The following is a 72,089-nucleotide window of genomic DNA, read 5'->3' on the forward strand; positions in this document are numbered from 1 at the left end:
AAAAAAAAAAATCTTATGATCCTCCTTATGTGATTTTCCATCAGGATAAGGCTGTTCTACAAACTAATAATGTTTCTTCAGACAACTTTAGCAGAAAAAATATTCCCTAATTCTAAAAATGCTTCAGAAAGATCTTTGCATAATTTGGATGTTGTTAGGGCATTGAAATATTACATTGATGCTACTAAGACTTTTAGACAAACTTCTATTTGTTCATTCACTTTTCTGGTTCCAAAAAAGACAGAAAGTTTCTGCTGTTTCTTTGACTTCTTGGTTGAAACTGTTGATTCACAAGGCTTACTTGGAGGCAGGTGAGCCTCCACTGTAACAGATTACTGCTTATTATACTAGGTCAGCTGCTACTTCATGCGTCTTTAAGAATGAGACCTCAGTTGATCAAATTTGCAAGGCAGCTACTTGGTTTTCTTTGCATACTTTTACACAATTCTACCATTTTTATATTTTTGTTTCTTATGAGGCAGCTTTTGGTAGAAAGGTGTTTCAGGCAGTTGTCTCAGATTGATTTTTTGCCTGCTTAATTTATTTCTTAAGTGCATATGATAGAAAACATATTTAATGGTTACCTGATAAATTATTTTCTTTCATGGTGGTTAGAATCACCAAGACCCCACCCTATGTTTTTCAGGATTTATTTCTTTAACATATCTTTTTTTTTTTTTTTTTTCCTGCTCCTTTTTTGTCTCTTGATCCATTTTCTTACCTCACTTTGCTTGGCTATACTTTAGACTGAGATATGTGTGTGGAGTTTTATATAGGGCTCTTGGGGTTTTGGAGTCTTTGCCTCCACTTAGTGGTAGAGAAGAGTAATTCCCAGGAGTAAGGATCATGGACTCTCATCACCCTGAAATAAATTAATTTATCAGGTAAGCATAAAATATGTTTTTTGCAAGTACGTGTATATTGCAAAAATGCTTCTAATGAAAACTGAAACTCACCCGTGTTTGTTTTTTAGGACTTAGTGAGACTAGTGATGTTCTAAATGAAGAGAGGACATGTCCTACAAGCCCACCTGAAGCAATAGAAGTTACTGCTGGATCATCCACACTTACATTACAATGGAAGGAACCTGCAGTCATTGAAGATGGAGTCACAGTAGCAGATTATGTAGTTGAATATAAACAGGATGTTGATAATGGACAACAGGGTTGGCTTGAAAAAAAAATAGGAAAGAAAGAAGAAAAATATGTTATTGAGGGACTTATACCAATGACACCTTACCTAATTCGTGTGTCAGCTGAATGTGGGAACGATGGGCTCAGCCCTCCAAGTCAGGAAATAAAGGTTTCAACACTAAAAGAGAATATTAAACATGTACTCCTTAAGGAAAGTAAGTGTTTGTCAAAAGATGGAAAACCTTCTGTATATCAGATATCAACAAATCTATGTGAATTGGGTTATCGACAATACAGCTTAGGAAAAGTAAATTATCAAGTGACAAATAAAGTGATATTATTAATAGGTGCAACAGGTACAGGAAAGACAACACTGATCAATGGAATGGCCAACTACATCCTGGGAGTAGATCGTGAAGACGACTTTAGATATAAACTTGTACATGAGGTTACAAGTCAGTCTCAAGCTCACAGCCAAACTTCAATGGTCACAGCATATCAGATGAATTATGAAGATGGATACAAAATTCCTTACACACTCACCTTGATAGACACCCCAGGTTTTGGAGACACTCGAGGTATAGAACATGACAAAAAGATCACAGAAGCCATCCATGCATTCTTTACAACTGACAGCAACATTGACCAGATTGATGCTGTGTGCTTTGTAGTTCAGGCTTCTTTGGCTCGTTTAACACACACACAAAAATATATTTTTAATTCAGTGTTTTCTATTTTTGGAAAGGATATCAAGGACAATATACTGATCCTTATAAATTTCTCAGATGGAGAGAGACCCCCAGTACTGGAGGCTATAAAAACTGCTGAAATCCCCTACTCTGAGGACAGCAATCGGGACCCTGTTCACTTCAAGTTTAATAATTCAGCTCTGTTTGCTAATAATCAGACAAGTAACGTGAGTTTTAATCAGATGTTCTGGGACATGGGAAAAGACAGTATGAAAGCATTCTTTAATTCATTAAATCAAATGACAACTAAAAGTCTTAAACTGACTAAGGAAGTCCTTAAAGAAAGGAAGCAGCTTGAGGTCACCCTACAGGCTTTACACCCACAGATCAAGTCTGGGCTTGTAAAACTGGATGAAGTCAGGAAAATAAAGGTAGCCTTACAGCAGAACAGAGATCTAATGGAAGCCAATAAGAATTTTGAGTTTGAGGTAACAGTGATTGTACCAGTACAGGAAGCCATAAGTGATCATTTTATAACTAACTGCCAGCAATGTCACTTCACCTGTCACTATCCCTGTTTTATTGCCGATGACAGCCAGAAACATGAATGTACAGCTATAACCAATGAGTATTGTACTGCATGTCCTAATAAATGTATCTGGTCTGTTCATTTTAACCAAAAGTATAAGTGGAATTATGAGGAGAAAAAGGAGACAAGAAATTATGAAGATATAAAAAAGAATTATGAAAAAGCTTCTGGAGAGGTCATGACAGCAGAAAATGTATTTTCAGAGCTACAGAATGAATATTGTGCTGTGAGACAAGTGGTGCTGGATCTGATAAATAAATCTTCACAGAGCCTGAAACGTCTCCGTGAAATTGCCTTGAGACCTGATCCAATGAAAACCACAGAATATATTGACCTGTTGATACAGTCTGAGAAGCAGGAAGCTAAACCAGGATATCAGGAAAGGATCCAGTCTCTGAGTGATGTCAGAGAGACAGCCAAGATAATAGAGAAGATTGAGAGGGGTGATCCATTACTACCAGAGGAACAGGAACATCACAATAAAAGTAAACGGCAACAACATAGCAATAATTGCATAATTGCATAGACTTGTTCAAACCTTTATTTAAATAAAATCAGATCAATGAAAGTCATTATTTCAGGAGCTACATTAATTGTGCCCCCTAGGTATAAAGAAACTGATAACCGGGGGTATAAAATGTATATAGCTTTACCGCAAGCATTTTAGTCTTTAACACAAGGTCCATTCCGCAATCAAAAAATTACGTTTGAGTGCAGGATTTTCCATAGCGCCATATTACGAGTTGTGCAGTGAGGCTAAAATGCTTGCGTTACAGCCTATACCAAAACGATCCATTCCGAAATCTGAAAGCAGTAGTTATGGATTTTGCAAAACAAAAATGTTTCACAAAACTCATAAATAAAATGTTACAAAGTACACAAACACCCATAAACTACCTATTAACCCCTAAACCACCGCCCTCCGGCATTGCAAACACTATATTAAAGTTATTAACCCCTAATCTGCTGCCCACCCACATCACAACTATTAAATAAACCTATAACCTGTAATCCGCCGGCCCTCCACATTGCCAACACTATAATAAAGTATTAACCCCTAAACCCTCAGCCCCCCACATTGTAACTAATAAATTAAACCTATTAACCCCTAAACCGCAGGCCCTCCACATCGCAAAGCACTAAATTAAATTATTAACCCCTAAACCTAACAACCCCCTAACTTTAAATGAAAATTACAATATAACTACCTTTAAATAAATAAAAAGTTACCTGTAAAATAAAAAAGTAAGATTAAACTATAAATTAATTTAACATAAGTATTCTAATAAAATAAAAAATACCAATTAAAAAACCTAAATTACATGATTAAAAAATCTAACATTACCAAAATAATTATAAACCTAAATTCCAAATTTAAAAAAAACTAATACTACGAAACATTAAAAAAATCTAAGATTACAAAAAATAATAAACACTAAAATCACGAAAAATAAAAACAATTACACCTAATCCAATAATAAAAAAGAACAAAATAAAAACACCCCCTAACCTATAATAAACTACCAATATCCCTTAAAAGGGCCTTTTGTAGGGCATTGCCCTAAGTTAAACAGCTCTTTTACCTAAAAAAAAAAAAATACAAAGTCTCCCCAACAGTAAAATCCACCACCCAACCAACCTCCTAAAATAAAAAATCTCAGTCTTAAAAAAATCCTAAAATACCCATTGCCCTTAAAGGGGCATTTGTATGGGCATTCAGCTATTTTACGGTGCCCATCCCTAATCTAAAAAAAAAGCCCACTCAAAAAAATTAAAAAACTAACACTAACTCCATAAAATAAACTCACGGTTCCTGAAGCCGGACATCCATCTCCATCCAGGTGTCGAGAAGTCTTCATCCAGGCAGCGACGCCTTCATCCATCTCGGGGACGTCTTCTATCTTCATCCCGACACCGGTGGTGTGGAGCGGAGCAATCCTGGATGGCGATGACATCCTACGCGGAGTGTCCTCTTCATATGATCACCGTTGTACACTGAAGTTGAATGCAAGGTACCCATTTCAAAATGGCGTACCTTGAATTCCTATTTGCTGATTTAATTCTTCAAATTCAAATCAGCCATTAGGATGAGAGCTTCTGAAATCCTATTTGTTGTTCAAATCAGCCAATAGGAATTTAGTAGCTTTCATCCTATTGGCTGTTTTGAACAGCCAATAGGATTTCAGAAGCTCTCATCCTATTGGCTGATTTGAATTTGAAGAATTAAATCAGCCAATAGGAATGCAAGGTACGCTATATTGAAACAGGTACCTTACATTCAACTTCAGTGTACGGCGGTGATCGTATAAAGAGGACACTCCGCACATGATGTCATCCTGTCCAGGATAGCTCCGATCCGCACCCCTGGGATGAAGATAGAAGACATACCTGAGATAGATAAAGGTGTCGCCACGTGGATGAAGATTTCTCGCCCCCTGGATGGAGATGGATGTCCGGACTTCAGGAACAGTGAGTAGATTTTATGGGGTTAGTGTTTAGTTTTTGTTTTTTTTTAAATTTGGGTGGGCTTTTTTTTTAGATTAGGGATGGGCAATGTAAAAGAGCTGATTGCCCATTTAAGGGCAGTAAAATAGCTGAATGCCCAAACAAATGCCCCTTTAGGGGCATTGGGTAGCTTAGTTTTTTTTTAGACTTAGGTTTTTTTATTTTGGTGGGTTGGTTGGGGGGTGGGTTTTACTGTTGGGGGCACTATATTTTTTTCTAGGTAAAAGAGCTGTTCAACTTAGGGCAATGGCCTACAAAAGGCCCTTTTAATGGCTATTAGTAGTTTATTGTAGGCTAGGGGGTGTTTTTATTTTTGGGGGTCTTTTTTATTTTTATAGGGATATTTGATTAGGTGTAATTATTTTTATTTTTTATAATTTCATTTATTGTTTTTTGTAATCTTAGAATTTTTTATTTTTCGTAATTTAGTGTTTATTTTTTTCGTAGCGTTAGTTTTTTTAAACTTTTTAATTTAGGTTTTTAATTTGTAGTTTATTTTATGAGAATAGTTATATTAGGTTACTTTATAGTTTAATCTTAATTTTTTTAATTTATTTCACAGGTAAGTTTTTATTTATTTTAAGATAGTTATATTGTAAGTTTAATTTAAAGTTAGGGGTGTTAGATTTAGGGGTTAATAGTTTAATTTAGCATTTTGCGATGTCGGGGGATGGAGGTTTAGGAGTTAATAGGTTTATTAGTTGCGATGTAGGGGTCGGCGGCTTAGGGGTTACTAGCTTTATTTAGTGTTGGCGATGTTGGGGGGCGGATTAGTGGTTAATAACTTTTATTAGTGTCAGTGTTGTCGGGGAGCGGCGGATTATGGGTAAATAACTTTTATTAGTGTTAGCGATATCGGGGAGAGGCGGATTAGGGGTAATAACTTTTATTAGTGTCGAGGAGTGGCAGATTAGGGGTGTTTAGACTAGGGGTTTATGTTAGGGTGTTAGGTTTAAACCTTTTAAAACTTTTTTCCAGCCCATAGACATCAATGGGGATTGAGTTATGGCGATCTCCATTCCGTGATCGCAGGTGTTAGTTTTTTTCTAACACTTTCTCCCCATTGATGTCTATGGGGGAAAGCATGCACAAGCACGTAAACACAGCCATTGGCTTTTGTGCGGTATGGAGCTTAGGAGACCATACCACACAGCACAATGAGGCTTTTCAGTAACTCATAATGGCAGCGCTATGGAGAGTACAATAATGCAAATTTTTTCGCATTATTTTTGCACCCTATTTAGCGCAAAACTCGTAATCTAGGTGAGTATTTGCTAATAATTATCTATTAAGTCATCAGGAAAGTATCATGAAAATGTAATTTTGACTTGACTGTCCCTTTAAGTAAAACTAAAGAATACATTTATTGTGAGTGTATAATATATTCTATAGTTTACTCTCCCCCTGTAATGATCACTAATGTAGCTGTTTAATATGTATTTCATATTGACACCAACTCCCCAGGGATGAGTTTAGGAGCTGATTATGTAACGCTCTTGCTAATGTGCGTATACTGCTAGGGAGGAGATGAATACATTACTAAAGTCGTAATTTAAAAAGCATAGAAAACGAATAATTGAACCATTTACGCAAAAATACCAAGGACATTTTTTAATTATTAAAGGGACAGTCTACACCATAATTTTTTATTGTTTTAAAATAAAGATAGAAGATAATCCCTTTATTACCCATTCCCCAGTTTTGCATTACCAACACAGTTATATTAATATACTTTTTACCTCTGATTACCCTGTATCTAAGCCTCTGCAGACTGCCCCTTATATCAGTTATATTAATACACTTTTTACCTCTGATTACCCTGTATCTAAGCCTCTTCTGACCGCCCCTTATCTCAGTTATATTAATATATTTTTTACCTCTGATTACCCTGTATCTAAGCCTCTTCTGACCACCCCTTATCTCAGTTTTATTAATATACTTTTTACCTCTGATTACCCTGTATCTAAGCCTCTGCAGACTGCTCCTTATTTCAGTTATATTAATATACTTTTTACCCCTGTGATTACCTTGTATCTAACCCTCTGCAGACTGCTCCTTATCTCAGTTATATTAATATACTTTTTACCTCTGTCATTACCTTGTATCTAACCCTCTGCAGACTGCTCCTTATCTCAGTTATATTAATATACTTTTTACCTCTGTCATTACCTTGTATCTAAGCCTCTGCAGACTGCCCCTTATCTCAGTTATATTAATATACTTTTTACCTCTGATTACCCTGTATCTAAGCCTCTTCTGACCGCCCCCTGATCACATGACTATTTATTATCTATTGACTTGCATTTTAGCCAATTAGTGCTGTGTTGTGCTGACTGTTAAATAACTCATCGGGCGTGAGCACAATGTTATCTATATGGCTCACATGAACTAGCACTCACCTGTTGTGAAAAGCAAATAAAAAAGCATTCAGATAAGAGGGAGCCTTCAAGGGTTTAGCAATTAGCATATTAGCCTACCTAGGTTTAGCTTTCAACTAAGAATAGTGAGAGAACCAAGAACATTTGATGATAAAAGTCAATTGGAAAGTTGTTTCAAATTACATGCCTTATCTATAATGAAAATTTTATTTTGACAAGCCTGTCCCTTTAAAGAGCATCAAAACTAGTAACAAAATTAACAAAAAAAATCATATTTTATGAAAAACATAAATTACACAAGAATAAATCATTAAATATGCACAGCGAAAATTGTAATTTAAGTACTGGATGTGCAAAAAACACAGAAATGTCTACTAAGTACAAAATACGAAGTGTAGTTGTTGTTATTCATAAAATGGGCTGAATATGGATGTTCCATGGGCGTATATAGAAATGTTTCTCAAATCCCAGCGTAATTCTGTAAAGCTTTTGCACTAGAGTTGCAGTCTAGCCTGCAACATGTTTTAGAATTGTTCCCTAAGTCTCTGATGCTAAACAAATACCCAGTGCCACCCTACAGTAATGTTGCTGTAAATCCCTGAACCTGACTGATTTTCTAGCACAAGAGGCGGCGGCTGCCTGACCAAGAAATAGCAACCCTGGGGTGGAGACCCGATGCTGTAATCTATTAATATATATATACATATAGATATATCTGCTGAAGATTGTGTTACATTGTATCTGTGAAGTGTTTGCTGATTATTTCTATTCATTTTCTGACGTTGTTAAATAAAATATAATCATTCAAATAAGCAAAGTGTCCTGTTTATTAAAAATCATCCTAATTTTATCCAAAGCAGATTTAATGCTGATTGTATTTCTCTGTTATTGACTTTCACTGTACCCCTGATCTGTGTTCAGCAGAATCCAGGGCCGGCTCAACCATGGGACTAACTGGGTCCAACAAACCCAGGCAGCACTTTACAAGGGGCAGCGCTCCTGTCCTCTGTCTATGTGGGGGGATGTCTCTGGCACCCAGCAGCACAACCTCATCATGCACAAAGACACAGGACCAGTCAGGGGTGACATTCAAGGTGGGACAAGTGCATCTCTTCCCACTTATTGTGCATAAGCATTGGTTGCATGCAGGTAGGCAGGCTTTGTAAGGTCAGAGGCCAGGCTAGTACTGTAGTTGATTTGCTAATCAGTAATGTTGCTACTGGGGGGGGGGTCATTTCATTCTCGGACCCTGGCAGTACACTATCTGGAGCCGGCCCTGGCAGAATGATGTTAGTGCCAGATGTTCTGCTCTCACTTATATTTACCTTGGTCTTTGTTACCTAAATGTCTGATGCACCAGATAATAATTAATAATCAGTTTAAATTCATACACAAAATCTACACATGGCCTCACAGGAGGAATGGGATCCAATCAGCAAGAAGAACCATGAACTAAATTAGAACATAATGTAACAGGAGATCTAGTTAAACACACAAAAATAAAACCTATAACAAGCGGGCGTGTAGCTGAGTTATTGGGTTATTATGAGAATTTTTACAGACCCTCATGTAAGCAAAAGATGAGCAGCCAACGCAACAGTAAAACACGGAAGATCATTTATTACTGATGATCACTTAACAATTCATTTTAAACTTAGCGCTGTAGAATCTGTTTGCGCTTTACAAATAACCGATAATAATAATAACTTTATAATTACGTTTTTATTGAACAAAAAGGTCCGGTTGATTAACAAGTAAAGTGAGTGTGTGCATTAAAGGGACACTCAAGTCCAAATAAACGTTTATGATTCAGACAGAGCAGATGTTTTAAGACACTTTCCAATTTACTTCCATAATCAAATTTTGCACAGTCTTTTTATATGCACACTTTCTTGGTAACAAGATCCTACTGAGCATGTGCACAAGCTCACAGGGTATGTGTATACTGGTCTCTGATTGGTTGATGTCTGTCACATGGTACAGGGGGCTGGAAAATGGAAGAAAAAATAAATTTGTCAAAAAACAATACACTATTTATTTGAAATTCAGAGTAGGTGTTAAATCGTTGTCTTTTTATTATGCACTTGATAATCATACAATTCTACTGAGCATGTGCGAGTAAAATCATTGTGGTGTTAAATCATTGTCTTTTTATTATGCACTTGATAATCACGCAATTCTACTGCATTGAGTGGTCCTTTAAATAAATCTCACGGTGACCACTTGCTTCTCAGTTTAGACAATAATGAGTTTTCCACAGACCCAAGGTACTGAATTTGAAAAGCTTAAAACTCCTGTGAAAGGCTGAAGAAAATGTGTTTTTCTTTTACAAAGATATGACGAGTCCCCGGATTTCATCCTTACTTGTGGGATTTATCCTCCTGCTGACAGGAAGTGGCAAAGAGCACCACAGCAGAGCTGTATATAAAGCTCCTCCCTTCCCTCCCAATCCAGTCATTCTCTTTGCCTTGTTAGTACTAGGAAGAGGTAAAGTGAGGTGTTAGTTTTATTTTCTTCAATCATGATTTTTTTTATTTTAAAATGGTGCCAGAGAGTACTATTTTTCTCAGGGAGAAATCAAGACATATTATTTTCTGCCCTGATGTCAATGATCTTAGAATGCAGTATCTAAGCTCCATTTAGTTCCCACAGCACAGCTGGAGATAATGTAAGAAAATCTTCAGTGTGGAGAACGGTGTATTGCTTCTAGCAATATTGAGGTATGTTCAGACTTTTGTTTTCTGGGGAGACTTGTTATATCAGAACAGGATGACATTTGCTCCTATATGGGTAAGCAGAATGCACTATGTATAATGGATGTGTAGCTGTAATACCTTTATTGTTTTAATTGGGCCAAAAGTAAAGAGTACTTGGTGGCTGATATGGACGCTGGGAGACTTAATGCGGTTCACAGTAGGCATGGATGCAGGACTTATATATATGTTTGGCCTGCATTTTACACTTAGCATAGAATTGTCGTATCAGACATGTTTATTTTTGCACAGGCATCCCATGCGGGCCTTAGTCAAATTCAGTACGCCCACGATGGGCGGGCCTATTTTTGCATGCTTTGCCGTGCTGTTTACATAGAATATCCGACAACACATTGCAGGAGCTAGCAGAGGCTGGGGCTTGAGTTGTCTGTAATCAATAGTTTTCCTCATTATATCCTGCAACAGGTTCACTCCGGAGGCAGGTAGGCGCCACAGCAGAGCTGTGGCGTGGTGCAGGTGCCTATAAATGTAGTTCCAAATAAAGTTAGTTTTTTTGTCTATCGTTATTGAATTTGGGCATTTCTGCAAGTGGATGCAGTATTTAGGAACGTTTTAGGCATATTTGAATTGTGTTTTTCTGCTTATAAAGCGTTTTTGCAGTTTCAGTAGAAAAGTTATGCTTTTTAAAGATTTAAAGGCGCAGTACAGTTTTCCAAATGTAATCCTTTTTTCATATTATCAGCACATGTCAGATAGTGAGGAGGAAACTCCTTGCTCTATGTGTTTAAATGCCACTGTGGAACCCCCTTTGACTTTTTGCCCCTCATGTACTGAGAGGGCCTTACAATGCAAAGCAGAGATTTTATGTAAAGAAGATATGTGTAAAGATGGTTCTCAAGCTGAAGGGAATTAGGGTGTACCACCAGTTTCTCCCCAAGCGTCACAACCTTTAACGCTCACCCAAGCAACACCTGGTTCTTCAACCGCATCTAATTCATTTACTCTAAAGGATATGGCTACAGTTATGTCAAATACCCTTACAGAGGTTTTGTCTAAGCTGCCAACGTTACAGGGCAAACGTAGCAGGACAGAGGTCCATGAGAATGCTACAACCTCTGATGCTTTAGTAGCTATTTCTGATGTACCCTCACAGGGATCTGATTTGGGGGTCAGGGAACTTCTGTCTGAGGGGGAACATTCTGATTCAGGAAGTATGTTACCTCAGAAAGATGTGGACAATGTGTCCTTTAGATTTAAGCTTGAACACCTCCGTCTATTACTTCGGGAGGTTTTAGCGACTCTGGATGACTGTGACTCTATTGTGGTTCCACCAGAGAAATTATGTAAGATGGACAAGTACCTAGAGGTTCCTACTTACTCTGATGTTTTTCCAGTTCCTTAAAGAATTTCGGAAATTATTACTCGGGAATGGGAAAGGCCGGGTATTCCGTTCTCTCCTTCCCCTAATTTTAAGAAAATGTATCCCATACCTGACACTGTACGGGACTCTTGGCAAACGGTCCCTAAGGTGGAGGGAGCTATATCTACCCTGGCTAAGCGTACAACTATTCCAATTGAGGACAGTTGTGCTTTCAAAGACCCTATGGATAAGAAATTGGAGGGTCTTCTAAAGAAAATGTTTATTCAACAGGGTTTCCTTCTACAACCTACAGCCTGCATTGTTCCAGTTACTACTGTGGCGGCCTTCTGGTTTGATGCATTAGAGGAGTCTCTTAAGACTGAGACTCCCTTAGAGGAGATCTTAGATAGAATTAAAGCCCTTAGGTTGGCTAATTCTTTTATTACAGATACCGCCTTTCAGATTGCCAAATTGGCGGCTAAAAATGCTGGATTTGCCATTTTAGCGCACAGAGCGTTATAGCTAAAATCTTGGTCTGCTGATGTTTCATCTAAGTCAAAGCTTTTGACTATTCCTTTTAAGGGCAAAACCCTATTCGGGCCTGACTTAAAGGAAATCATTTCTGACATTACTGGAGGTAAGGGTCATCTCCTACCTCAGGATAAGACTTCTAAAATGAGGGTGTTACAAACTGCTATTTGTAACTGGCCCTTTAAATGAAAAATTGCCCTGCTTCCATGGATCGTGGAGAAGCCTATTTGCCAGCCTCCTTCCTCATGACTATGGCCCCTGGAAGATTGTGCCCCTGAGAACATATTAACTTTTATTGGGTGTGTATGGCCCTTTAAGAACCGTCTGGGGACATATTGTGACTTTGGTGAACAATGCCCCTTTAAGACTATGTCCCCAGACCTGTAAAATAGCTTGTCCCTGGATTTCTCCCACTTGGTTCAGTGAATGGGACTTGCTGAGCCAGGTGCCACACAGGCAGAGTGTTCCACAGAGGGGGAGCACTGTTACAGAGGCATTGGTTTTCATTGTGTGCCATTAAGAGTTAATTTTGTTGAGCTTCAAGAAGCTTTCTAAATGCAAGTTTGCTGGGATCAGCTCTAATTAGGTTTAGTGATAAACCTTACCATTGTCTAATCAGACTGCTAGTGATAAGGTGGACTGCATTGTTTTATTGTGTGTAACTTGTTATCTGCTGAAGTAATGTTGTGGCCTGTCAAAGGGAGTGTCTCTCTATCTAATATCAAATGTGTGATGGGGGATTTTATGCCTCCCCCTGAGAGTGTCCTGTTTGCATGTAACCTCAATAAAAACCAGGCTGTGTGTTCCAGCACATCAGACCTATTTTGACCCTCTAACTTGCAGCTTTGACTCATGTTTGTAGGGGACAGCTATATAACTACAGGGATTGCTATGCTCTTCATACTCCCTTAGCTACAGGGATTGCTACAGAAGGAAGAGGTTCACCTACTGGAGCCTGGTCGTAGGTCCAAGGCGCAGAGCAGACGGCGAGATACCAGCCCAGCAGCGGTGGTTCATAGAGTCTGCATTACTGATGGTGGCTACGCAGTAGTTATAGTGTCTACGGTGCTGCTGCTCCTTTGGGGAGCGCTAGGAGCATCCTTTTCTACGGTCCAACTTCCAGCCAGCCTGGAGGCAACTGTAACAGAGGGGTAAACCGAATAATTTTCATTCCTTTCGGAACTTTAGAGGAGTCCCCTCTTCTTCCCCTTCTTCCACCAAGCAGGAAGGGAATTTTGCTCAGGCCAAGTCCGTCTGGAGACCTAACCAGGCTTGGGATAAGGGTAAGCAACCCAAGAAGCCCGCTGCTGCTACCAAAACAGCATGAAGGGGCGGCCCCCGATCCGGGACCGGATCTAGTAGGGGGCAGACTTTCTCTCTTTGTCCAGGCTTGGGTAAGAGATGTTCAGGATCCTTGGACACTGGAAATCGTGTCCCAAGGGTATCAGCTAGAATTCAAGGGTTCTCCTCCAAGGGGGAGGTTTCTTCTTTCACGATTGTCTGCAGACCAGACAAAAAGAGAGGCGTTCTTACGTTGTGTAAAAGACCTCTCTACTATGGTAGTAATTCATCCCGTTCCAATGCTGGAACGGGAACAGGGGTTTTACTCAAATCTTTTCGTGGTCCCCAAAAAGGAGGGCACGTTCCGACCCATTTTAGATCTAAAAAGTCTAAACTTGTTTCTCAGAGTCCCATCTTTCAAAATGGAGACTTTTTGAACAATATATGACTACCGTGGACTTGAAGGATGCATACCTTCATATTCCAATCCATAAGGATCATCATCAGTTTCTAAGGTTTGCCTTCCTAGACAAACACTTCCAGTTTGTGGATCTTCCCTTCGGGTTGGCCACAGCACCCAGGATCTTCACGAAGGTCCTAGGGTCCCTTCTGGCAGTTCTCAGGCCATGGGGTATTGCAGTGGTGCCTTATCTGGACAATATTCTGATTCAGGCATCGTCTTACCATCTGGCAAAGTTTCATACAGACTTTATTCTGTCCTTTCTGAGGACTCACGGGTGGAAGGTGAATCTAGAAAAGAATTAATTTATTCCACAGACCAGGGTTCCCTTTCTGGGAACTCTAATAGATTCCGTATCTATGAGGATCTTCTTGACAGAGGTCAGGAAGTTAAAGATTCTGAATACATGCCGAGCCCTTCAGTCCACTCCTCGGCCATCAGTGGCCCAGTGCATGGAGGTAATTGGATTGATGGTGGCGGCAATGGACATCATTCCGTTTACTCGTTTTCATCTAAGACCACTACAGTTGAGCATGCTCAGACATTGGAATGGAGATTATACAAATTTGTCTCCTCAGATAGCTCTGGATCCGGAGACAAGAGACTCTCTACTTTGGTGGTTGTCTCAGGATCATCTGTCCCAAGGGACATACTTTCACAGACCCTCATGGGTGATAGTGACGACAGACGCCAGTCTTCTAGGTTGGGGTGCAGTCTGGAATTCCCTGAAGGCTCAGGAGGTGTGGACTCAGTCAGAGTTACTTCTTCCAATTAATATTCTGGAATTGAAAGCAATATTCAATGCGCTTCAGGCATGGCCTCAGTTGGCTTCGACCAAGTTCATTTGTTTTCAGTGGCTTACATCAATCATCAAGGGGGAACAAGAAGTTCCCTAGCGATGACAGAAGTATCCAAGATAAATCGATGGACGGAGGCCCACTCTTGTTATCTGTCAGCAATATACATCCCAGGAGTGGACAACTGGGAAGCGGACTTTCTAAGCAGACAAACGTTCCATCCGGGGGAGTGGGATCTCCATCCAGAGGTCTTTGCCACTCTGATTCTCAGTTGGGGCACTCCAGAATTAGATCTGATGGCATCTCATCAGAATGCCAAGCTCATGAGATACGGATCCAGGTCAAGGGATCCCCAGGCCGAACTGATAGATGCCTTGGCAGTGCCTTGGTCGTTCAGCCTAGCTTATGTGTTTCTACCGTTGGCTCTCCTTCCCCGGGTGATTGCTCGGATCAAACAGGAGAAGGCTTCAGTTATTTTAATCATGCCTGCGTGGCCTCGCAGGACTTGGTATGCCGATCTAGTGGACATGTCCTCTCTGCCACCGTGGAAGCTTCCATTGAGGCAGGACCTTCTCATTCAGGGACCCTTTCATCACCCAAACCTAGTTTCTCTGCAACTGACTGCTTGGAGATTGAACGCTTGATTTTATCTAAGCGGGGGTTCTCTGATGCGGTTATTGATACTTTGATTCAGGCACGTAAGCCTGTTACTATAAATATCTACCATAAGATATGGCGTAAATATCTTTATTGGTGTGAATCCAAGGGTTACTCATGGAGTAGAATTAGGATTCCTAGAATTCTGTCCTTTCTCCAAGAAGGATTGGAGAAAGGGTTATCAGCAAGTTCCTTAAAGGGACACATTTCTGCCTTGTCGATTTATTGCACAAGCATTTGGCAGATGTTCCAGACGTTCAGTCTTTTTGTCAGGCTTTGACTAGAATCAAGTCTGTGTTCAGATCAATTGCTCCACCCTGGAGTTTGAATTTAGTTCTTAATGTTCTTCAAGGGGTTCCGTTTGAACCCATGCATTCCATAGATATTAAGTTATTATCATGGAAAGTTTTGTTTTTGGTTGCTATTTCTTCTGCTCGCAGAGTTTCTGAGCTTTCAGCATTGCAATGTGACTCACCTTATCTTATCTTTCATTGTGATAAGGTGGTTCTACGTACCAAACCTGGGTTCCTTCCTATGGTTGTTTCAAATAAGAATACTAATCAGGAAATTGTGGTTCCTTCATTATGTCCTAATCCTTCTTCTAAGAAGGAGCGTCTGTTACATAACTTAGACGTTGTCCGTGCCCTGAAGTTTTACTTGCAGGCGACTAAAGAATTTTGTCAATCATCATTATTCATTGTGTTTTCGGTAAAGCGTAGGGGCCAGAAAGCTACGGCGACCTCTCTTTCTCTTTGGCTGAAGAGTATCATCTGTCTGGCATATGAGACTGCTGGACAGCAGCCTCCTGAAAGAATTACGGCTCATTCCACTAGGGCTGTGGCTTCCTCATAGGCTTTTAAAAACAATGCTTTTGTTGAACAGATTTGCAAGGCTGCAACTTGGTCGTCTCTTCACACTTTTTCCAAATTTTCCAAATTTGACACTTTTGCTTCTTCTGAGACTGCTTTTGGGAGAAAGGTTCTTCAAGCAGTGGTGCCTTCTGTTTAGGTGCCTGTCTTGTCCCTCCCTTTCATCCGTGTTGGTATTGGTATCCCACAAGTAAGGATGAAATCCGTGGACTCGTCATATCTTTGTAAAAGAAAAGGAAATTTATGCTTACCTGATAAATTTATTTCTTTTACGATATGACGAGTCCACGGCCCACCCTGTCATTTTTAAGACAGGTATATATTTATTTTTATTAAACTTTAGTCACCTCTGCACCTTTAGCTTTTCTTTTCTCTTCCTAACTTCAGTCGAATTACTGGATTGGGAGGGAAGGGAGGAGCTATATATACAGCTCTGCTGTGGTGCTCTTTGCCACTTCCTGTCAGCAGGAGGATAAATCCCACAAATAAGGATGAAATCCGTGGACTCGTCATATCGTAAAAGAAATACATTTATCAGGTAAGCATAAATTTCCTTTTCTTTTTGATTGGAAAACTAGTATTGAACAAGGCATGAATACACCCAAAGAATGCATTATTTACCTCAGGGGTTATTGGATTGTGTGGTTAGGGGGTTACTATTGTTAGGGGGTCTTAGAAATGTACGATACCCCATATGAACCTCCATAGACAGGAGAAGAGGTTGAGTCGCAAGAGAAGAAACAGCGGCAGACAGATGGTACAAGGCCAGAAAATGACGAGAGGCCAGCAGGGGAGTATGAACAGCCATGGGAGTGGAAAAAGGAGCATATTGTTAGAGCACTGTCAGTTCAGTTTGAAAGTACTGAGCGATCACCAGCTAAGGAGGAAGCAGTCAAGTTGCACCAACTTAAGAAAAGCTGGACACAAAAGATCCTAAAACAAACTGAGCAGATTGAAAAGGTGGATCCCTGCATGCCACTAGAGAAACAGAGTTGGTATCACGGTGCCGTTACGCGTGCTGAGGCAGAGAGTCGCTTGCTGTCTTGCAGAGAGGCCAGTTATCTTCTTTGGAACAGCGAATCTGGTAACAGCAAGTACTCCATCGCCCTGAAGACCAGCCAGGGCTGTGTGCACATCATTGTGGCCCAAACCAAGGACAACAAATTTACACTGAACCAAACAAGTGCCGTTTTTAGCAGCATTCCAGAGGTCAGCCAATACTACTCCACTCAAAAACTACCCTTCAAAGGAGCAGAACACATGAGTCTTCTATACCCAGTGCACAGCAAGTAGCATGAAGACCCACAATGCACAGCATGGACTCGTATTTTGTATCTCAATATTTTTGGTTGACAGACACCTTTTCAAGCTAATTATGGATTTCACCCTACTTCCAACCCATTTACCATAAAGGGATCTAATAGTACCACCAGCTGCCCAACTGCGGTAGATCTATCTAGTAAACTAAGACAGATCTTCAATGACCTGAAAGAAAATATATTATCTTCTCAACAAACCCAAAAGAAATACTATGATCTCAGAAGACGTACTCCTGCTCAAAACGCACCTGGAGATTCAGTCTGGTTATCTACAAAAAAAACCTCAGACTTCAGATACCTAGTAAAAAACTAGGTGGGCTCTTTATAGGACCTTTCCCCATAAAAAAGGTGATCAATCCAAATGCCATAACTTTGGAATTACCTTCATCATTGAAGATTCACCCAACCCTTCACGTCTCACTTCTAAAACCCTACTCTGCAATGAGACAAACAGGAGTTGTTCTTCCCCCAAAAGGTAATATCATTGATACAGATGAATATGAGGTCCATTCCATTCTCGACTCCTGTATAGTCCGTGGTGAGCTTCAATATCTTGTCAGATGGAAAGGATACCTACCCGAGGAAGACACTTGAGAACCGGCTTCAAATATACATGCCCAAAAATTGCTCTCAATTTATCATCGTCGTAACCCTGATCAACCTGGTCTATAAGCTGTGGTTCCGCTTCCTTGGTGATGGGGTCATGTCAGGATTCCTGCTCTGATGTCACTAAACCCCTCCCAACTTCCCTTCTTAACACCTGTGCACCTTTCACCTGGTGCTTAGTATTTTGTCTAGGAGAGTGTATACTACTAAATCCTAAGCTCCTTCTCTACAAGTTTCAAATTCCTATTCCAGAGTTGTTTACCCAGATAATAGCTGAGACCAAGTGAAAATATTACTCTGTCCCGATTGGCATATATCTACAGCCTTTGCCTCTTTCAATCTACTAAACAGCTTATTTGTACTTAAAGATCGCAACTAGGAAAAACTGACAAGCAGCTACTTCCGGTTTCGGCGAAACCACTGCTTTTCATACCTGCTACTCCAGTATTAACACTCACATTCATCATTCAGAGCGTACCAATTTCCTAACATAACTTGTGCTCCCCCCCCATACTCCCATCGGATTATTAGTTAAGCATAAGAAAATGCATCTTATGGAAATTCTATTTTATTGTCTCTATGTCCCCCTTAAATCCCCCCTTGACAAAGGCATTATTTTGAGGGCCCATAGGTGACCCTAGCTTATTATAAGAGGGTAAAGGTTTGTGAGCGGCTTTATTATGAGTTAAAGGGGAAATATGATCATATTTGAAAAATGGATAAATAAGAGGTTTGTTTTTAATATTGTTTGTTAATTACTTACAAGTGTTATTTACTGTTGTTATATCTTCAAAACAGAAAAAGATACAGAGCGCATCCCACTCTAAGTGTAACAGTTTTATTAGAACAAGCATCCAAAGCGAGTAAATCGCACGTACAATGTAAAAGAAATTAAAAAGCAAAATCACTAGTGATGTCGTGAATTGTTCGCCGGCAAATAGTTCCCGGGCGAACATATGCGATGTTCGATCCGCCCCCTATTCGTCATCATTGAGTAAACTTTGACCCTGTATCTCACAGTCTGCAGACACATTACAGCCAATCAGCAGCAGACACTCCCTCCCAGACCCTCCCAGCTCCTGGACAGCAGCTATTTTAGATTCATTCTGATCCTGCATTGTTAGTGAGAGGAGGGACAGTGTAGCTGCTGATGATTTTTTAGGGAAATTGATAGCTAGGCTAGTGTATTCAGTGTCCATTACAGTCCTGAAGAACTCATCTGATCTCTGCTGTTTGGACAGCACCCCAAAAAGCCCTTTTTAGGGCTAGAACATCAGTCATTTTTTTTAATTTTATTTTTTTGCCTGTGTAATTTTGACTGTGAAACATCAGTCTGCTAGTGTAATCTAATTGCAGTTGCCTGCCTGCAGTGCCACCACTCATATCTGTTGTAACAGTAGTGTAAATTTAAAAAAACTAAACTTTTTTGACTGTGAAACATCAGTCTGCTAGTGTAATCTAATAGCAGTTGCCTGCCTGCCAGCATGTGTGCCAGCCCCACTTGCCAACTAGTGCCACCACTCATCTCTGTTGTAACAGTAGTGTAAATATTTTTTTAAAAAACTTTTTTGACTGTGAAACATCAGTCTTCTAGTGTAATCTAATTGCAGTTGCCTGCCGGCCAGCGTGTGTGCCAGGCCCACTTGCTAAGTGCCACCACTCATATCTGTTGTAACAGTAGTGTAAATATTTTTTAAAAAAACTTTTTTTGACTGTGAAACATCAGTCTGTTAGTGTAATCTAATTGAAGTTGCCTGCCTGCCTGCCAGCGTGTGTGCCAGGCCCACTTGCCAAGTTGTGCCACCAATCATATTTGTTATAACAGTATTGTAAATATTTAAAAAATAAAAACTTTTTTGACTGTGAAACATCAGTCTACTAGTGTAATCTAATTGCAGTTGCCTGCCTGCCAGCGTGTGTGCCAGGCCCACTTGCCAAATAGTGCCACCACTCATATTTGTTGTAACAGTAGTGTAAATATTTAAAAAAAAAAACTTTTTTGACTGTGAAACATCAGTTTGCTAGTGTAATCTAATTGCTGTTGCCTGCCTGCCAGCGTGTGTGCCAGGCCCACTTTCCAACTAGTGCCACCACTCATATTTGTTGTAACTGTAGTGTAAATATTTAAAATAAAAACTTTTTTGACTGTGAAACATCAGTCTGCTAGTGTAATCTAATTGCAGTTGCCTGCCTGCCAGCGTGTCTGCCAGGCCCACTTGCCAACTAGTGCCACCACTCATATTTGTTGTAACAGTAGTGTAAATTTAAAAAAAAAAACTTTTTTGACTGTGAAACATAAGTCTGCTAGTGTAATCTAATTGCAGTTGCCTGCCTGCCTGCCAGCGTGTGTGCCAGGCCCACTTGTCAACGAGTGCCACCACTCATATTTGTTATAGCAGTAGTGTAAATATTTTTAAAAAAAAACTTTTTTGACTGTGAAACATCAGTCTGCTAGTGTAATCTAATTGCAGTTGCCTGCCTGCCAGCGTGTGTGCCAGGCCCACTTGCCAACTAGTGCCACCACTCATATTTGTTATAGCAGTAGTGTAAATATTTAAAAAAAAAAAACTTTTTTGACTGTGAAACATCAGTCTGCTAGTGTAATATAATTGCAGTTGCCTGCCTGCCAGCGTGTGTGCCAGGCCCACTTGCCAACTAGTGCCACCACTCATATTTGTTGTAACAGTAGTGTAAATATTTTAAAAAAAAACTTTTTTGACTGTGAAACAACAGTCTGCTAGTGTAATCTAATTGCAGTTGCCTGCCTGCCAGCGTGTGTGCCAGGCCCATTTGCCAACTAGTGCCACCACTCTTATTTGTTGTAACAGTAGTGTAAATATTTAAAATAAAAACTTTTTTGACTGTGAAACATCAGTCTACTAGTGTAATCTAATAGCAGTTGCCTGCCTGCCAGCATGTGTGCCAGGCCCATTTGCCAACTAGTGCCACCACTCTTATTTGTTGTAACAGTAGTGTAAATATTTTAAAAAAAACTTTTTTGACTATGAAACATCAGTCTGCTAGTATAATCTAATTGCAGTTTCCTGCCTGCCAGCGTGTGTGCCAGGCCCACTTGCCAACTAGTGCCACCACTCATATTTGTTGTAACTGTAGTGTAAATATTTAAAAAAAAAAAATTGACTATGAAACATCAGTCTGCTAGTGCAATCGAATTGCAGTTGCCTGCCTGCCAGAGTGTGTGCCAGGCCCACTTGCCAACTAGTGCCACCACTCATATTTGTTATAACAGTAGTGTAAATATTTAAAAAAAAAAATTGACTATGAAACATCAGTCTGCTAGTGCAATCGAATTGCAGTTGCCTGCCTGCCAGAGTGTGTGCCAGGCCCACTAGGCCAACTAGTGCCACCACTCATATTTGTTGTAACAGTAGTGTAAATATTTAAAAAAAAAAAAAATTTGACTGTGAAACATCAGTCTGCTAGTGCAATCGAATTGCAGTTGCCTGCCTGCCTGCCAGCGTGTGTGCCAGGCCCACTTGCCAACTAGTGCCACCAATCATATTTGTTATAACAGTATTGTAAATATTTAAAAAATAAAAACATTTTTGACTGCGAAACATCAGTCTACTAGTGTAATCTAATTGCAGTTGCCTGCCTGCCAGAGTGTGTGCCAGGCCCACTTGCCAACTAGTGCCACCACTCATATTTGTTGTAACAGTAGTGTGAATATTTAAAAAAAAACTTTTTTGACTATGAAACATCAGTTTGCTAGTATAATCTAATTGCAGTTGTCTGCCTGCCAGCGTGTGTGCCAGGCCCACTTGCCAAGTAGTGCCACCATTCATATTTGTTGTAACTGTAGTGTAAATATTTAAAATAAAAACTTTTTTGACTGTGAAACATCAGTCTGCTAAAGTAATCTAATTGCAGCTGCCTGCCTGCCAGCGTGTGTGCCAGGCCCACTTGCCAACTAGTGCCACCACTCATATTTGTTGTAACAGTAGTGTAAATTTTTAAAAAAAACTTTTTTAACTGTGAAACATCAGTCTACTAGTGTAATCTAATTGCAGTTGCCTGCCTGCCAGAGTGTGTGCCAGGCCCACTTGCCAACTAGTGCCACCACTCATATTAGTTGTAACAGTAGTGTAAATATTTAAAAAAAAAAACTTTTTTGAATATGAAACATCAGTTTGCTAGTATAATCTAATTGCAGTTGCCTGCCTGCCAGCGTGTGTGCCAGGCCCACTTGCCAACTAGTGCCACCACTCATATTTGTTGTAACTATAGTGTAAATATTTAAAATAAAAACATTTTTGACTGTGAAACATCAGTCTGCTAAAGTAATCTAATTGCAGTTGCCTGCCTGCCAGCGTGTGTGCCAGGCCCACTTGTCAACTAGTGCCACCACTCATATTTGTTGTAACAGTAGTGTAAATTTAAAAAAAAAAACTTTTTTGACTGTGAAACATCAGTCTGCTAGTGTAATCTAATTGCAGTTGCCTGCCTGCCAGCGTGTGTGCCAGGCCCACTTGTCAACTAGTGCCACCACTCATATTTGTTATAGCAGTAGTGTAAATATTTTAAAAAAAAACTTTTTTGACTGTGAAACATCAGTCTGCTAGTGTAATATAATTGCATTTGCCTGCCTGCCAGCGTGTGTGCCAGGCCGACTTGCCAACTAGTGCCACCAATCATATTTGTTGTAACAGTAGTGTAAATATTTTAAAAAAAAACTTTTTTGACTGTAAAACATCAGTCTGCTAGTGTAATCTAATTGCAGTTGCCTGCCTGCCAGCGTGTGTGCCAGGCCCATTTGCCAACTAGTGCCACCACTCATATTTGTTGTAACAGTAGTGTAAATATTTTTAAAAAAAACTTTTTTGACTGTGAAACATCAGTCTGCTAGTGTAATCTAATTGCAGTTGCCTACCTGCCAGCGTGTGTGCCAGGCCAACTTGTCAACTAGTGCCACCACTCATATTTTTTATAGCAGTAGTGTAAATATTTAAAAAAAAAACTTTTTTGACTGTGAAACATCAGTCTGCTAGTGTAATCTAATTGCAGTTGCCTGCTTGCCAGCGTGTGTGCCAGGCCCACTTGCCAACTAGTGCCACCACTCATATTTGTTATAACAGTAGTGTAAATATTTTTAAAAAAAAAATTTGACTGTGAAACATCAGTCTGCTAGTGTAATCTAATTGCAGTTGCCTGCCTGCCAGCGTGTGTGCCAGGCCCACTTGTCAACTAGTGCCACCACTCATATTTGTTATAGCAGTAGTGTAAATATTTAAAAAAAAAACTTTTTTGACTGTAAAACATCAGTCTGCTAGTGTAATCTAATTGCAGTTGCCTGCCTGCCAGCGTGTGTGCCAGGCCGACTTGCCAACTAGTGCCACCAATCATATTTGTTGTAACAGTAGTGTAAATATTTAAAAAAAAAACTTTTTTGACTGTGAAACATCAGTCTGCTAGTGTAATCTAATTGCAGTTGCCTGCCTGCCTGCCAGCGTGTGTGCCAGGCCCATTTGCCAACTAGTGCCACCACTCATATTTGTTGTAACAGTAGTGTAAATATTTTTTAAAAAAACTTTTTTGACTGTGAAACATCAGTCTGCTAGTGTAATCTAATTGCAGTTGCCTACCTGCCAGCGTGTGTGCCAGGCCCACTTGTCAACTAGTGCCACCACTCATATTTGTTATAGCAGTAGTGTAAATATTTAAAAAAAAAACTTTTTGGACTGTGAAACATCAGTCTGCTAGTGTAATCTAATTGCAGTTGCCTGCTTGCCAGCGTGTGTGCCAGGCCCACTTGCCAACTAGTGCCACCACTCATATTTGTTATAGCAGTAGTGTAAATATTTAAAAAAAAAACTTTTTTGACTGTGAAACATCAGTCTGCTAGTGTCATCTAATTGCAGTTGCCTGCTTGCCAGCGTGTGTGCCAGGCCCACTTGCCAACTAGTGCCACCACTCTTATTTTTTGTAACAGTAGTGTAAATATTTTAAAAAAAAACTTTTTTGACTGTGAAACATCAGTCTGCTAGTGTAATCTAATTGCAGTTGCCTGCCTGCCAGCGTGTGTGCCAGGCCCACTTGTCAACTAGTGCCACCACTCATATTTGTTATAGCAGTAGTGTAAATATTTTTAAAAAAAACTTTTTTGACTGTGAAACATCAGTCTGCTAGTGTAATATAATTGCAGTTGCCTGCCTGCCAGCGTGTGTGCCAGGCCCACTTGCCAACTAGTGCCACCACTCATATTAGTTGTAACAGTAGTGTAAATATTTAAAAAAAAAAAAACTTTTTTGACTGTGAAACATGTCTGCTATTTAATCTAATTGCAGTTGCTTGCCTGCCAGCGTGTGTGCCAGGACCAATTGGCAACTAGTGTCACCACTCATATGTGTTGTAACAGTAGTGTAAATATTTAAAAAAAAAACTTTTTTGACTGTGAAACATCAGTCTGCTAGTGTAATCTAATTGCATTTGCCTGCCTGCCAGCGTGTGTGCCAGGCCCACTTGTCAACTAGTGCCACCACTCATATTTGTTATAGCAGTAGTGTAAATATTTAAAAAAAAAACTTTTTTGACTGTGAAACATCAGTCTGCTAGTGTAATCTAATTGCAGTTGCCTGCCTGCCAGCGTGTGTGCCAGGCCCACTTGCCAACTAGTGCCACCACTCATATTAGTTGTAACAGTAGTGTAAATATTTAAAAAAAAAAACTTTTTTGACTGTGAAAAATCAGTCTGCTAGTTTAATCTAATTGCAGTTGCTTGCCTGCCAGCGTGTGTGCCAGGACCTATTGGCAACTAGTGCCAACACTCATATTTGTTGTAACAGTACTGTAAATATTTAAAAAAAAAACTTTTTTGACTGAGAAACATCAGTCTGCTAGTGTAATCTAATTGCAGTTGCCTGCCTGCCAGCGTGTGTGCCAGGCCCATTTACCAACTAGTGCCACCACTCATATTTGTTGTAACAGTAGTGTAAATTTTTTTTTAAAAAAACTTTTTTGACTGTGAAACATCAGTCTGCTAATGTAATCTAATTGCAGTTGCCTGCCTGCCAGCGTGTGTGCCAGGCCCACTTGCCAACTAGTGCCACCACTCATATTTGTTGTAACAGTAGTGTAATTTTTAAAAAAAAAAACTTTTTTGACTGTGAAACATCAGTCTGCTAATGTAATCTAATTGCAGTTGCCTGCCTGCCAGCGTGTGTGCCAGGCCCACTTGCCAACTAGTGCCACCATTCATATTTGATATAACAGTAGTGTAAATATTTAAAAAAAAAACTTTTTTGACTGTGAAACATCAGTCTGCTAGTGTAATCTAATTGCAGTTGCCTGCCTGCCAGCGTGTGTGCCAGGCCCACTTGTCAACTAGTGCCACCACTCATATTTGTTATAGCAGTAGTGTAAATATTTTAAAAAAAAACTTTTTTGACTGTGAAACATCAGTCTGCTAGTGTAATCTAATTGCAGTTGCCTGCCTGCCAGCGTGTGTGCCAGGCCCACTTGTCAACTAGTGCCACCACTCATATTTGTTATAGCAGTAGTGTAAATATTTAAAAAAAAAACTTTTTTGACTGTGAAACATCAGTCTGCTAGTGTAATCTAATTGCAGTTGCCTGCCTGCCAGCGTGTGTGCCAGGCCCACTTGCCAACTAGTGCCACCACTCATATTAGTTGTAACAGTAGTGTAAATATAAAAAAAAAAAACTTTTTTGACTGTTAAAAATCAGTCTGCTAGTTTAATCTAATTGCAGTTGCTTGCCTGCCAGCGTGTGTGCCAGGACCTATTGCCAACTAGTGCCACCACTCATATTTGTTGTAACAGTAGTGTAAATATTTTTAAAAAAATCTTTTTGACTGTGAAACATCAGTCTGCTAGTGTAATCTAATTGCAGTTGCCTGCCTGCCAGCGTGTGTGCCAGGCCCATTTGCCAACTAGTGCCACCACTCATATTTGTTGTAACAGTAGTGTAAATATTTAAAAAAAAAACTTTTTTGACTGTGAAACATCAGTCTGCTAGTGTAATCTAATTGCAGTTGCCTGCCTGCCAGATTGTGTGCCAGGCCCACTTGCCAACTAGTGCCACCACTCATATTTGTTGTAACTGTAGTGTAAATATTTAAAAAAAAACTTTTTTGACTGTGAAACATCAGTCTGCTAGTGTAATCTAATTGCAGTTGCCTGCCTGCCAGCGTGTGTGCCAGGCCCACTTGCCAACTGATGCCACCACTCATATTTGTTGTAACAGTAGTGTAAATTTTTTTTAAAAAAATTTTTTGACTGTGAAACATCAGTCTGCTAATGTAATCTAATTGCAGATGCCTGCCTGCCAGAGTGTGTGCCAGGCCCACTTGCCAACTAGTGCCACCACTCATATTTGTTGTAACAGTAGTGTAAATATTTAAAAAAAAACTTTTTTGACAGTGAAAAATCAGTCTGCTAGTGTAATCTAATTGCAGTTGCCTGCCTGCCAGCGTGTGTGCCAGGCCCACTTGTCAACTAGTGCCACAACTCATATTTGTTATAGCAGTAGTGTAAATATTTTTAAAAAAAAACTTTTTTGACTGTGAAAAATCAGTCTGCTAGTGTAATCTAATTGCAGTTGCCTGCCTGCCAGCGTGTGTGCCAGGCCCACTTGTCAACTAGTGCCACAACTCATATTTGTTATAGCAGTAGTGTAAATATTTAAAAAAAAAAACTTTTTTGACTGTGAAACATCAGTCTGCTAATGTAATCTAATTGCAGTTGCCTGCCTGCCAGCGTGTGTGCCAGGCCCACTTGCCAACTAGTGACACCACTCATATTTGTTGTAACAGTAGTGTAAATATTTAAAAAAAAATTGACTATGAAACATCAGTCTGCTAGTGCAATCGAATTGCAGTTGCCTGCCTGCCAGAGTGTGTGCCAGGCCCACTTGCCAACTAGTGCCACCACTCATATTTGTTGTAACAGTAGGGTAAATATTTAAAAAAAAAAAAAATTGACTGTGAAACATCAGTCTGCTAGTGCAATCGAATTGCAGTTGCCTGCCTGCCAGCGTGTGTGCCAGGCCCACTTGCCAACTAGTGCCACCATTCATATTTGTTATAACAGTATTGTAAATATTTAAAAAATAAAAACATTTTTGACTGTGAAACATCAGTCTACTAGTGTAATCTAATTGCAGTTGCCTGCCTGCCAGAGTGTGTGCCAGGCCCACTTGCCAACTAGTGACACCACTCATATTTGTTGTAACAGTAGTGTAAATATTTTAAAAAAAACTTTTTTGACTATGAAACATCAGTTTGCTAATGTAATCTAATTGCAGATGCCTGCCTGCCAGAGTGTGTGCCAGGCCCACTTGCCAACTAGTGCCACCACTCATATTTGTTGTAACAGTAGTGTAAATATTTTAAAAAAACTTTTTTGACAGTGAAAAATCAGTCTGCTAGTGTAATCTAATTGCAGTTGCCTGCCTGCCAGCGTGTGTGCCAGGCCCACTTGTCAACTAGTGCCACAACTCATATTTGTTATAGCAGTAGTGTAAATATTTTTTAAAAAAAACTTTTTTGACTGTGAAAAATCAGTCTGCTAGTTTAATCTAATTGCAGTTGCTTGCCTGCCAGCGTGTGTGCCAGGACCTATTGGCAACTAGTGCCACCACTCATATTTGTTGTAACAGTAGTGTAAATATTTTTTAAAAAAACTTTTTGACTGTGAAACATCAGTCTGCTAGTGTAATCTAATTGCAGTTGCCTGCCTGCCAGCGTGTGTGCCAGGCCCATTTGCCAACTAGTGCCACCACTCATATTTGTTGTAACAGTAGTGTAAATATTTAAAAAAAAAAACTTTTTTGACTGTGAAAAATCAGTCTGCTAGTTTAATCTAATTGCAGTTGCTTGCCTGCCAGCGTGTGTGCCAGGACCTATTGGCAACTAGTGCCAACACTCATATTTGTTGTAACAGTACTGTAAATATTTAAAAAAAAAACTTTTTTGACTGAGAAACATCAGTCTGCTAGTGTAATCTAATTGCAGTTGCCTGCCTGCCAGCGTGTGTGCCAGGCCCATTTACCAACTAGTGCCACCACTCATATTTGTTGTAACAGTAGTGTAAATTTTTTTTTAAAAAAACTTTTTTGACTGTGAAACATCAGTCTGCTAATGTAATCTAATTGCAGTTGCCTGCCTGCCAGCGTGTGTGCCAGGCCCACTTGCCAACTAGTGCCACCACTCATATTTGTTGTAACAGTAGTGTAATTTTTAAAAAAAAAAACTTTTTTGACTGTGAAACATCAGTCTGCTAATGTAATCTAATTGCAGTTGCCTGCCTGCCAGCGTGTGTGCCAGGCCCACTTGCCAACTAGTGCCACCACTCATATTTGTTATAACAGTAGTGTAAATATTTAAAAAAAAAACTTTTTTGACTGTGAAACATCAGTCTGCTAGTGTAATCTAATTGCAGTTGCCTGCCTGCCAGCGTGTGTGCCAGGCCCACTTGTCAACTAGTGCCACCACTCATATTTGTTATAGCAGTAGTGTAAATATTTTAAAAAAAAACTTTTTTGACTGTGAAACATCAGTCTGCTAGTGTAATCTAATTGCAGTTGCCTGCCTGCCAGCGTGTGTGCCAGGCCCACTTGTCAACTAGTGCCACCACTCATATTTGTTATAGCAGTAGTGTAAATATTTAAAAAAAAAACTTTTTTGACTGTGAAACATCAGTCTGCTAGTGTAATCTAATTGCAGTTGCCTGCCTGCCAGCGTGTGTGCCAGGCCCACTTGCCAACTAGTGCCACCACTCATATTAGTTGTAACAGTAGTGTAAATATAAAAAAAAAAAACTTTTTTGACTGTGAAAAATCAGTCTGCTAGTTTAATCTAATTGCAGTTGCTTGCCTGCCAGCGTGTGTGCCAGGACCTATTGCCAACTAGTGCCACCACTCATATTTGTTGTAACAGTAGTGTAAATATTTTTAAAAAAATCTTTTTGACTGTGAAACATCAGTCTGCTAGTGTAATCTAATTGCAGTTGCCTGCCTGCCAGCGTGTGTGCCAGGCCCATTTGCCAACTAGTGCCACCACTCATATTTGTTGTAACAGTAGTGTAAATATTTAAAAAAAAAACTTTTTTGACTGTGAAACATCAGTCTGCTAGTGTAATCTAATTGCAGTTGCCTGCCTGCCAGATTGTGTGCCAGGCCCACTTGCCAACTAGTGCCACCACTCATATTTGTTGTAACTGTAGTGTAAATATTTAAAAAAAAACTTTTTTGACTGTGAAACATCAGTCTGCTAGTGTAATCTAATTGCAGTTGCCTGCCTGCCAGCGTGTGTGCCAGGCCCACTTGCCAACTGATGCCACCACTCATATTTGTTGTAACAGTAGTGTAAATTTTTTTTAAAAAAATTTTTTGACTGTGAAACATCAGTCTGCTAATGTAATCTAATTGCAGATGCCTGCCTGCCAGAGTGTGTGCCAGGCCCACTTGCCAACTAGTGCCACCACTCATATTTGTTGTAACAGTAGTGTAAATATTTAAAAAAAAACTTTTTTGACAGTGAAAAATCAGTCTGCTAGTGTAATCTAATTGCAGTTGCCTGCCTGCCAGCGTGTGTGCCAGGCCCACTTGTCAACTAGTGCCACAACTCATATTTGTTATAGCAGTAGTGTAAATATTTTAAAAAAAAAACTTTTTTGACTGTGAAAAATCAGTCTGCTAGTGTAATCTAATTGCAGTTGCCTGCCTGCCAGCGTGTGTGCCAGGCCCACTTGTCAACTAGTGCCACAACTCATATTTGTTATAGCAGTAGTGTAAATATTTAAAAAAAAAAACTTTTTTGACTGTGAAACATCAGTCTGCTAATGTAATCTAATTGCAGTTGCCTGCCTGCCAGCGTGTGTGCCAGGCCCACTTGCCAACTAGTGACACCACTCATATTTGTTGTAACAGTAGTGTAAATATTTAAAAAAAAATTGACTATGAAACATCAGTCTGCTAGTGCAATCGAATTGCAGTTGCCTGCCTGCCAGAGTGTGTGCCAGGCCCACTTGCCAACTAGTGCCACCACTCATATTTGTTGTAACAGTAGGGTAAATATTTAAAAAAAAAAAAAATTGACTGTGAAACATCAGTCTGCTAGTGCAATCGAATTGCAGTTGCCTGCCTGCCAGCGTGTGTGCCAGGCCCACTTGCCAACTAGTGCCACCATTCATATTTGTTATAACAGTATTGTAAATATTTAAAAAATAAAAACATTTTTGACTGTGAAACATCAGTCTACTAGTGTAATCTAATTGCAGTTGCCTGCCTGCCAGAGTGTGTGCCAGGCCCACTTGCCAACTAGTGACACCACTCATATTTGTTGTAACAGTAGTGTAAATATTTTAAAAAAAACTTTTTTGACTATGAAACATCAGTTTGCTAATGTAATCTAATTGCAGATGCCTGCCTGCCAGAGTGTGTGCCAGGCCCACTTGCCAACTAGTGCCACCACTCATATTTGTTGTAACAGTAGTGTAAATATTTTAAAAAAACTTTTTTGACAGTGAAAAATCAGTCTGCTAGTGTAATCTAATTGCAGTTGCCTGCCTGCCAGCGTGTGTGCCAGGCCCACTTGTCAACTAGTGCCACAACTCATATTTGTTATAGCAGTAGTGTAAATATTTTTTAAAAAAAACTTTTTTGACTGTGAAAAATCAGTCTGCTAGTTTAATCTAATTGCAGTTGCCTGCCTGCCGGCGTGTGTGCCAGGACCTATTGGCAACTAGTGCCACCACTCATATTTGTTGTAACAGTAGTGTAAATATTTTTTAAAAAAACTTTTTGACTGTGAAACATCAGTCTGCTAGTGTAATCTAATTGCAGTTGCCTGCCTGCCAGCGTGTGTGCCAGGCCCATTTGCCAACTAGTGCCACCACTCATATTTGTTGTAACAGTAGTGTAAATATTTTAAAAAAAAACTTTTTTGACTGTGAAACATCAGTCTGCTAGTGTAATCTAATTGCAGTTGCCTGCCTGCCAGATTGTGTGCCAGGCCCACTTGCCAACTAGTGCCACCACTAATATTTGTTGTAACTGTAGTGTAAATATTTAAAAAAAAACTTTTTTGACTGTGAAACATCAGTCTGCTAGTGTAATCTAATTGCAGTTGCCTGCCTGCCAGCGTGTGTGCCAGGCCCACTTGCCAACTGATGCCACCACTCATATTTGTTGTAACAGTAGTGTAAATTTTTTTTAAATTTTTTTTTTGACTGTGAAACATCAGTCTGCTAATGTAATCTAATTGCAGTTGCCTGCCTGCCAGAGTGTGTGCCAGGCCCACTTGCCAACTAGTGCCACCACTCATATTTGTTGTAACAGTAGTGTAAATATTTAAAAAAAAACTTTTTTGACAGTGAAAAATCAGTCGGCTAGTTTAATCTAATTGCAGTTGCCTGCCTGCCAGCGTGTGTGCCAGGCCCACTTGTCATCTAGTGCCACAACTCATATTTGTTATAGCAGTAGTGTAAATATTTAAAAAAAAAACTTTTTTGACTGTGAAACATCAGTCTGCTAATGTAATCTAATTGCAGTTGCCTGCCTGCCAGCGTGTGTGCCAGGCCCACTTGCCAACTAGTGACACCACTCATATTTGTTGTAACAGTAGTGTAAATATTTTAAAAAAAATTGACTATGAAACATCAGTCTGCTAGTGCAATCGAATTGCAGTTGCCTGCCTGCCAGAGTGTGTGCCAGGCCCACTTGCCAACTAGTGCCACCACTCATATTTGTTGTAACAGTAGGGTAAATATTTAAAAAAAAAAAAATTGACTGTGAAACATCAGTCTGCTAGTGCAATCGAATTGCAGTTGCCTGCCTGCCAGCGTGTGTGCCAGGCCCACTTGCCAACTAGTGCCACCAATCATATTTGTTATAACAGTATTGTAAATATTTAAAAAATAAAAACATTTTTGACTGTGAAACATCAGTCTACTAGTGTAATCTAATTGCAGTTGCCTGCCTGCCAGAGTGTGTGCCAGGCCCACTTGCCAACTAGTGCCACCACTCATATTTGTTGTAACAGTAGTGTAAATTTAAAAAAAAAAAACTTTTTTGACTGTGAAACATCAGTCTGCTAGTGTAATCTAATTGCAGTTGCCTGCCTGCCAGCGTGTGTGCCAGGCCCACATGCCAACTAGTGCCACAACTCATATTTGTTGTAACAGTAGTGTAAATATTTTTTTAAAAAAAATTGACTATGAAACATCAGTCTGCTAGTGCAATCGAATTGCAGTTGCCTGCCTGCCAGCGTGTGTGCCAGGCCCACTTGCCAACTAGTGCCACCAATCATATTTGTTATAACAGTATTGTAAATATTTAAAAAATAAAAACATTTTTGACTGTGAAACATCAGTCTACTAGTGTAATCTAATTGCAGTTGCCTGCCTGCCAGAGTGTGTGCCAGGCCCACTTGCCAACTAGTGCCACCACTCATATTTGTTGTAACAGTAGTGTAAATATTTTAAAAAAAACTTTTTTGACTATGAAACATCAGTCTGCTAAAGTAATCTAATTGCAGTTGCCTGCCTGCCAGCGTGTGTGCCAGGCCCACTTGCCAACTAGTGCCACCACTCATATTTGTTGTAACAGTAGTGTAAATTTAAAAAAAAAAAAACTTTTTTGACTGTGAAACATCAGTCTGCTAAAGTAATCTAATTGCAGTTGCCTGCCTGCCAGCGTGTGTGCCAGGCCCACTTGCCAACTAGTGCCACCACTCATATTTGTTGTAACAGTAGTGTAAATTTAAAAAAAAAAAACTTTTTTGACTGTGAAACATCAGTCTGCTAGTGTAATCTAATTGCAGTTGCCTGCCTGCCAGCGTGTGTGCCAGGCCCACTTGCCAACTAGTGCCACCACTCATATTTGTTGTAACAGTAGTGTAAATATTTTTTAAAAAAAAATTGACTATGAAACATCAGTCTGCTAGTGCAATCGAATTGCAGTTGCCTGCCTGCCAGCGTGTGTGCCAGGCCCACTTGCCAACTAGTGCCACCACTCATATTTGTTGTAACAGTAGTGTAAATATTTAAATAAAAAAAATTGACTGTGAAACATCAGTCTGCTAGTGCAATCGAATTGCAGTTGCCTGCCTGCCAGCGTGTGTGCCAGTAGTGTAAATTTAAAAAAAAAAACTTTTTTGACTGTGAAACATCAGTCTGCTAGTGTAATCTAATTGCAGTTGCCTCCCTGAAAGATTGTGTGCCAGGCCCACTTGCAAACTAGTGCCACCTCTCATATTTGTTGTAACTGTAGTGTAAATATTTAAAAAAAAAAACTTTTTTGACTGTGAAAAATCAGTCTGCTAGTGTAATCTAATTGCAGTTGCCTGCCTGCCAGCGTGTGTGCCAGGCCCACTTGCCAACTAGTGCCACCACTCATATTTGTTGTAACAGTAGTGTAAATATTTAAAAAAAAAACTTTTTTGACTGTGAAAAATCAGTCTGCTAGTGTAATCTAATTGCAGTTGCCTGCCTGCCAGCGTGTGTGCCAGGCCCACTTGTCAACTAGTGCCACAACTCATATTTGTTATAGCAGTAGTGTAAATATTTTAAAAAAAAAACTTTTTTGACTGTGAAACATCAGTCTGCTAGTGTAATATAATTGCAGTTGACTGCCTGCCAGCATGTGTGCCAGGCCCACTTGCCAACTAGTGCCACAACTCATATTTGTTGTAACAGTAGTGTAAATATTTAAAAAATAAAAACTTTTTTGACTGTGAAACATCAGTCTGCTAATGTAATCTAATTGCAGTTGCCTGCCTGCCAGCGTGTGTGCCAGGCCCACTTGCCAACTAGTGACACCACTCATATTTGTTGTAACAGTAGTGTAAATATTTAAAAAAAAATTGACTATGAAACATCAGTCTGCTAGTGCAATCGAATTGCAGTTGCCTGCCTGCCAGAGTGTGTGCCAGGCCCACTTGCCAACTAGTGCCACCACTCATATTTGTTGTAACAGTAGGGTAAATATTTAAAAAAAAAAAAAATTGACTGTGAAACATCAGTCTGCTAGTGCAATCGAATTGCAGTTGCCTGCCTGCCAGCGTGTGTGCCAGGCCCACTTGCCAACTAGTGCCACCAATCATATTTGTTATAACAGTATTGTAAATATTTAAAAAAAAAAACTTTTTTGACTGTGAAAAATCAGTCTGCTAGTTTAATCTAATTGCAGTTGCTTGCCTGCCAGCGTGTGTGCCAGGACCTATTGGCAACTAGTGCCAACACTCATATTTGTTGTAACAGTACTGTAAATATTTAAAAAAAAAACTTTTTTGACTGAGAAACATCAGTCTGCTAGTGTAATCTAATTGCAGTTGCCTGCCTGCCAGCGTGTGTGCCAGGCCCATTTACCAACTAGTGCCACCACTCATATTTGTTGTAACAGTAGTGTAAATTTTTTTTAAAAAAACTTTTTTGACTGTGAAACATCAGTCTGCTAATGTAATCTAATTGCAGTTGCCTGCCTGCCAGCGTGTGTGCCAGGCCCACTTGCCAACTAGTGCCACCACTCATATTTGTTGTAACAGTAGTGTAATTTTTTAAAAAAAAAACTTTTTTGACTGTGAAACATCAGTCTGCTAATGTAATCTAATTGCAGTTGCCTGCCTGCCAGCGTGTGTGCCAGGCCCACTTGCCAACTAGTGCCACCACTCATATTTGTTATAACAGTAGTGTAAATATTTAAAAAAAAAACTTTTTTGACTGTGAAACATCAGTCTGCTAGTGTAATCTAATTGCAGTTGCCTGCCTGCCAGCGTGTGTGCCAGGCCCACTTGTCAACTAGTGCCACCACTCATATTTGTTATAGCAGTAGTGTAAATATTTTAAAAAAAAACTTTTTTGACTGTGAAACATCAGTCTGCTAGTGTAATCTAATTGCAGTTGCCTGCCTGCCAGCGTGTGTGCCAGGCCCACTTGTCAACTAGTGCCACCACTCATATTTGTTATAGCAGTAGTGTAAATATTTAAAAAAAAAACTTTTTTGACTGTGAAACATCAGTCTGCTAGTGTAATCTAATTGCAGTTGCCTGCCTGCCAGCGTGTGTGCCAGGCCCACTTGCCAACTAGTGCCACCACTCATATTAGTTGTAACAGTAGTGTAAATATAAAAAAAAAAAACTTTTTTGACTGTGAAAAATCAGTCTGCTAGTTTAATCTAATTGCAGTTGCTTGCCTGCCAGCGTGTGTGCCAGGACCTATTGCCAACTAGTGCCACCACTCATATTTGTTGTAACAGTAGTGTAAATATTTTTAAAAAAATCTTTTTGACTGTGAAACATCAGTCTGCTAGTGTAATCTAATTGCAGTTGCCTGCCTGCCAGCGTGTGTGCCAGGCCCATTTGCCAACTAGTGCCACCACTCATATTTGTTGTAACAGTAGTGTAAATATTTAAAAAAAAAACTTTTTTGACTGTGAAACATCAGTCTGCTAGTGTAATCTAATTGCAGTTGCCTGCCTGCCAGATTGTGTGCCAGGCCCACTTGCCAACTAGTGCCACCACTCATATTTGTTGTAACTGTAGTGTAAATATTTAAAAAAAAACTTTTTTGACTGTGAAACATCAGTCTGCTAGTGTAATCTAATTGCAGTTGCCTGCCTGCCAGCGTGTGTGCCAGGCCCACTTGCCAACTGATGCCACCACTCATATTTGTTGTAACAGTAGTGTAAATTTTTTTAAAAAAATTTTTTGACTGTGAAACATCAGTCTGCTAATGTAATCTAATTGCAGATGCCTGCCTGCCAGAGTGTGTGCCAGGCCCACTTGCCAACTAGTGCCACCACTCATATTTGTTGTAACAGTAGTGTAAATATTTAAAAAAAAACTTTTTTGACAGTGAAAAATCAGTCTGCTAGTGTAATCTAATTGCAGTTGCCTGCCTGCCAGCGTGTGTGCCAGGCCCACTTGTCAACTAGTGCCACAACTCATATTTGTTATAGCAGTAGTGTAAATATTTTAAAAAAAAAACTTTTTTGACTGTGAAAAATCAGTCTGCTAGTGTAATCTAATTGCAGTTGCCTGCCTGCCAGCGTGTGTGCCAGGCCCACTTGTCAACTAGTGCCACAACTCATATTTGTTATAGCAGTAGTGTAAATATTTAAAAAAAAAAACTTTTTTGACTGTGAAACATCAGTCTGCTAATGTAATCTAATTGCAGTTGCCTGCCTGCCAGCGTGTGTGCCAGGCCCACTTGCCAACTAGTGACACCACTCATATTTGTTGTAACAGTAGTGTAAATATTTAAAAAAAAATTGACTATGAAACATCAGTCTGCTAGTGCAATCGAATTGCAGTTGCCTGCCTGCCAGAGTGTGTGCCAGGCCCACTTGCCAACTAGTGCCACCATTCATATTTGTTATAACAGTATTGTAAATATTTAAAAAATAAAAACATTTTTGACTGTGAAACATCAGTCTACTAGTGTAATCTAATTGCAGTTGCCTGCCTGCCAGAGTGTGTGCCAGGCCCACTTGCCAACTAGTGACACCACTCATATTTGTTGTAACAGTAGTGTAAATATTTTAAAAAAAACTTTTTTGACTATGAAACATCAGTTTGCTAATGTAATCTAATTGCAGATGCCTGCCTGCCAGAGTGTGTGCCAGGCCCACTTGCCAACTAGTGCCACCACTCATATTTGTTGTAACAGTAGTGTAAATATTTTAAAAAAAACTTTTTTGACTGTGAAACATCAGTCTGCTAGTGTAATCTAATTGCAGTTGCCTGCCTGCCAGCGTGTGTGCCAGGCCCACTTGCCAACTAGTGCCACCACTCATATTTGTTGTAACAGTAGTGTAAATATTTTAAAAAAAAACTTTTTTGACTGTGAAAAATCAGTCTGCTAGTGTAATCTAATTGCAGTTGCCTGCCTGCCAGCGTGTGTGCCAGGCCCTATTGCCAACTAGTGCCACCACTCATATTTGTTGTAACAGTAGTGTAAATATTTTTAAAAAAAACTTTTTGACTGTGAAACATCAGTCTGCTAGTGTAATCTAATTGCAGTTGCCTGCCTGCCAGCGTGTGTGCCAGGCCCACTTGCCAACTAGTGCCACCACTCATATTTGTTGTAACAGTAGTGTAAATATTTTTAAAAAAAAAATTGACTGTGAAACATCAGTCTGCTAGTGCAATCGAATTGCAGTTGCCTGCCTGCCAGCGTGTGTGCCAGTAGTGTAAATTTAAAAAAAAAAACTTTTTTGACTGTGAAACATCAGTCTGCTAGTGTAATCTAATTGCAGTTGCCTCCCTGAAAGATTGTGTGCCAGGCCCACTTGCAAACTAGTGCCACCTCTCATATTTGTTGTAACTGTAGTGTAAATATTTAAAAAAAAAAACTTTTTTGACTGTGAAACATCAGTCTGCAAGTGTAATCTAATTGCAGTTGCCTGCCTGCCAGCGTGTGTGCCAGGCCCACTTGCCAACTGATGCCACCACTCATATTTGTTGTAACAGTAGTGTAATTTTTTAAAAAAAAACTTTTTTGACTGTGAAACATCAGTCTACTAATGTAATCTAATTGCAGTTGCCTGCCTGCCAGCGTGTGTGCCAGGCCCACTTGCCAACTAGTGCCACCACTCATATTTGTTGTAACAGTAGTGTAAATATTTTAAAAAAAAACTTTTTTGACTGTGAAAAATCAGTCTACTAATGTAATCTAATTGCAGTTGCCTGCCTGCCAGCGTGTGTGCCAGGCCCACTTGCCAACTAATGCCACCACTCATATTTGTTGTAACAGTAGTGTAAATATTTAAAAAAAAAACTTTTTTGACTGTGAAAAATCAGTCTGCTAGTGTAATCTAATTGCAGTTGCCTACCTGCCAGCGTGTTTGCCAGGCCCACTTGCCAACTAGTGCCACCTCTCATATTTGTTGTAACTGTAGTGTAAATATTTAAAAAAAAAAACTTTTTTGACTGTGAAACATCAGTCTGCTAGTGTAATCTAATTGCAGTTGCCTGCCTGCCAGCGTGTGTGCCAGGCCCACTTGCCAACTGATGCCACCACTCATATTTGTTGTAACAGTAGTGTAATTTTTTAAAAAAAAAACTTTTTTGACTGTGAAACATCAGTCTACTAATGTAATCTAATTGCAGTTGCCTGCCTGCCAGCGTGTGTGCCAGGCCCACTTGCCAACTAGTGCCACCACTCATATTTGTTGTAACAGTAGTGTAAATATTTTTAAAAAAAAACTTTTTTGACTGTGAAAAATCAGTCTGCTAGTGTAATCTAATTGCAGTTGCTTGCCTGCCTGCCAGCGTGTGTGCCAGGCCCACTTGTCAACTAGTGCCACCACTCATATTTGTTATAGCAGTAGTATAAATAATTTTAATAAAAACTTTTTTGACTGTGAAACATCAGTCTGCTAGTGTAATCTAATTGCAGTTGCTTGCCTGCCAGCGTGTGTGCCAGGCCCATTTGCCAAATAGTGCCACCACTCATATTTGTTATAACAGTAGTGTAAATATTTTTTAAAAAAACTTTTTTGACTGTGAGACATCAGTCTGCTAGTGTAATCTAATTGCAGTTGCCTGCCTGCCAGCGTGTGTGCCAGGCTCACTTGCCAACTAGTGCCACCACTCATATTTGTTGTAACTGTAGTGTAAATATTTAAAATAAAAACTTTTTTGACTGTGAAACATCAGTCTGCTAAAGTAATCTAATTGCAGTTGCCTGCCTGCCAGCGTGTGTGCCAGGCCCACTTGCCAACTAGTGCCACCACTCATATTTGTTGTAACAGTAGTGTAAATTTAAAAAAAAAAAACTTTTTTGACTGTGAAACATCAGTCTGCTAGTGTAATCTAATTGCAGTTGCCTGCCTGCCAGCGTGTGTGCCAGGCCCACTTGCCAACTAGTGCCACCACTCATATTTGTTGTAACAGTAGTGTAAATATTTTTTTTAAAAAAATTGACTATGAAACATCAGTCTGCTAGTGCAATCGAATTGCAGTTGCCTGCCTGCCAGCGTGTGTGCCAGGCCCACTTGCCAACTAGTGCCACCACTCATATTTGTTGTAACAGTAGTGTAAATATTTTTTTAAAAAAAATTGACTGTGAAACATCAGTCTGCTAGTGCAATCGAATTGCAGTTGCCTGCCTGCCAGCGTGTGTGCCAGTAGTGTAAATTTAAAAAAAAAAACTTTTTTGACTGTGAAACATCAGTCTGCTAGTGTAATCTAATTGCAGTTGCCTCCCTGAAAGATTGTGTGCCAGGCCCACTTGCAAACTAGTGCCACCTCTCATATTTGTTGTAACTGTAGTGTAAATATTTAAAAAAAAAAACTTTTTTGACTGTGAAACATCAGTCTGCAAGTGTAATCTAATTGCAGTTGCCTGCCTGCCAGCGTGTGTGCCAGGCCCACTTGCCAACTGATGCCACCACTCATATTTGTTGTAACAGTAGTGTAATTTTTTTTAAAAAAACTTTTTTGACTGTGAAACATCAGTCTACTAATGTAATCTAATTGCAGTTGCCTGCCTGCCAGCGTGTGTGCCAGGCCCACTTGCCAACTAGTGCCACCACTCATATTTGTTGTAACAGTAGTGTAAATATTTAAAAAAACAACTTTTTTGACTGTGAAAAATCAGTCTACTAATGTAATCTAATTGCAGTTGCCTGCCTGCCAGCGTGTGTGCCAGGCCCACTTGCCAACTAGTGCCACCACTCATATTTGTTGTAACAGTAGTGTAAATATTTTAAAAAAAAACTTTTTTGACTGTGAAAAATCAGTCTGCTAGTGTAATCTAATTGCAGTTGCCTGCCTGCCAGCGTGTGTGCCAGGCCCACTTGCCAACTGATGCCACCACTCATATTTGTTGTAACAGTAGTGTAAATTTAAAAAAAAAACTTTTTTGACTGTGAAACATCAGTCTGCTAGTGTAATCTAATTGCAGTTGCCTGCCTGAAAGATTGTGTGCCAGGCCCACTTGCCAACTAGTGCCACCTCTCATATTTGTTGTAACTGTAGTGTAAATATTTAAAAAAAAAAACTTTTTTGACTGTGAAACATCAGTCTGCTAGTGTAATCTAATTGCAGTTGCCTGCCTGCCAGCGTGTGTGCCAGGCTCACTTGCCAACTAGTGCCTCCACTCATATTTGTTGTAACAGTAGTGTAAATATTTAAAAAAAAAAACTTTTTTGACTGTAAAACATCAGCTTGATAGTGTAATATAATTGCAGTTGCCTGCCTGCCTGCCAGCGTGTGTGCCAGGCCAACTTGACAACTAGAGCCACCACTCATATTTGTTATAACAGTAGTGTAAATATTTAAAAAAAAAAAATTTGACTGTGAAACATCAGTCTGCTAGTGTAATCTAATTGAAGTTGCCTGCCTGCCAGCGTGTGTGCCAGGCCCACTTGCCAACTAGTGCCACCACTCATATTTGTTGTAACAGTAGTGTAAATATTTAAAAAAAATAACTTTTTTGACTGTGAAACATCAGTCTGCTAGTGTAATATAATTGCAGTTGACTGCCTGCCAGCATGTGTGCCAGGCCCACTTGCCAACTAGTGCCACCACTCATATTTGTTGTAACAGTAGTGTAAATATTTTTTAAAAAAACTTTTTTGACCGTGAAAAATCAGTCTGCTAGTGTAATCTAATTGCAGTTGCCTGCCTGCCTGCCAGCGTGTGTGCCAGGCCCACTTGTCAACTAGTGCCACCACTCATATTTGTTATAGCAGTAGTGTAAATATTTAAAAAAAAAACTTTTTTGACTGTGAAACATCAGTCTGCTAGTGTAATCTAATTGCAGTTGCCTGCCTGCCAGCGTGTGTGCCAGGCCCACTTGCCAACTGATGCCACCACTCATATTTGTTGTAACAGTAGTGTAAATTTTAAAAAAAAACTTTTTTGAGTGTGAAACATCAGTCTGCTAGGGTAATCTAATTGCAGTTGCCTGCCTGAAAGATTGTGTGCCAGGCCCACTTGCCAACTAGTGCCACCTCTCATATTTCTTGTAACTGTAGTGTAAATATTTAAAAAAAAAACTTTTTTGACTGTGAAACATCAGTCTGCTAGTGTAATCTAATTGCAGTTGCCTGCCTGCCAGCGTGTGTGCCAGGCCCACTTGCCAACTGATGCCACCACTCATATTTGTTGTAACAGTAGTGTAATTTTTTAAAAAAAAACTTTTTTGACTGTGAAACATCAGTCTACTAATGTAATCTAATTGCAGTTGCCTGCCTGCCAGCGTGTGTGCCAGGCCCACTTGCCAACTAGTGCCACCACTCATATTTGTTGTAACAGTAGTGTAAATATTTTTTAAAAAAACTTTTTTGACTGTGAAAAATCAGTCTGCTAGTGTAATCTAATTGCAGTTGCCTGCCTGCCTGCCAGCGTGTGTGCCAGGCCCACTTGTCAACTAGTGCCACCACTCATATTTGTTATAGCAGTAGTGTAAATAATTTAAAAAAAAACTTTTTTGACTGTGAAACATCAGTCTGCTAGTGTAATCTAATTGCAGTTGCTTGCCTGCCAGCGTGTGTGCCAGGCCCATTTGCCAAATAGTGCCACCACTCATATTTGTTATAACAGTAGTGTAAATATTTTTTAAAAAAACTTTTTTGACTGTGAGACATCAGTCTGCTAGTGTAATCTAATTGCAGTTGCCTGCCTGCCAGCGTGTGTGCCAGGCCCACTTGCCAACTAGTGCCTCCACTCATATTTGTTGTAACAGTAGTGTAAATATTTAAAAAAAAAACTTTTTTGACTGTAAAACATCAGTCTGATAGTGTAATATAATTGCAGTTGCCTGCCAGCGTGTGTGCCAGGCCAACTTGACAACTAGAGCCACCACTCATATTTGTTATAACAGTAGTGTAAATATTTAAAAAAAAAAAAATTTTGACTGTGAAACATCAGTCTGCTAGTGTAATCTAATTGAAGTTGCCTGCCTGCCAGCGTGTTTGCCAGGCCCACTTGCCAACTAGTGCCACCACTCATATTTGTTGTAACAGTAGTGTAAATATTTTAAAAAAATAACTTTTTTGACTGTGAAACATCAGTCTGCTAGAGTAATATAATTGCAGTTGACTGCCTGCCAGCATGTGTGCCAGGCCCACTTGCCAACTAGTGCCCCAACTCATATTTGTTGTAACAGTAGTGTAAATATTTAAAAAAAAAAAACCTTTTTGACTGTGAAACATCAGTCTGCTAGTGTAATCTAATTGCAGTTGCTTGCCTGCCAGCGTGTGTGCCAGGCCCATTTGCCAACTAGTGCCACCACTCTTATTTGTTGTAACAGTAGTGTAAATATTTTTAAAAAAAACTTTTTTGACTGTGAAACATCAGTCTGCTAGTGTAATCTAATTGCAGTTGCCTGCCTGCCAGCGTGTGTGCCAGGCCCACTTGAAAACTAGTGCCACCACTCATATTTGTTATAACAGTAGTGTAAATATTTAAAAAAAAACTTTTTTGACTGTGAAACATCAGTCTGCTAGTGTAATCTAATTGCAGTTGCCTGCCTGCAAGCGTGTGTGCCAGGCCCCCTTGCCAACTGGTGCCACCACTCATATTTGTTGTAACAGTAGTGTACATTTTTTAAAAAAAACTTTTTTGACTGTGAAACATCAGTCTGCTAATGTAATCTAATTGCAGTTGCCTGCCTGCCAGCGTGTGTGCCAGGCCCACTTGCCAACTAGTGCCACCACTCATATTTGTTGTAACAGTAGTGTAAATATTTTTTAAAAAAAACTTTTTTGACTGTGAAACATCAGTCTGCTAGTGTAATCTAATTGCAGTTGCCTGCCTGCCAGCGTGTGTGCCAGGCGCACTTGTCAACTAGTGCCACCACTCATATTTGTTATAGCAGTAGTGTAAATATTTTAAAAAAAACTTTTTTGACTGTGAAACATCAGTCTGCTAGTGTAATATAATTGCAGTTGCCTGCCTGCCAGCGTGTGTGCCAGGTCCACTTGCCAACTAGTGCCACCACTCATATTAGTTGTAACAGTAGTGTAAATATTTAAAAAAAAAACTTTTTTGACTGTGAAACATCAGTCTGCTAGTGTAATCTAATTGCAGTTGCCTGCCTGCCAGCGTGTGTGCCAGGCCCACTTGCCAACTGATGCCACCACTCATATTTGTTGTAACAGTAGTGTAAATTTAAAAAAAAAAAACTTTTTTGACTGTGAAACATCAGTCTGCTAGTGTTATCTAATTGCAGTTGCCTGCCTGCCAGCGTGTGTGCCAGGCCCACTTGTCAACTAGTGCCACCACTCATATTTGTTATAGCAGTAGTGTAAATATTTAAAAAAAAAACTTTTTTTGACTGTGAAACATCAGTCTGCTAGTGAAATATAATTGCAGTTGACTGCCTGCCAGCATGTATGCCAGGCCCACATGCCAACTAGTGCCACATCCTATATTTGTTGTAACAGTAGTGTAAATATTAAGAAAAAAAAACTTTTTTGACTGTGAAACATCAGTCTGCTAGTGTAATCTAATTGCAGTTGCTTGCCTGCCAGCGTGTGTGCCAGGCCCATTTGCCAACTAGTGCCACCACTCATATTTGTTGTAACAGTAGTGTAAATATTTTAAAAAAACTTTTTTGAATGTGAAACATCAGTCTGCTAGTTTAATCTAATTGCAGTCTGCTAGTGTAATCTAATTGCAGTTGCCTGATGCTGCCAGGCCCATTTGCCAACTAGTGCCACCACTCATATTTGTTGTAACAGTAGTGTAAATATTTAAAAAAAAAACTTTTTTGACTGTGAAACATCAGTCTGCTAGTGTAATCTAATTGCAGTTGCTTGCCTGCCAGCGTGTGTGCCAGGCCCATTTGCCAACTAGTGCCACCACTCATATTTGTTGTAACAGTAGTGTAAATATTTAAAAAAAAAAACTTTTTTGACTGTGAAACATCAGTCTGCTAGTGTAATCTAATTGCAGTTGCCTGCCTGCCAGCGTGTGTGCCAGGCCCACTTGCCAACTAGTGCCACCACTCATATTTGTTATAACAGTAGTGTAAATATTTAAAAAAAAACGTTTTTGACTGTGAAAAATCAGTATGCTAGTGTAATCTAATTGCAGTTGCCAGCGTGTGTGCTACGCCCACTTGCCAACTAGTGCCACCACTCATATTTGTTGTAACAGTAGTGTAAATATTTTTTTTAATGAACAAAAGTTTTTATTGAGTTTTACAGTGTATAGTTTACATTTGACAAAGAATTCCATCTCTGCTAAATTTTAAGTCATTGAACATGGTTATACAAAAGCACAAATTAAGCATAATATATTATTATCAGTAATAACCTCTCAAAACCCTGTGGAGGAGGGGACCCAGCCAGTAAGAAGACCCATGGTGCTCTATCTATCACCCCCCCCTGCCCTGGGGGAGACTGGATACATCCCAAAGGGAGGGGAAGGGTAATGGGATGTGACCCACCCAGACAAGCTGGACAGGAGCGGGAGAGGCAGGGGGGCACCCACTTCATAACTCTTTTGGTTTTAGTCAGGTGTTCTGAATCTTTGCTGTCTATTTCTATTTCTAGCTTCGGAGTACATTATCCAGGGTTCCCATATCCTCAAAAATTGCTCCTTATTGTCTAGTATGTCTGCAGAAGCACTACTCATCTGATAGTAGAAATCAATCTTATTCTTGATTAACAAAAATGATGGCACCGATGTCTTCCAGTATCTAGCTATGTTTAGTTTAGTTATCGTACAGATAAGTGCTATTAATTTATTAACTCTTGAATTCAGACCTGGTAGGGGTTCATGTAGCAGTGCCTGTGTAGGGGATAAATTAATTTGTCTTTCCAAAATTTCACTCAGAAGAGATGATGTTTGGGACCATATATTAATTACATGACAACAATGCCACCACATATGGGAGTATGTCCCTCTTTCATTGCAACCTCGTAAACAATTTGTGTTAGCCTGAATCTTATGTATTCTGGAGGGGTGAAAGTACCATCGGAATGCCACTTTTATGACATTTTCTTTTAAATGGGCACATATCGAAAAAGAAGTGCCAGACCTAAGAGTGTCACACCACTTTTCTGCTGACCAGGTGAAATTTAATTCAGACTCCCATTTTATCATGAATGGTAATTTATTTAACTTAGGAGGTGTATTGAATTGAATATAAAGTTCGGAGATTGCTCCTCTAATCCTACTGGTGGCCAGGCACAACCTCTCTACATAAGAACTAGCAGACATCTTATCGTTACCTAAAACTTCAGCTACCCTGGCTCTCAACTGAAGGTAGTGAAACCAACTGGCAACCCCCGACCTTTTGAGTTCAGCATACTGATGAAAAGTTATAACCTTAGTCCCCTCAAGAGCATCTGCAATTCGATATAGTCCCTTGTTTGCCCATTTCTCCTGTGTATCTTGGTCATAACTAGTGGATAACGTTACCAGCGGGGTCGCTTTCGATCCCCTCTGAAGCAAGGGGTATTTGGTTGTCAAGGTGTCCCACATTATCAATGTATGTGCTATGGTGATAAAGGATCTCCAATTAGTGGGTCTATCTTTTTTTTAGACCACAAGAGTTTATAAATAGGGTATGTCTTCATCATGTCTGATTCTATCTGTACCCATTGGATTTTATCTAAATGATTATGCCACAGGGTGGATTGTGCCATTCTAGCCGCGTAATAATAGGATGTTAAATCCGGCAGCCCCATCCCTCCTCCCACCTTATGTCTACTAAGGGTTTGTTTGTTTACTCTAGATCTTTGGTATTTCCATATAAAAGCTATTATGTCTTTTTGTATTTTCTGTAGTGTTGAGGTGGGTACATTTATAGGTAATGACCGAAAAAGATATAGAATTTTAGGCAGAACTGTCATCTTGACCGAAGTCAATCTGCCATATAGGGAGATATTAAGCTTGTTCCATCTGGATAGTAAATTTTTAATGTGCGTGAACAAAGGTATGTAGTTTAGTTTATATAGATGATCCAGATTGCTTGGAATGTTAATGCCCAGGTATTTCATACCCCTGTCAGACCAAGTAAAGTCAAAATTCAGTGTTAAAAGTTTTTTAGTGTGTTCTGGAAGATGTACACTAATAGCCTCACACTTATCATTATTAATCTTGTAACCCGAGATATTGGCAAATTTGCCAATAGTCGAGTATATTAGGGGGAGAGAGATCATAGGTTTAGTGACAGACAGAATAACATCATCTGCAAACAGGCTGATCTTATGTTCCTGGTCTTGTATTTTAATGCCTGTAATATCTACGTTTTGCCTGATGCTGGCTGCTAATGGTTCGATGCATAGTGCAAATAGTAGTGGTGATAAAGGGCAGCCCTGCCTGGTTCCATTAAGAATTGTTATAGATGAAGACTTATACCCAGCTATTTTAATAAAGGCAGAAGGGTTAGAATATATTGTAGAAATAGCCGCACAAAAATTTCCCGTAAAGCCCATATGTTTTAATACTAAGTCCAAATAGCCCCATCTTACACGGTCAAATGCCTTCTCTGCATCCAGGGAAAGAAACAGAGAAGGCTCAGCCTGCTTGGATGAGTAATCTATGAGATCTATTACCTTCCGAATGTTATCTGGAGCCTCCCTGTTGCGAATAAATCCCACCTGGTCCTGATGGACAAGTTTTGGGAGAATATCATTTAGCCTGACTGCCAGGATTTTGGTAAACAATTTAATGTCTAAGTTAATTAACGAGATAGGTCTGTAATTTTTACAAAGTTGCTTGCATTTTCCAGGTTTAGGCAACACTGATATACGAGCCTCTAGAAGTTCCTTAGGGATCTCTCCACCTTCTAGCATATGGTTAAATATTGTAACTAAGATGGGGCTAATATCTTGCATAAGTGTTTTATAAAAAATACCCGAGTATCCATCAGGACCAGGTGCCTTTCCAATCTTTAGACTACGGATTGCTTGTTTCAGTTCTTGAGTAGTTATTCGCGCGTTCAACTTATCTAAGTCTCCCTCCTCAATTTTAGGTAGTTTACAGGCCTGCAAAAAATTATTGGTATCTAAGGCTAAATCAAGTGGGTTACCTTGTGTCGGTATAGTGTATAGTTTTTGATAATATTGGGCAAAAGTATTCGCAATGATCTGCGAGTGATTAGAAACCTGTCCATTCGATGTTTGAATTTGTGGGACAGAAGTTATCCTAGATATTTCTTTTAATTTAAAAGCCAACATCTTGTCCGGTTTATTAGCTTGTATAAAATATTGAGCATCCACAAGTTTCAAGGATCTGGTTGCCTCGCTTGTCAGCAACTTATCTAGTGAATATTTTCTGTCTTTCAACAATCTGAGTGTCCTGTCATCATGTGTTAAATGATGTTGGGATTGCAGATTCTGTATATCTTGTTTTAAGTGCTCAATCTGTGCTACATAACCCCTATTCTGCTTATTGGATTCTTTTATCAAGATGCCTCTCACAAAGGCCTTTAGTGCCCCCCATATATGCATAGGATTAGTCACTGAGTCATGGTTTGTCTCTAAAAAGTGTGCTATTTCTGTCTGAAAACTTTGTGTGAAAACTTTGTCTCTAAATAAAGTTGGATTTATTGTCCAGCTTCTGCCCCTGTAAGGGTCAATCAAGCCAGATATTCTTGTCAACACTATATTATGGTCTGACCATGTTGCAGGCAAAATATCCGAAGCCATTATCAAAGGAGTCATGATCTGGCTAAGTAGAATATAATCAATTCTAGAATACACATTGTGTACACTAGAGTAAAATGAGTAATCTCTGGTTTTCGGGTTGATGTATCTCCAGCTGTCCACCAAATTATGATCTAATAGAAAGTCATACATGAGTTTTTTAGAGTTTTGGGAAGAAGGTTTGTGTGGGATCGATGATTTATCTAATTCTGAATTAAGTACCAAATTAAAATCTCCCCCTATGATTAGCCTTGATTTCTTCCAAGTAGTAAGCAATTTACCTATCTTAGACATAAAAAGGGCTTGAGACTCATTGGGAGCATATATGTTGCCAAGAATTACATGTGAGTCATGTATTCTGCCCTTAACAATAATAAATCTGCCTGACTTATCTATTATTACCTTATCCTCTTTGAAATTTAGGTCTGAGTGGATTAAGATGGACACTCCGCATTTTTTAGATTGGCATGTGGCATGGAATTGGGTGGGGAAACCTCTATCCCAATACTTCGGGGTTTTCACTTTTGTAAAATGGGTTTCCTGTAATAAGATTATGTGGGCCTTCAGGGATTTATATGTGTCTAGAGCCTTACGTCTCTTAACATTTGAGTGTAACCCTCTAACATTGTGAGAGACTATATTTATAGACATTTCTTAGTCATGTGAAAGATGTTCTTATTACACATGTTGAAAGACTCACCAACTGCAGTACGGCTGGGTCTCCCTCCCCCGGCAAATACAGATCTATCAGCCACTTTTTGCAATGTACGTGAAGGCATAGGTTTACCTGCTTGTAGTGCACAAGTAGTTGAGGTGGAAAAACATTTGTCAATTAGTTCAAACAACAAGAAAACAAACAACAATGAACCAGTATTGGTCATAACTAGCAATAGGAATCCTGTAAAGTTAAAGAACAAAACATCATGAAAAATAATAAAGAACATGAAAAACAATATGAACTTCGGACATATAATATCAGCACATTAGATACATGTCTCAGAAATGTCCAACATTTGAATCATTGGAATGACCCAAATGCATGAGTGAATGAATGAATGAATGAAAGGTGGATCTCTTTCTGACTAATCCTTACTAACTATTTAAACAATGACACACAGGAGTTCTGAGTCAGATCTCATCAATTGTGACAAGATTCTTGAGTTAACCCCCATAAGAAAAATCCAATGAGGTCTCTGACTCCCCCGTTTGGGGACATGAAAGAATACTTATAAGTTGTCTCTTCGACTCAGGTTGGGCTTTCCGAATCATGATTTCTCCTTGGAGTTTTCCCATTTTTGAGAACTGGTGTCCAGGTACGTGTCAGAGCTTTTCGCTGAGGTTTGGGCGATTGTGCTGGAGGGGGCGTTCCTCTACCGATGTAAAGTTTGTTCAAAATCGACTGTCCTTCCTCAACTGTGGCACAGGAAAAAGATGTTTTGTCTACTGTGAAGGACATTCGAAAAGGAAATCCCCATCTATATTTGATTTGGGCATTGGCTAGGGCTGCTACTATTGGTTTGAATTCTCTCCTTTTCCTCAAAGTAATAGGCGATAAATCAGCAAAAATGTGTATTTTGTGGCCTTCATAGGTGATTTCTTGAACTCCTCGGACAACTTGCATGATTCTATCTTTGATGTGAAAATAATGGAGTTTTGTTATAACATCTCTGTGAGCTCCCGGAGTTGGAGGCTTGGTTAGAGCCCGATGTACTCTGTCCATAAGGAGAAATGATGTCTCCTCATCCGGCAATAACTGTTGGAAGATCTGAGTTACAGTATCAGAGAGATTGTTATATTTTTCTGGTAAATTGCGTATGCGGATGTTGGATCTGCGCGATCTGTTTTCCAGATCCTCCAGATGATCTTCCAATTTCTGTATTTGAGCTTGTTGGGAGCTTACTGTGGCCTGTAGTTCCGGGATTTCTTCTACTATTTCATCAACTTTATTTTCTATAGCCGAAGTTCTTTCACCTATGTCTGCGATATCTTGCTTTAGTTCTGATAAGGCTGATCTCATTTCCTCATGAAACATTTGTTTTATTTGCTTTAAAAGGGCCTCGTTTGAGGTATTTGACTTGGGCGGAGACGGAGAGGAATCCGCTATATCTTCAACTGGTTCCATCTGTTGAGAGGAATCTAACATAGCTAGTTTCTTTTTCTTTTGTGATTTTGATAAACACTCTTTGACTGACTGCGTACGGCTTTTCATATTGAGGGCACTGTTAGGAATGATGTATTAATAGAGAGAAGAGAGAAACAAACAGAAAAACTGAAATTTATTCTGTATAGAACCTGCTTAGTGGTTTTGTAGCTTCTGTTGCATAGAACAATACCACTTTGTTGCCAATATAGCAGCCTCACAGCCCGAAATCTTTTTTAGATATCCACCTATATTATTATCTACTCAGTCATGTCCGAAAGGTTCATCCATTAACCATTTAGTCCCACATCATGTCTTCCTCTGCAAAAACTTGCAATAGTGGGCGAATTATCTGGACTGATGGAGAGGGTCTGAATAGGGTATTGTGTGTCAGGGCCGGCTAAATATACCTCTCCTGTATTCCTTGTTGCCCAAAGGCCTTTAGGCTAGAGGATGAGAGATCAGCGAGTGGAAATAGCCCCTGTGAGTACTGTATTACCCTATCTGTGGACCATCTGTTAGATGATCGTCATGTAGGATGGTAATTATGCTTCACTTTAGTCCAAAATATGAGCAGTTGCAAAAATAAAGCACTCAACTCCTCAGGGAAGCTGTCCTCACAGGACCATCATGGAGAGGGAATCTTGGATATGACCCACCAGTACTGGGACTGGCAGGAAAGGGGTGGGGAGAGAGGGCTAGTGTCTGCTGTGGATATTTCTCCAAAACTGTTAATCAGTAGTAGCCAAACAAAGCAGTTTCTGACCGCCTCAACTCTCCAGGACTGATTAATTCAGTGTCTCTCCTTATAGTCTCTAGATGTGTCTGCCTGATAAAGTTGGGGAGCAAAGTTGCAAATACTCTTTAAATGAAAGCCTGAGTGGGGGATGGTAGCTGTGATATTATTGTGCTGCAGCATGGAAATGCACCTAGTTCAAAAGTCTTTCTCCACACTTGTAATTAGGATGCTGTGCTGTTATTAATGGCTCTTGCTGCACTAAACCTCTCTGGCCCCCTCAATATATAATGTGCCAACCCCACCTTTTCCACTCCATAAAAAATGCAAAAGGAGAGAAAAGTGGTAATGAAGAAAAAAAAAAAAAAAAAAAAGAAGAGAAAAAGTGTCTTTAAAATGGCTAAATCACAATGGGCTTTTTCTCTTTTTCAATTGAGCAGATCTTCCTGTAATGGAAGGCCCACCTTGGGACACCTCTCCAGTTATTAAAGAGTTATGATGCAGGGTCTTGAATGTCTCTCCCCCACCCAGCTTCGGCCGAAAATGTGGATAGGCCCAGGGCCCTTTCTCTGCTTTATAAAGTGCCCCTTTCTCTTAGCTATGATGTCAATTAGCCCCACTAGTGCTTGACCACATCTGTTACACTGACCTTAGGTAGTTTGGTGATCTTTAAAGAACTTTTTGTGAGGCCTTTCGATCCGGTGCAGGCCGAAGCCGGGGGGTTTCCTGGTTTTGTTCTGGTTCTCAAAACCGGATTGAGTTCAGTTTTTCCCAATCTTAAAAAAGGCTCCTTGTATTGATAATCCTCTGCTTGGGGATGTTGCTCCTTATCCTTTTAAGGCTTTATTAGGTCTCAAAAAGCACTTTTTATCAGTTTAATGGAGTATATAACACAGAGCTCTCCACAAGTGCTGCTGCTTCATTAGCTGGCTAGCTCCTCCCCAGTAGTGTAAATATTTAAAAAAAAAACTTTTTTGACTGTGAAACATCAGTCTGCTAGTGTAATCTAATTGCAGTTGCCTGCCTGCCAGCGTGTGTGCCAGGCCCACTTGCCAAATAGTGCCACCACTCATATTTGTTATAGCAGTAGTGTAAATATTTTAAAAAAACTTTTTTGACTGTGAAACATCAGTCTGCTAGTGTAATCTAATTGCAGTTGCCTGCCTGCCTGCCAGCGTGTGTGCCAGGCCCATTTGCCAGCTAGTGCCACCATTCATATTTGTTGTAACAGTAGTGTAAATATTTTAAAAAAAAAAACTTTTTTGACTGTGAAACATCAGTCTGCTAGTGTAATCTAATTGCAGTTGCCTGCCTGCCAGCGTGTGTGCCAGGCCCATTTGCCAACTAGTGCCACCACTCATATTTGTTGTAACAGTAGTGTAAATATTTAAAAAAAAAAACTTTTTTGACTGTGAAACATCATTCTGCTAGTGTAATATAATTGCAGTTGCCTGCCTGCCAGCGTGTGTGCCAGGCCCACTTGCCAACTAGTGCCACCACTCATATTTGTTATAACAGTAGTGTAAATATTTAAAAAAAAAACTTTTTTGACTGTGAAACATCAGTCTGCTAGTGTAATCTAATTGCAGTTGCCTGCCTGCCAGCATGTGTGCCAGGCCCACTTGCCAACTAGTGCCACCACTCATATTTGTTATAGCAGTAGTGTAAAAATTAAAAAAAAACGTTTTTGACTCTGAAAAATCTGTATGCTAGTGTAATCTAATTGCAGTTGCCAGCGTGTGTGCCACGCCCACTTGCCAACTAGTGCCACCACTCATATTTGTTGTAACAGTAGTGTAAATATTAAAAAAAAAAAATTTTTGACTGTGAAACATCAGTCTGCTAGTGTAATCTAATTGCAGTTGCCTGCCTGCCAGCATGTGTGCCAGGCCCACTTGCCAACTAGTGCCACCACTCATATTTGTTATAGCAGTAGTGTAAAAAAAAAAAAAAAAACTTTTTTGACTGTGAAACATCAGTCTGCTAGTGTAATCTAATTGCAGTTGCCTGCCTGCCAGCATGTGTGCCAGGCCCATTTGCAAACTAGTGCCACCATTCATATTTGTTGTAACAGTAGTGTAAATATTTAAAAAAAAAAAACTTTTTTGACTGTGAAACATCAGTCTGCTAGTGTAATCTAATTGCAGTTGCCTGCCTGCCAGCATGTGTGCCAGGCCCATTTGCCAACTAGTGCCACCACTCATATTTGTTGTAACAGTAGTGTAAATATTTAAAAAAAAAAAACTTTTTGGACTGTGAAACATCAGTCTGCTAGTGTAATCTAATTGCAGTTGCCTGCCTGCCAGCATGTGTGCCAGGCCCACTTGCCAACTAGTGCCACCACTCATATTTGTTATAACAGTAGTGTAAATATTTAAAAAAAAAACTTTTTTGACTGTGAAACATCAGTCTGCTAGTGTAATCTAATTGCAGTTGCCTGCCTGCCAGCATGTGTGCCAGGCCCACTTGCCAACTAGTGCCACCACTCATATTTGTTATAGCAGTAGTGTAAAAATTAAAAAAAAAACTTTTTTGACTGTGAAACATCAGTCTGCTAGTGTAATCTAATTGCAGTTGCCTGCCTGCCAGCGTGTGTGCCAGGCCCACTTGCCAAATAGTGCCACCACTCATATTTGTTATAGCAGTAGTGTAAATATTTTAAAAAAAACTTATTGACTGTGAAACATCAGTCTGCTAGTGTAATCTAATTGCAGTTGCCTGCCTGCCAGCGTGTGTGCCAGACCCACTTGCCAACTAGTGCCACCACTCATATTTGTTGTAACAGTAGTGTAAATATTTTAAAAAAAACTTTTTTGACTGTGAAACATCAGTCTGCTAGTGTAATCTAATTGCAGTTGCCTGCCTGCCAGCGTGTGTGCCAGGCCCACTTGCCAACTAGTGCCACCACTCATATTTGTTGTAACAGTAGTGTAAATATTTTAAAAAAAAATTTTTTGACTGTGAAACATCAGTCTGCTAGTGTAATCTAATTGCAGTTGCCTGCCTGCCAGCGTGAGTGCCAGGCCCATTTGCCAGCTAGTGCTACCACTCATATTTGTTGTAACAGTAGTGTAAATATTCTTAAAAAAAACTTTTTTGACTGTGAAACATCAGTCTGCTAGTGTAATCTAATTGCAGTTGCCTGCCTGCCAGCGTGTGTGCCAGGCCCACTTGCCAACTAGTGCCACCACTCATATCTGTTGTAACAGTAGTGTAAGTATTTAAAAAATAAACTTTTTTGACTGTGAAACATCTCTCTGCTTTTTTGTGTCAGGCTCACAGCGTTTACTGTGCCCACTTGCCCAGTGGCACCACTCATATTTTGTTTAATAGTAGTGTAAGTCTACATTTAAAAAATAAATGACAGGCAGAGGCAGGCCACCCCGCAGGTGCCGTCGTGGTCGTGGTGCTGTGATTCCCTTTGACCCTTCAATAATGCCCAGTGTTCAGAGGCCACGTACCATGAATGCGAAAAGTTCTGAGGAGGACCTAGTTGACTGGCTAACACAGGACACCCAATCTTCTACAGCTTCCGCTTGGAATCTTGACGCACCATCCACCTCCAGCTTAGCTTCGGGCACCTCTCAAGTGACCACTCGCCCGCCTGCCGCCACCACCAACACTAGCACCACAGCCGCTTCACTTGATCTGTCAGAGGAGTTATTGACACATCAGTTTGAAGAAATGAGTGATGCGCAACCATCATTGACAGAGGATGTAGATAACAGTGATATGTCTTAGTCAGGCAGCATAACAGACATGGTTGATGATGATGATGTTGTACCCGCTGCTGCTTCCTTTGTTGATTTGTCAGATACAAGTGAAGCGGTTGATTTTGATGCGTCCATGGATGTCACGTGGGTGCCCGCTAGAAGAGAAGAAGAAGAGGGGGAAACAGAGAGGAGAAGGAGGAGACAAGATGGAAGCAGGGGGAGGTCGTCGCAAGGAGCTAGTGGCACAGTCAGACAGCATACATCGGCACCTGGGGTCAGCCAGACAGCACGCCAATCAACGCATGCTGTTGCCACCACCAGAATGCCATCATCGCAGAGCTCAGCAGTGTGGCATTTATTTTGTGTGTCTGCCTCTGACAACAGTGATGCCATTTGCAACCTGTGCCAAAAGAAACTGAGTCGTGGGAAGTCCAACACCCACCTAGGTACAACTGCTTTGCGAAGGCACATGATCTCACATCACAAACGCCGATGGGATGAACACATGAGTAGAACCAGCACACAAACTGAAAGCCGCCATCCTCCTCCTGATCCAGCATCTTCAGCCACGTCAACCACTGCTGTCCTCCTTGCCCCCTCTCAACCATCCGCCACTCCGTCTCTCTTCCGTAGCAGTTCCTGGTCATTTGCCCACAGTCAGGTGTCTGTCAAGGACATGTTTGAGCGTAAGAAGCCAATGTCCCAAAGTCACCCCCTTGCCCGGCGTCTGACAGCTGGCTTGTCTAAACTCTTAGCCCGCCAGCTTTTACCATACAAGCTGGTGGAGTCTGAGGCGTTAAAAAATTTGTAGCTATTGGGACACCGCAGTGGAAGGTACCCGGCAGAAATTTCTTTGCACTAAAGGCAATCCCCAACCTGTGCTCTATTGTGCGAAAGGAAGTAATGGCATGTCTGGCACACAGTGTTGGGGCAAGGGTCCATCTGACCACTGACAGCTGGTCTGCAAAGCATGGTCAGGGCAGGTATATCACCTACACTGCGCATTGGGTAAACCTGCTGACGGCTGCCAAGCATGGAATGCATGGCTCTGCAGAGGAGTTGGTGACACCGCCACTATTTGCAGGCAGGCCTGCTGCTACCTCCTCTACTCCTCCTACTCCATCCTCTTCCATAACCTCTTCCTCGGCTGAGTCCTCTTCTGCTGCTGCGTCTTACTCCACATCAACGGCACTCCCCCTGCTCTGCAGGTACTATTCCACATCCCGGATATGGCAGTGTCACGCCGTCTTGGGGTTGACTTGCCTGAAAGCAGAGAGTCACACCGGAACAGCACTCCTGTCTGCCCTGAACGCACAGGTGGATCAGTGGCTGACTCCGCACCAACTGGAGATCTTCAAAGTGGTTTCTGACAATGGAAGTAATTTGTTGGCGGCATTGAAATTGGGCAAGATGACACATGTGCCGTGCATGGCACATGTGTGTAATCTGATCGTACAATGCTTTGTGCATAAGTACCCAGGCTTACAGGACATCCTGAAGCAGGCCAGGAAGGTTTGTGGCCATTTCAGGCGTTCCTACACGGCCATGGCGAATTTTGCAGATATCCAGTGGCGAAACAACATGCCAGTGAGGCGCTTGATTTGCGACAGCCCGACACATTGGAATTCAACACTCCTAATGTTTGACCGCCTGCTCCAACAAGAAAAAGCCGTTAACGAGTATTTGTATAACCGGGGTGCTAGGACAGCCTATGCGGAGCTGGGGATTTTTTGCCAAGTTACTGGACGCTCATGCGCAATGCCTGTAGGCTCATGCGTCCTTTTGAGGAGGTGACAAACCTAGTCAGTCGCACCGAAGGCACCATCAGTGACATCATACCATTTGTTTTCTTCCTGGAGCGTGCCCTGCGAAGAGTGCTGGATCAGGCTATAGATGAGCGCGAAGAGGAAGAGTTGTGGTCTCCATCACCACCAGAAACAGCCTTATCAGCATCGCTTGCTGGACCAGCGGCAACGCAGGAAGAGGATTGTGAGGAAGAGGAGTCAGAGGAGGAATGTGGCTTTGAGGAGGAGGAGGAAGACCAAGCACAACAGGCATCCCAGGGTGCTCGTTGTTGTCACCTATCTGGTACCCATGGTGTTTTACGTGGCTGGGGGGAAGAAGATACCTTCAGTGAGATCAGTGAGGACGAGGAACCGGACATGATAAGCTCGGCATCCAAACTTGTGTAAATGGGGCCTTTCATGCTGTCGTGCCTGTTGAGGGACCCTCGTATAAAAAAGCTGAAGGAGAATGACCTGTACTGGGTGTCCACGCTACTAGACCCCCGGTATAAGCATAAAGTTGCTGAAATTTTACCGAATTCCCGCAAGTCGGAAAGGATGGAGCAGTTCAAAAATAAATAAAAAAGTATGCTTTACACAGCGTATAAGGGTGATGTCACAGCACAACGGGAATCTAACAGGGGAAGAGATGAAAGTAATCCTCCTCCTCCCACGACAACGTCGGCAAGGACAGGACGCTTTCCAGACGTGTTGTTGATGGAGGACATGCGGACCTTTTTAACTCCTATGCAAAGCCACAGCCCTTCGGGATCCAGCCTCAGAGAAAGACTCAACCGACAGGTAGCAGACTACCTCGCATTAACTGCGGATCTCGACACTCTGAGGAGCGATGAACCCCTTGACTACTGGGTGTGCAGGCTTGACCTGTGGCCTGAGCTATCCCAATTTGCAATCGAACTTCTGGCCTGCCCCGCTTCAAGTGTCCTGTCAGAAAGGACCTTCAGTGCAGCAGGAGGTATTGTCACTGAGAAGAGGAGTCGCCTAGGTCAAAAAAGTCTTGATTATCTCACCTTTATTAAAATGAATGAGGGATGGATCCCGAAGGGATTGACATTGTGCGATACATTAGAGTAAAAAAGGCCTGATGAGATGAGCTGCCTTGGGCTACAAATGGTACACACGCTGCTGTATTTTATCTTCGAATGCCGGATGACTTGCGTGACTTATCCGCCAATAACTAGGGTTCAAGCCGCAATGTTTTAGGGCACTTTATAACTGTCAAACAAACATCAATTTTTCTGGCCGCTGCTACATCAGCGGCTGCAACAATATCTTATTTTTCAGGCATTTGTACATGCCAAATTTTTCTGGCCTGTGGCTACAAAACACAAACCAAAAAAAAAAGGCACATAACAGTGATTAAACTGTTAAGAATAATACTACTTAACACACCACTCATATCTGGTGGCACAGTAGATTGCATGCGCAGTGTCCCAAATTTGAAGTAGGAGGACCGACCAAGCATCTTTTTCCATCTCCCGGTTCCTAAAAATTATCACCGGGTTCCTAAAATCGATGCCATACCTGTACTCGATTGTGCAAAAGGATGGCATATGTGGTATTTCATGCTGTTGTGCCTTTTGAGGGTCGTGGACCCTCGAATAAAAAGGCTGAAGGAGAACGACCTGTACTAGGTGTCAAAGCATCTTTTTCCATCTCCCGGTTCCTTCCTAAAAATTGTCTCCGGGTTCCTAAAATCGATGCCATACCTGTACTCGATTGTGCAAAAGGATGGCATATGTGGTATTTCATGCTGTTGTGCCTGTTGAGGGTCGGGGACACCCGTATAAAAAGGCTGAAGGAGAACAACCTATACTGGGTGTCAAAGCATCTTTTTCCATCTCCCGGTTCCTAAAAATTATCTCCGGGTTCCTAAAATCAATGCCATACCTGTACTCTATTGTGCAAAAGGATGGCATATGTGGTGTTTCATGCTGTTGTTTCTGTTGAGGGTCGGGGACACCCGTATAAAAAGGCTGAAGGAGAACGACCAGTATTGGGTGTCCAAGCATCTTTTTCCATCTCCCGGTTCCTAACAATTATCTCCGGGTTCCTAAAATCGATGCCATACCTTTACTCTATTGTGCAAAAGGATGGCATATGTGGAGTTTCATGCTGTTGTTTCTTTTGAGGGTCGGGGACCCTTGTATAAAAAGGCTGAAGGAGAACGACCTGTACTGGGTGTCCAAGCATCTTTTTCCATCTCCCGGTTCCTAAAAATTATCTCCGGGTTCCTAAAATCGATGCCATACCTGTACTGGATTGTGCAAAAGAATGGCATTTGTGGTGTTTCATGCTGTTGCTTCTGTTGAGGGTCGGGGACCCTCGTATAAAAAGGCTGAAGGAGAACAACCTGTACTGGGCGTCCAAGCATCTTTTTCCATCTCCTGGTTTCTAAAAATTATCTCCGGGTTTCTAAAATCGATGCCATACCTGTACTGGATTGTTCAAAAGCATGGGATATGTGGTGTTTCATGCTGTTGTTTCTGTTGAGGGTCGGGGACCCTCGTATAAAAAGGCTGAAGGAGAACGACCTGTACTGGGTGTCCAAGCATCTTTTTCCATCTCCTGTTTCCTAAAAATTATCTCCGGGTTCCTAAAATCGATGTCATACCTGTACTGGATTGTGCAAAAGGATGGCATATGTGGTATTTCATGCTGTTGTGCCTGTTGAGGGTCAGGGACCCAAGTATAAAAAGGCTGAAGGAGAACGACCTGTACTGGGTGTCCAAGCATCTTTTTCCATCTCCCGGTTCCTAAAAATTATCTCCGGGTTCCTAAAATCGATGCCATACCTGTACTCGATTGTGCAAAAGGATGGCATATGTGGTGTTTCATGCTGTTGTTTCTGTTGAGGGTCGGGGACCCTCGTATAAAAAGGCTGAAGGAGAACGACCTGTACTGGGTGTCCAAGCATCTTTTTCCATCTCCTGGTTCCTAAAAATTATCTCCGGGTTCCTAAAATCGATGCCATACCTGTACTCGATTGTGCAAAAGGATGGCATATGTTGTGTTTCATGCTGTTGTTTCTGTTGAGGGTCGGGGACCCTCGTATAAAAAGGCTGAAGGAGAACGACCTGTACTGGGTGTCCAAGCATCTTTTTCCATCTCCCGGTTCCTAAAAATTATCTCCGGGTTCCTAAAATCGATGCCATACCTGTACTCTATTGTGCAAAAGGATGGCATATGTGGTATTTCATGCTGTTGTGCCTGTTGAGGGTCGGGGACCCAGCCAAGTATAAAAAGGCTGAAGGAGAACGACCTGTACTGGGTATCCAAAAATCTTTTTCTATCTCCCGGATGTAGCGGTACTCCACTAGGGGGTCTCCCTTCCTCTGTCCAAACCCAGGGGTGGCCACCGGATAGTGGGACCAGAGATATAGTTGCTAAGACCGGGGTCAAGCCAGTGGGTCTATCTCCCCCAGCTGGCCTGGTCTCAGTGGACTCCCAGTCAGGTAGCGTCCTCTCTGCCCTGCAGCTCTTTCTTGGCAGGTATCGTCCCCTCTGCCTGTCTGCTTCTAGGCAGGAATAAATCCCCCTGCCACGCTGCTTCTTGGCAGGAATAACTCCGTATGCCTCCAAATAGTGGGACCAGGGCTATCGTGTCTGTATCTCCCCCAGCTGGGCTGGTCTCAGTGGGCTCCAAGGCAGGTAGCGTCCCCTCTGCCTGTCTGCTTCTAGGCAGGAATAGATCCCTCTGCCTCACTGCACACTTCCAGCAGGTAGCGTGCCCTCTGGTTTCTTATAGGCAGGAATCGATCCCTCTGCCTTGCTGCTCCTTTAAGGCAGGCCAGCTCTTTGCATAAAGGCCCACAGACTCTGTAACAGAATGCAGGGTCAGAACCTCTGCAACTGGTATACCTGAAAGAATCAGACAGCACAAAATGCAATCCCGGACCCCAACCTGTACTCGATTGTGCAAAAGGAAGTAACCTTACCATGGGTCCCAGACTGCATGTTTTATTGTTATACTCTGTCAGGGAAATTATATAACTATCAATCGTATCAATCAAATATATAATGCATCTATTGATCTCTGTAATTCGTATCTATCAAATGTATATTGCGTCTTTAGATCTATGTAATTTGTATCTATCAAATGTATATTGCATCTATTGATGTAATTCATACCTATCAAATGTATATTGCATCTTTTGATCTCTGTAATTCGTATCGATCAAATGTATATTGCATCTTTTGATCTATGTTATTCGTACCTATCAAATGTATATTGCATCTATTGATCTATGTAATCTATGGATCTATCTATCAAATCTATCGATCTCGTGGCCGGACTGCTTTGTGACAGCAACTTGTGTTTCGGCCAAATTTGAAGTAGGAGGACTGACCAAGCATCTTCTTCCATCTCCCTGTTCCGAAAATCAAGGCCATATAGACCTCCCCCGATAGGGGGATTAACAGGTATTAAACTGCTAAGAATAGTGCTACTTAGTGCTTAACACACCACGGGTCCCAGACCGCATGTTTTATTGTTATACTCTGTCAGGGAAATTATATAACTATCAATCGTATCAATCAAATATATATTGCATCTATTGATCTCTGTAATTCGTATCGATCAAATGTATATTGCATCTTTTGATCTATGTAATTCGTACCTATCAAATGTATATTGCATCTTTTGATCCATGTAATTCGTATCTATCAAATGTATATTGCATCTTTTGATCTATGTTATTTGTACCTATCAAATTTATATTGCATCTATTGATCTATGTTATCTATGGATCTATCTATTAAATCTATTGATCTCGTGGCCGGACTGTTTTGTAACAGCAACTTGTGTTTCGGCCAAATTTGAAGTAGGAAGACAGACCAAGCATCTTCTTCCATCTCCCTGTTCCAAAAATCAAGGCCATATAGACCTCCCCCGATAGGGGGATTAACAGGTATTAAACTGCTAAGAATAGTGCTACTTAGTGCTTAACACACCACGGGTCCCAGACCGCATGTTTTATTGTTATACTCTGTCAGGGAAATTATATAACTATCAATCGTATCAATCAAATATATATTGCATCTATTGATCTCTGTAATTCGTATCTATAAAATGTATATTGCATCTATTGATCTATGTAATTTGTATCTATCAAATGTATATTGCATCTATTGATCTATGTAATTCATATCTATCAAATGTATATTGCATCTATTGATCTCTGTAATTCGTATCTATCAAATATATATTGCATCTATTGATCTATGTAATTCGTATCTATCAAATGTATATTGCATCTATTGATCTATGGAATTCGTATCTATCAAATATATATTGCATCTATTGATCTATGTAATTCGTATCTATCAAATGTATATTGCATCTATTGATCTATGGAATTCGTATCTATCAAATGTATATTGCATCTATTGATCTATGGAATTCATATCTATCAAATGTATATTGCATCTATTGATCTCTGTAATTCGTATCTATAAAATGTATATTGCATCTATTGATCTATGTAATTCATATCTATCAAATGTATATTGCATCTATTGATCTCTGTAATTCGTATCTATAAAATGTATATTGCATCTATTGATCTATGTAATTCATATCTATCAAATGTATATTGCATCTATTGATCTCTGTAATTCGTATCTATAAAATGTATATTGCATCTTTTGATCTATGTAATTCGTATCTATCAAATGTATATTGCATCTTTTGATCTATGTAATTCGTATCTATCAAATGTATATTGCATCTTTTGATCTCTGTAATTCGTATCGATCAAATGTATATTGCATCTTTTGATCTATGTTATTCGTACCTATCAAATTTATATTGCATCTATTGATCTATGTAATCTATGATCTATCTATCAAATCTATTGATCTCGTGGCCGGACTGTTTTGTGACAGCAACTTGTGTTTCGGCCAAATTTGAAGTAGGAAGACAGACCAAGCATCTTCTTCCATCTCCCTGTTCCGAAAATCAAGGCCATATAGACCTCCCCCGAGAGGGGGAGTAACAGGTATTAAACTGCTAAGAATAGTACTACTTAGTGCTTAACACACCACGGGTCCCAGACCGCATGTTTTATTGTTATACTCTGTCAGGGAAATTATATAACTATCAATCATATCAATCAAATATATATTGCATCTATTGATCTCTGTAATTCGTATCTATCAAATATATATTGCATCTATTGATCTATGTAATTCGTATCTATCAAATGTATATTGCATCTTTTGATCTATGCAATTCGTATCTATCAAATGTATATTGCATCTATTGATCTATGGAATTCGTATCTATCAAATGTATATTGCATCTATTGATCTCTGTAATTCGTATCTATAAAATGTATATTGCATCTATTGATCTATGTAATTCGTATCTATCAAATGTATATTGCATCTATTGATCTCTGTAATTCGTATCTATCAAATATATATTGCATCTATTGATCTATGTAATTCGTATCTATCAAATGTATATTGCATCTATTGATCTATGTTATTCGTATCTATCAAATGTATATTGCATCTATTGATCTATGGAATTCGTATCTATCAAATGTATATTGCATCTATTGATCTCTGTAATTCGTATCTATCAAATGTATATTGCATCTATTGATCTATGTAATTCATATCTATCAAATGTATATTGCATCTTTTGATCTGCCTTGCTGCTCCTTTCAGGCAGGCCAGCTCTTTGCATAGAGGCCCACAGACTCTGTAACAGATCTCTCTTGCAGGGAGAGGTGCAGCCAGAATGCAGGGTCAGAACTTCTGCAACTGGTATACTCGATTGTGCAAAAGGAAGTAACCTTATCATGGGTCACAGACCGCACGTCTTTGTAATTCTCTGTCTGGGAAATTATATATCTATCAAATCTATCTAACTATTAATCGTATCTATCAAATGTATATTGCATCTATTGATCTATGTAATTCATATCTATCAAATGTATATTGCATCTATTGATGTAATTCGTATCTATCAAATGTATATTGCATCTATTGATCTATGTAATTCGTATCTATCAAATGTATATTGCATCTATTGATCTATGCAATTCGTATCTATCAAATGTATATTGCATCTATTGATCTATGTAATTCGTATCTATCAAATGTATATTGCTTCTATTGATCTATGTAATCTTTGTATCTATCTATCAAATCTATCAATCTCGTGGTTGTGCAAATGGACTGTTTGCGGTTGTTTGCGGTGCGTTAAACGGGGAGTTTGGGCTGTCACTGTGAAGCGGGCGTAACCCTTACACTACCTGATCAATACAACATCATACCTGATGTTTTAAAGCACGTTATTCCAAACAATTTAGGAATGTTAGGTGATTTATGCCCTTTATGGGTTAAAACCAGACTCTGCATCAACTATGTAATTTTCCATGGGAGTTTTGCCATGTATCCCCCTCCGGCATGCCACAGTCCAGGTGTTAGTCCCCTTGAAGCAACTTTTCCATCACTATTGTGGCCAGAAAGAGTCCCTGTGGGTTTTAAAATTTGCCTGCCTATTGAAGTCAATGGCGGTTCGCCCGGTTCGCCCGTTCGCGAACAGTTGCGGAAGTTCGAGTCTACCGTTCGCGAACGGAAAATTTTAAGTTTGCGACATCACTAGTAAGGTTGTGTTTGCATTGCTCTTTACTTGTAATACCAGTGCACATTTGCGTGCACCAGTATTACTGAGTGGAGCACAAATATCGCTCTTGTGAAAGCTCAATTTTGCACTATACTCCTAATCTGGCCCTTAATGGGTAAAGATATATATATATATATATATAATATAGAGAAAATTAAGCACTCTCTGGACTGCAGACATCAGTGACAAATCCAATATTTATTGTTTTGTTCATACAATAAATATTGGATTTTTCACTGATGTCTGAATTCCAGAGAGTGCTTAATTTTTTCTATATTCTATATACCTGATAAAAGCACCCTGGCAAGTTGATGTTTGCTGGTGAGAGTGCATATACCATTCATCTTGGATATATATATATAGTGGTGTCCCCTTCCGGCCATTTTAGTGATCAGTAATATGCCATATCCCTTTCACTCTGTTCTGTATTTTTTGTGGCTTCTGATCTACACCTAGTTTAGAATGCATATAAATGCTTAGGAAGTTCAGGGCCACTGCCAATGTAGCTTACAGAATTTTTTCCCGGCACTCAGGAAACTCACACATCTCATTAATATATAATAATACATTAGATGTATAATGCATAAGGCTTGGACACATGAATACAATTGTTGCAGGGCCAGGCTACACCCAAGAGTTCTATGTTATTTAAAAGAAACAATAAGCTAGAAACATAAAAATTAGTACTGTGTTTTCTTTATAAGTAGCCGCCAGCCAGTGATAAGTGAGTCTCCTAAAGGGCCCTGGGGAAGGGGTATTAATCAGACCAGGGTGTAATGTCGTAACTGTCCCCCCTCTGTCTCCCCCTGCCTCTCTATCCCGCCTTTCTCTCTCTCTTTCCCTCTGTTTCTCTCTCTCCTTCTTTGTGTCTCTTTCCCTCCTTGTCTCTCTCCCCTCTGTCTGTCTGTCTCTCTCCCCCTTTGTGTCTCTTTCCCTCCTTGTCTCTCTCCCCTCTGTCTGTCTGTCTGTCTCTCTCCCCCTTTGTGTCTCTTCCCCTCCTTGTCTCTCTCTCTCCCCTCTGTCTGTCTGTCTGTCTCTCTCCCCCTTTGTGTCTCTTCCCCTCCTTGTCTCTCTCTCTCCCCCTCTGTTTCTCTCTCTCCCCCTTTGTGTCTGTTCCACTCCTTGTCTCTCTCTCCCCCTTTGTGTCTGTTCCACTCCTTGTCTCTCTCTCTCCCCCTCTGTCTCTCTCCCCACATTTGTGTCTCTCCCCCTCCTTGTCTCTCTATCCCACTCTGTCTCTCTCTCTTCCTCTCACTCTGTCTCTCCCCATCAGTAGTACACTGCTGCTCTTCAGCAAAAGTTATCAAGGGAATGAAGCAAATCTGACAATAGAAGTAAATTGGAAAGTTGTTTAAAATTGTATAGTCTTGTTGAACCCCTAAAGAAAAATTGGATTTCATGCACCTTTAAAGAGGGGCCTCATATTTTTGCTTAGCCTAAGGCTTAACTATTCCTAGAGCCAACTGCGCATAGAATAATAGAATTTGACGGTAGATAAGAACCAAAAGTCCACCTCTATTGGAAGTTTTTTACATGAATCCACCAGCCTTTCTGTAAAAAATGCTTCCTTACATTTCTCCTGAATCTGCTACCCTCAAACTTAAGATTGTGATCCCTTTTTTTTTTGAAGGTCGGTTTCCGGTGGCCATGTTACCCCCACACTAATCTCTTGTTGGTGGGGAACAGTCAACCTGCCTGGGGAGGGCATAATGCCACAGAGGTTTATGGAAACCAACTAACGCCACCACAGGTTGGGTGGCACTAACCACAACCTTAAAGCTTATGCTCCAACTGGAGGGTATGCAGATCTGGTGCATACAAGGTGGAACTCGATGACGTATAGGCACAAACCACCCAAGTGCGGCGCAGAAATTATAACCCGGCTAAGGTCAAGCTGAGAGTTGCAAGAAGTTGATGCACGTTATCTTTCACACGCTGGCTACCAGAATGATCAAGACGTGTCCCAGACAAGCTGGTTCCCATGAAAGAGCACTGATGTAGCTGGCCAAAACTGTGGGTACCAACATCTTGGGGAGGAAAAAAACACAAATATACTATACTTTGGACTATAAAAAGCTAAAGCGTATGACAAGTTGACTGTATCTGCATATGACACCCATATGCAAGGTCTTAGAGAAATTACTGCAGAAATGCACAGCACAGAAGGGCACAGAGACCAGCAACAGGTCTGCCTTCTTGCATCTTAAAGATAATTATTTTTGCATTTAGTCTCTAAAAAAGGCTGAATTAGTGTCATTCAATGACTAAACTGTGTTTTATTTTTGATAAGAACTGGCGGAGGCTCAGGCCGCTGAGGGGTACACTCATACGGTCATAGAAAGTGAGTCTCTCTTCTCAGAGAAACTTTTTTCAAACAGCTGGTATAAGCGCAGATGGCTTGTTTTCTGAGGGCTAAACTTATACATAGCTAAAAAAGGATCACAATTAAAAGCCTTTAGCTTTTCATGTGCTATATGAACAATGTAGCTTCCATGTTGAATAAGAAAAAGCTTGTTGTCAGTCTACCGTTAACTAAAGCATGAAAGCTTTGTCTACTGGGGAAGAAGAGAAAAATTGTATATTACGTCTAGCAGGCCAAAACCTTCTTTACCTGGTTGAAATAAATAAATGTGATGTAAATTAATGACTTTGGGCTAAGAAAATTACTAAGGAACAACTTAGCAAGATAACCAAGGGTTCTCATTATAATCGGTAGAAGTGTATAACGTATACTACTGTATCTGAGGTTGTTAAAGAGGTGATATTTCTTTTAGCCTCCCTGTACATTTATTTTTCTGTTTTCCCTCTATTTCTTTTATGTACAGTGTATAAAGTATTGTGTTAATATAAGGGTTGATTTAAGGTATTTGAAACAATCTCTTGGCCACTGTGTGATTCCAGTAATGGTGGCCTGGTGAGACCATTAAGGAGAAAATAATTTTATTATTTTTTTATTCTATCTGGTTAATGTATCTGAACATTTAATGAGCCCTTAAAAAGTGAATTATAGTTGTTACAAGCTTATTAACATAACTGATATATGATTGAGGTTTAATAGAGTATAGTTTCCATCACTGAACCCTATCTAGAGAAGGGATACTGTCACTTTCTTCTGTGTCTGAAGTGCGCAAAAAAGCTACATTAAAAATTATTCAAGCTAGTTTAAATTACAAAAACCAAGCATATAGAGCTGCTGGTATAAGAATTGTTTTTAAATAACAAAACAACTTGGAAATAATGGACTAGGAAAATGGGATGCCTGTATTATAAGCTCTGGTGGGGACAGTAAGGGCTTTAGCAAGATCTTGATTGCCTCAGCATACCTAGGATTGGTACAATTTTATAGCATTTACTTTTTCCCCTCAGTGGGGCTGTCCATTTTTTTGGGGGGGGGGTGGACGACTCTTAGCATACACAGACACTCCACACTAAAAAAAACAAAAAAACACCTTTCTATGTGCTTTTTTATTGACTTATTTTAAAATCACATCCGAGATCTCCAGCTATGCCAGTTAAAAAAGACAAAAAAAGGTGAGGTCCGCACTACACTGAACTCTGAGGAAGAAGCCAAAGTGTCCTGTGCAAGAATTAATACCAAGGTTTAAAGGTGAACATATAATTGTACAAAGGGATCCTTGGGACCAATGGTGCTGTTAAAAGGTTAAACAGGTTGTTGGTAAAGAAACTAGATATGTTTTTTTTTTATCCCCCTCCTTGGGGGCTTTGCTAATATATACTCCAGTAAGAAGTGAATTCTAATCAGATGTACACTAATATGAAACTAGTGACATGGGCCTCTATTTATCAAGCCGTCAAACGCAAATACGCTGGAATTCTGCAGTGTATTTGTGGCGAGGCTGATTCGCCATAGTTATCAAGCCCTACAGACCGGCAAAAGTAGAATATAGTGACGTAACATACGATCCACCGGACTCAGTCCGACACAGATCGATGCTTACGTCATTACAGATGTTCCGAACGCAAGTTCGGCACAATCTGATTACTTTTGATAGTTACCAGGTACGCTCGCCATTATTCCGGCCCAGAGTACCTGGTTTTCAATCTGCCGCCTTGGAGGCGGCGGATCCCTTAGGAATCAATGGGAGTCTGACAGTAGCGAAAGCTTATGTTCGCTGCTGCCTGATATCCCATTGATTCCTATGGGAAATGTCTGCACCTAACACCCTAACATGTACCCCGAGTCTAAACACCCCTAATCTGCCCCCCTACACCACCGCCACCTACATTATACTTATTAACCCCTAAACCGCTGCCCCCGGACCCCGCCGCAACTCAATAAAGTGTTTAACCCCTAAACCGCCGCTCCCGGACCCCGCCGTAACTCAATAAAGTGTTTAACCCCTAAACCGCCACTCCCGGATACCACCGCCACCTACATTACATTTATTAACCCCTAATCTGCCCCCCCTACACCGCCGCCACTATATTAAATGAATTAACCCCTAAACTTAAGTCTAACCCTAACACCCTCCTAACTTAAATATTATTTAAATGCATCTAAATACATATTACTATTATGAACTAAATTATTCCTATTTAAAACTAAATACTTACCTATAAAATAAACCTTAAGATAGCTACAATATAACTAATAGTTACATTTGTATCTATCTTAGGGTTTATTTTTATTTTACAGGCAACTTTCTATTTATTTTAACTAGGTACAATAGTTATTAAATAGTTATTAACTATTTAATAACTACCTAGCTAAAATAAATACAAAATTACCTGTAAAATAAATCCTAACCTAAGTTACAATTACACCTAACACTATACTACAATTAAATAAATTAAATTAATTAAATATAATTACCTACAATTAAATAAAATTAACAAAAATGAACTAAAGTACAAAAAAAACAACACTAAAATACAGAAAATAAAAAAAATTACAAGAATTTTAAACTAATTACACCTAATCTAAGCCCCCTAATAAATTAAAAAATCCCCCCAAAATAATAAAATTCCCTACCCTATACTAAATTACAAATAGCCCTTAAAAGGGCTTTTTGCGGGGCATTGCCCCAAAGTAATCAGCTCTTTTACCTGTAAAAAGAGAAATACAACCCCCTCCAACATTAAAACCCACCACCCACACACCCAACCCTAGTCTAAAACCCACCCAAACCCCCCTTAAAAAAACCTAACACTAACCCCCTGAAGATCACCCTACCTTGAGCTGTCTTCACCCAGCCGGGCCTAAGTCCTCAACAAATCCGGGCGAAGTGGTCCTCCAGATGGGCAGAAGTCTTCATCCAATCCGGCCAGAAGAGATCCTCCAGATGGGCAGAAATCTTCATCCAGGCGGCATCTTCTATTTTCTTCCATCCGACGAGGAGCAGCTCCATCTTGAAGACATCCAACGCGGAGCATCCATCGATCCCGACGACTAAACGACGAATGACGGTTCCTTTAAATGACGTCATCCAAGATAGCGTCCCTTCAATTCCGATTGGCTGATAGGATTCTATCAGCCAATCGTAATTAAGGTAGGAAAAATCTGATTGGTTGATGCAATCAGCCAATCGGATTGAAGTTCATTCCGATTGGCTGATCCAATCAGCCAATAGGATTGACCTCACATTCTATTGGCTGATTGTAACATCAGCCAATCAGATTGAGCTCGCATTCTATTGGCTGTTCCGATCAGCCAATAGAATGCGAGCTCAATCTGATTGGCTGATCCAATCAGCCAATCGGATTGAACTTGAATCTGATTGGCTGATTCCATCAGCCAATCAGAATTTTCCTACCTTAATTCCGATTGGCTGATAGAATCCCATCAGCCAATCGGAATTCAAGGGATGCCATCTTGGATGACGTCCCTTAAAGGAACCTTCATTCTTCAGTTGGACGTCGAACGAAGAGGATGGATCCGCGCCGGAGGTCTTCAAGATCAGCCGCTCGTCATCGGATGGAAGAACATAGAAGATGCGGCTTGGATGAAGATGTTTGCCGGTCCGGATCTACTCTTCTGCCCGGATAGGATGAAGACTTCTGCCCAAAGATGGACTTCTTCATTTGCCGCTTGGATCAAGACTTCAGCCGGAGGATGGAATTCACTCTTCAGCCCCCGCTTGGGCTTGGATGAAAACTTCGGAGGCTCTTCTGGACCAATCGGTGAACCCGGTGTGGTGAAGATAAGGTAGGAAGATCTTCAGGGGCTTAGTGTTAGGTTTATTTAAGGGGGGTTTGGGTTAGATTAGGGGTATGTGGGTGTTGGGTTGTAATGTTGGGGGGGGTATTGTATGTGTTTTTTTTTACAGGCAAAAGAGCTGAATTATTTGGGGCATGCCCCGCAAATGGCCCTTTTCAGGGCTGGTAAGGTAAAAGAGCTTTGAACTTTTTTAATTTAGAATAGGGTAGGGCATTTTTTTTATTTTGGGGGGCTTTGTTATTTTATTAGGGGGCTTAGAGTAGGTGTAATTAGTTTAAAATTGTTGTAATATATTTCTAATGTTTGTAAATATTTTTTTATTTTTTGTAACTTAGTTCTTTTTTATTTATTGTACTTTAGTTAGTTTATTTAATTGTAGTTATTTTTAGGTATTGTATTTAATTAATTTATTGATAGTGTAGTGTTAGGTTTAATTGTAACTTAGGTTAGGATTTATTTTACAGGTAATTTTGTAATTATTTTAACTAGGTAGCTATTAAATAGTTCTTAACTATTTAATAGCTACTGTACCTGGTTAAAATAATTACAAAGTTGCCTGTAAAATAAATATTAATCCTAAAATAGCTACAATGTAATTATTCGTTATATTGTAGCTATATTAGGGTTTATTTTACAGGTAAGTATTTAGCTTTAAATAGGAATCATTTATTTAATAAGAGTTAATTTTTTTCGTTAGATTTAAATTATATTTAACTTAGGGGGGTGTTAGTGTTAGGGTTAGACTTAGCTTTAGGGGTTAATACATTTATTAGAGTAGCGGTGAAGTCCGGTCGGCAGATTAGGGGTTAATAATTGAAGTTAGGTGTCGGCGATGTTAGGGAGGACAGATTAGGGGTTAATAATATTTATTATAGGGTTATTGAGGCGGGAGTGAGGCGGATTAGGGGTTAATACATTTATTATAGTATCTGTGAGGTCCGGTCGGCAGATTAGGGGTTAATAATTGTAGGTAGGTGGAGGCGACGTTGTGGGCGGCAGATTAGGGGTTAATAAATATAATATAGGGGTCGGCGGTGTTAGGGGCAGCAGATTAGGGGTTCATAAGGATAATGTAGGTTGCGGCGGTGTACGGAGCGGCAGATTAGGGGTTAAAAAAATATGCAGGTGTCAGCGATAGCGGGGACGGCAGATTAGGGGTTAATAAGTGTAAGGTTAGGGGTGTTTAGACTCGGGGTACATGTTAGGGTGTTAGGTGCAGACATAGGAAGTGTTTCCCCATAGGAAACAATGGGGCTGCGTTAGGAGATGAACGCTGCTTTTTTGCAGGTGTTAGGTTTTTTTTCGGCTCAAACTGCCCCATTGTTTCCTATGGGGGAATCGTGCACAAGCACGTTTTTGAAGCTGGCCGCGTCCGTAAGCACCGCTGGTATTGAGAGTTGCAGTGGCGGTAAATTATGCTATACGCTCCCTTTTTGGAGCCTAACGCAGCCCTTCTGTGAACTCTAAATACCAGCGGTATTTAAAAGGTGCAGCCAGAAAAAAGCATGTGTAGCTAACGCACCCCTTCTAACGCAAAACTCCAAATCTAGGCCATAGATTTTTGGAAGAACCTCAGGAACAAACTAATTCCGTATTTAGAACAGAACCTAATATTGGCAGGAGATTTTAATCTGACATTGTATCCAGAAATTGACAGATTCCAGCAGAAACAGTCTCCCAGATATTTAAGAGAAGCACATTTTTTAAAGGAATTCTGTAAGGCTTTGAGACTGAAAGATGTCTGGCATCTACAACATCCAGACACACATAATTATTCCTGCGAATCAAAAGCTTATAAAAAATGTAGAGGATTGATATTTTCTCAATAGGGGATAAACTTTTAGCCCTAGAAATTGAAACTCAAATAGCTGATATTATATTATCAGATGATGCCATAATTAGTTTAAAAGTCAAACTCAATATAAATGTAGACTTTTCTGTTCAGAGAAGCCTACCACCCAACTCAATAATAAATTAATTTCACTTACCTAAACATTTCCCTCATCTAACTCTGTATTAACATCCTTCTCAAACTTGCAGTCCTCACCTCCTGTTTCCCAACCTCCTACCCTTCTAGATTGTAAGTTCCCACGGGAATAGGGCCCTCAATCCCTCCTGTATGTGTTTGTATATTTTGTCCTGTATCTTACAAGTCTTGTATTGTGTTATCTAAATGAATTGTATCCATGGACAGCTCTGCGGAATATGTTGGCACTTAATAAATAAAGTATACTAATAATAATAATAATAATAATAATAATAAACTCTTTTCGCTTCCCAAGTTTTATGAGCAATAATGCCCAGTTTTGCAATTGGCTTACGGAAAGATGGTATGCCTATTATAATTTTAATTGTGAGTACTTACATAATACAGAGATTTTCTGGGAAGTGGGGAAAGCTGTACT

General features: G+C 40.2%; 2 protein-coding genes across 2 annotated transcripts; both read left to right on the forward strand.

The window, feature by feature from the left end:
• Positions 1-963: 963 nt before the first annotated feature.
• LOC128661238 (uncharacterized) lies at positions 964-2,937 on the forward strand. The gene has a single exon (XM_053715517.1). The coding sequence runs from the start codon at positions 1,228-1,230 to the stop codon at positions 2,935-2,937; it is 1,710 nt and encodes a 569-aa protein (XP_053571492.1). The 5' UTR covers positions 964-1,227.
• Positions 2,938-10,063: 7,126 nt separating this feature from the next.
• LOC128661239 (SH2 domain-containing adapter protein E-like) lies at positions 10,064-17,263 on the forward strand. The gene is made up of 2 exons (XM_053715518.1): positions 10,064-10,084; positions 16,672-17,263. The coding sequence occupies exons 1-2, from the start codon at positions 10,064-10,066 to the stop codon at positions 17,254-17,256; spliced, it is 606 nt and encodes a 201-aa protein (XP_053571493.1). The 3' UTR covers positions 17,257-17,263.
• Positions 17,264-72,089: the final 54,826 nt, after the last annotated feature.

This window comes from Bombina bombina, chromosome 5 (genome assembly GCF_027579735.1).
Source record: "Bombina bombina isolate aBomBom1 chromosome 5, aBomBom1.pri, whole genome shotgun sequence".
In the NCBI taxonomy this organism is placed as follows: domain Eukaryota; kingdom Metazoa; phylum Chordata; class Amphibia; order Anura; family Bombinatoridae; genus Bombina; species Bombina bombina.

Excerpts from the sequence above, each read along its gene's own strand:
- LOC128661238 (XM_053715517.1), top strand. The coding sequence starts at position 1,228 with ATGACACCTTACCTAATTCGTGTGTCAGCTGAATGTGGGAACGATGGG.
- LOC128661239 (XM_053715518.1), top strand. The coding sequence starts at position 10,064 with ATGACATTTGCTCCTATATGG. Across the intron at positions 10,085-16,671 it reads TGACATTTGCTCCTATATGG|ACAGGAGAAGAGGTTGAGTC; the intron begins GTAAGCAGAATG and ends GAACCTCCATAG.